At 38.6% G+C, this 72089-nt stretch overlaps 3 protein-coding genes across 4 annotated transcripts; 2 read left to right on the top strand and 1 right to left on the bottom strand.

The window, feature by feature from the left end:
* Positions 1-32035: 32035 nt before the first annotated feature.
* LOC143888660 (uncharacterized) lies at positions 32036-40774 on the bottom strand. Its single transcript, XM_077393093.1, has 9 exons — positions 40555-40774; positions 40098-40273; positions 38782-39995; positions 36603-38722; positions 36024-36148; positions 34854-35312; positions 34217-34736; positions 33393-33589; positions 32036-32218 (listed from the first exon to the last, which is right to left on the bottom strand). The coding sequence occupies exons 1-9, from the start codon at positions 40772-40774 to the stop codon at positions 32036-32038; spliced, it is 5214 nt and encodes a 1737-aa protein (XP_077249208.1).
* Positions 40775-52053: 11279 nt separating this feature from the next.
* On the top strand, positions 52054-57031 carry LOC143887748 (GDP-mannose 3,5-epimerase 2). 2 transcript variants are annotated; one of them, XM_077391916.1, is made up of 7 exons: positions 52054-52211; positions 53157-53573; positions 54058-54151; positions 54378-54507; positions 54603-54735; positions 56193-56400; positions 56550-57031. In XM_077391916.1, exons 2-7 carry the CDS (start codon positions 53158-53160, stop codon positions 56703-56705), a joined length of 1137 nt encoding a protein of 378 aa, XP_077248031.1. In that variant the 5' UTR covers positions 52054-52211; position 53157; the 3' UTR covers positions 56706-57031. The 2 variants fall into 2 exon arrangements, with proteins under 2 accessions (XP_077248031.1, XP_077248032.1); XM_077391917.1 differs by lacking the exon at positions 52054-52211 and adding an exon at positions 52306-52328.
* Positions 57032-61957: 4926 nt separating this feature from the next.
* Positions 61958-66154, top strand: LOC143888659 (uncharacterized). Its single transcript, XM_077393092.1, has 2 exons — positions 61958-62064; positions 65465-66154. Exon 2 carries the CDS (start codon positions 65591-65593, stop codon positions 66152-66154), a length of 564 nt encoding a protein of 187 aa, XP_077249207.1. The 5' UTR covers positions 61958-62064; positions 65465-65590.
* Positions 66155-72089: the final 5935 nt, after the last annotated feature.

The raw sequence follows: 72089 nt of genomic DNA, 5'->3' as shown, positions 1-72089 counted from the left end.
CAAAATGGGTAAAGAATGTTTGAGAAGACTCAAACTTTCAATACCGGATTTCAAAACTGGTAAAGAATGTTTGAGAAGACTCAAACTTTCGATACCGGATTACAAAACGGGTAGAGAATGTTTGAGAAGACTCAAACTATCAATACCAGATACATCGAGTTTTTATCCTGGAATCGAGAGCCAGATCATTCAAGACGGGTAAAGATTATTTAAGAAGACTCAAATTTTCGATACCGGATTACAAAACAGGTAGAGAATGTTTGAGAAGACTCAAACTTTCAATACCGGATTTCAAAATGGGTAAAGAATGTTTGAGAAGACTCAAACTTTCGATACCGGATTACAAAACGGGTAGACAATGTTTGAGAAGACTCAAACTATCAATACCGGATACAAAACGGGTAGAGAATGTTTGAGAAGACTCAAACTATCAATACCAGATACATCGAGTTTTTATCCTGGAATCGAGAGCCAGATCATTCAAGACGGGTAAAGATTATTTAAGAAGACTCAAATTTTCGATACCGGATTACAAAACAGGTAGAGAATGTTTGAGAAGACTCAAACTTTCAATACCGGATTTCAAAACTGGTAAAGAATGTTTGAGAAGACTCAAACTTTCGATACCGGATTACAAAACGGGTAGAGAATGTTTGAGAAGACTCAAACTATCAATACCAGATACATCGAGTTTTTATCCTGGAATCGAGAGCCAGATCATTCAAGACGGGTAAAGATTATTTAAGAAGACTCAAATTTTCGATACCGGATTACAAAACAGGTAGAGAATGTTTGAGAAGACTCAAACTTTCAATACCGGATTTCAAAATGGGTAAAGAATGTTTGAGAAGAGTCAAACTTTCAATACCGGATTTCAAAACTGGTAAAGAATGTTTGAGAAGACTCAAACTTTCGATACCGGATTACAAAACGGGTAGAGAATGTTTGAGAAGACTCAAACTATCAATACCAGATACATCGAGTTTTTATCCTGTAATCGAGAGCCAGATCATTCAAGACGGGTAAAGATTATTTAAGAAGACTCAAATTTTCGATACCGGATTACAAAACAGGTAGAGAATGTTTGAGAAGACTCAAACTTTCAATACCGGATTTCAAAATGGGTAAAGAATGTTTGAGAAGACTCAAACTTTCAATACCGGATTTCAAAACTGGTAAAGAATGTTTGAGAAGACTCAAACTTTCGATACCGGATTACAAAACGGGTAGAGAATGTTTGAGAAGACTCAAACTATCAATACCAGATACATCGAGTTTTTATCCTGGAATCGAGAGCCAGATCATTCAAGACGGGTAAAGATTATTTAAGAAGACTCAAATTTTCGATACCGGATTACAAAACAGGTAGAGAATGTTTGAGAAGACTCAAACTTTCAATACCGGATTTCAAAACTGGTAAAGAATGTTTGAGAAGACTCAAACTTTCGATACCGGATTACAAAACGGGTAGAGAATGTTTGAGAAGACTCAAACTATCAATACCAGATACATCGAGTTTTTATCCTGGAATCGAGAGCCAGATCATTCAAGACGGGTAAAGATTATTTAAGAAGACTCAAATTTTCGATACCGGATTACAAAACAGGTAGAGAATGTTTGAGAAGACTCAAACTTTCAATACCGGATTTCAAAACTGGTAAAGAATGTTTGAGAAGACTCAAACTTTCGATACCGGATTACAAAACGGGTAGACATTGTTTGAGAAGACTCAAACTATCAATACCGGATACAAAACGGGTAGAGAATGTTTGAGAAGACTCAAACTATCAATACCGGATACATCGAGTTTTTATCCTGGAATCGAGAGCCAGATCATTCAAAACGGGTAAAGATTATTTGAGAAGACTAAAATTTTCGATACCGGATTACAAAATGGGTAGAGAATGTTTGAGAAGACTCAAACTCTCAATACCGGATTTCAAAACGGGTAAAGAATGTTTGAGAAGACTCAAACTTTCGATACCGGATTTCAAAACGGGTAGACAATGTTTGAGAAGACTCAAACTATCAATACCGGATACAAAACGGGTAGAGAATGTTTGAGAAGACTCAAATTATCAATACCGGATACATCGAGTTTTTATCCTGGAATCGAGAGCCAGACCAATCAAAACGGGTAAAGATTATTTGAGAAGACTCAAATTTTCGATACCGGATTACAAAATGGGTAGAGAATGTTTGAGTAGACTCAAACTTTCAATACCGGATTTCAAAACGAGTAAAGAATCTTTGAGAAGACTCAAACTTTCGATACCGGATTACAAAACGAGTAGACAATGTTTGAGAAGTCTCAAACTATCAATACCGGATACAAAACGGGTAGAGAATGTTTGAGAACACTCAAACTATCAATACCGGATACATTGAGTTTTTATCCTGGAATCGAGAGCCAGATCATTCAAAACGGGTAAAGATTATTTGAGAAGACTCAAATTTTCGATACCGGATTACAAAATGGGTAGAGAATGTTTGAGAAGACTCAAACTTTCAATACCGGATTTCAAAACGAGTAAAGAATGTTTGAGAAGACTCAAACTTTCGATACCGGATTACAAAACGGGTAGAGAATGTTTGAGAAGACTCAAACTATCAATACCAGATACATCGAGTTTTTATCCTGGAATCGAGAGTCACATCATTCAAGACGGGTAAAGATTATTTAAGAAGACTCAAATTTTCGATACCGGATTACAAAACAGGTAGAGAATGTTTGAGAAGACTCAAACTTTCAATACCGGATTTCAAAATGGGTAAAGAATGTTTGAGAAGACTCAAACTTTCGATACCGGATTACAAAACGGGTAGACAATGTTTGAGAAGACTCAAACTATCAATACCGGATACAAAACGGGTAGAGAATGTTTGAGAAGACTCAAACTATCAATACCGGATACATCGAGTTTTTATCCTGGAATCGAGAGCCAGATCATTCAAAACGGGTAAAGATTATTTGAGAAGACTAAAATTTTCGATACCGGATTACAAAATGGGTAGAGAATGTTTGAGAAGACTCAAACTTTCAATACCGGATTTCAAAACGGGTAAAGAATGTTTGAGAAGACTCAAACTTTCGATACCGGATTTCAAAACGGGTAGACAATGTTTGAGAAGACTCAAACTATCAATACCGGATACAAAACGGGTAGAGAATGTTTGAGAAGACTCAAATTATCAATACCGGATACATCGAGTTTTTATCCTGGAATCGAGAGCCAGACCATTCAAAACGGGTAAAGATTATTTGAGAAGACTCAAATTTTCGATACCGGATTACAAAATGGGTAGAGAATGTTTGAGTAGACTCAAACTTTCAATACCGGATTTCAAAACGAGTAAAGAATCTTTGAGAAGACTCAAACTTTCGATACCGGATTACAAAACGAGTAGACAATGTTTGAGAAGTCTCAAACTATCAATACCGGATACAAAACGGGTAGAGAATGTTTGAGAAAACTCAAACTATCAATACCGGATACATTGAGTTTTTATCCTGGAATCGAGAGCCAGATCATTCAAAACGGGTAAAGATTATTTGAGAAGACTCAAATTTTCGATACCGGATTACAAAATGGGTAGAGAATGTTTGAGAAGACTCAAACTTTCAATACCGGATTTCAAAACGAGTAAAGAATGTTTGAGAAGACTCAAACTTTCGATACCAGATTACAAAACGGGTAGAGAATGTTTGAGAAGACTCAAACTATCAATACCAGATACATCGAGTTTTTATCCTGGAATCGAGAGCCAGATCATTCAAGACGGGTAAAGATTATTTAAGAAGACTCAAATTTTCGATACCGGATTACAAAACAGGTAGAGAATGTTTGAGAAGACTCAAACTTTCAATACCTGATTTCAAAATGGGTAAAGAATGTTTGAGAAGACTCAAACTTTCGATACCGGATTACAAAACGGGCAGACAATGTTTGAGAAGACTCAAACTATCAATACCGGATACAAAACGGGTAGAGAATGTTTGAGAAGACTCAAACTATAAATACCGGATACATCGAGTTTTTATCCTGGAATCGAGAGCTAGATCATTCAAAACGGGTAAAGATTATTTGAGAAGACTAAAAATTTTTATACCAGATTACAAAACGGGTAGAGAATGTTTGAGAAGACTCAAACTTTCAATACCGGATTTCAAAACGGGTAAAGAATGTTTGAGAAGACTCAAACTTTCGATACCGGATTACAAAACAGGTAGAGAATGTTTGAGAAGACTCAAACTTTCAATACCGGATTTCAAAACGGGTAAAGAATGTTTGAGAAGACTCAAACTTTCGATACCGGATTACAAAACGGGTAGACAATGTTTGAGAAGACCCAAACTATCAATACCGGATACAAAACGCGTAGAGAATGTTTGAGAAGACTCAAACTATCAATACCAGATACATCGAGTTTTTATTCTGGAATCGAGAGCCAGATCATTCAAGACGGGTAAAGATTATTTAAGAAGACTCAAATTTTCGATACCGGATTACAAAACAGGTAGAGAATGTTTGAGAAGACTCAAACTTTCAATACCGGATTTCAAAACTGGTAAAGAATGTTTGAGAAGACTCAAACTTTCGATACCGGATTACAAAACGGGTAGACATTGTTTGAGAAGACTCAAACTATCAATACCGGATACAAAACGGGTAGAGAATGTTTGAGAAGACTCAAACTATCAATACCGGATACATCGAGTTTTTATCCTGGAATCGAGAGCCAGATCATTCAAAACGGGTAAAGATTATTTGAGAAGACTAAAATTTTCGATACCGGATTACAAAATGGGTAGAGAATGTTTGAGAAGACTCAAACTCTCAATACCGGATTTCAAAACGGGTAAAGAATGTTTGAGAAGACTCAAACTTTCGATACCGGATTTCAAAACGGGTAGACAATGTTTGAGAAGACTCAAACTATCAATACCGGATACAAAACGGGTAGAGAATGTTTGAGAAGACTCAAATTATCAATACCGGATACATCGAGTTTTTATCCTGGAATCGAGAGCCAGACCAATCAAAACGGGTAAAGATTATTTGAGAAGACTCAAATTTTCGATACCGGATTACAAAATGGGTAGAGAATGTTTGAGTACACTCAAACTTTCAATACCGGATTTCAAAACGAGTAAAGAATCTTTGAGAAGACTCAAACTTTCGATACCGGATTACAAAACGAGTAGACAATGTTTGAGAAGTCTCAAACTATCAATACCGGATACAAAACGGGTAGAGAATGTTTGAGAAAACTCAAACTATCAATACCGGATACATTGAGTTTTTATCCTGGAATCGAGAGCCAGATCATTCAAAACGGGTAAAGATTATTTGAGAAGACTCAAATTTTCGATACCGGATTACAAAATGGGTAGAGAATGTTTGAGAAGACTCAAACTTTCAATACCGGATTTCAAAACGAGTAAAGAATGTTTGAGAAGACTCAAACTTTCGATACCGGATTACAAAACGGGTAGAGAATGTTTGAGAAGACTCAAACTATCAATACCAGATACATCGAGTTTTTATCCTGGAATCGAGAGTCAGATCATTCAAGACGGGTAAAGATTATTTAAGAAGACTCAAATTTTCGATACCGGATTACAAAACAGGTAGAGAATGTTTGAGAAGACTCAAACTTTCAATACCGGATTTCAAAATGGGTAAAGAATGTTTGAGAAGACTCAAACTTTCGATACCGGATTACAAAACGGGTAGACAATGTTTGAGAAGACTCAAACTATCAATACCGGATACAAAACGGGTAGAGAATGTTTGAGAAGACTCAAACTATCAATACCGGATACATCGAGTTTTTATCCTGGAATCGAGAGCCAGATCATTCAAAACGGGTAAAGATTATTTGAGAAGACTAAAATTTTCGATACCGGATTACAAAATGGGTAGAGAATGTTTGAGAAGACTCAAACTTTCAATACCGGATTTCAAAACGGGTAAAGAATGTTTGAGAAGACTCAAACTTTCGATACCGGATTTCAAAACGGGTAGACAATGTTTGAGAAGACTCAAACTATCAATACCGGATACAAAACGGGTAGAGAATGTTTGAGAAGACTCAAATTATCAATACCGGATACATCGAGTTTTTATCCTGGAATCGAGAGCCAGACCATTCAAAACGGGTAAAGATTATTTGAGAAGACTCAAATTTTCGATACCGGATTACAAAATGGGTAGAGAATGTTTGAGTAGACTCAAACTTTCAATACCGGATTTCAAAACGAGTAAAGAATCTTTGAGAAGACTCAAACTTTCGATACCGGATTACAAAACGAGTAGACAATGTTTGAGAAGTCTCAAACTATCAATACCGGATACAAAACGGGTAGAGAATGTTTGAGAAAACTCAAACTATCAATACCGGATACATTGAGTTTTTATCCTGGAATCGAGAGCCAGATCATTCAAAACGGGTAAAGATTATTTGAGAAGACTCAAATTTTCGATACCGGATTACAAAATGGGTAGAGAATGTTTGAGAAGACTCAAACTTTCAATACCGGATTTCAAAACGAGTAAAGAATGTTTGAGAAGACTCAAACTTTCGATACCAGATTACAAAACGGGTAGAGAATGTTTGAGAAGACTCAAACTATCAATACCAGATACATCGAGTTTTTATCCTGGAATCGAGAGCTAGATCATTCAAGACGGGTAAAGATTATTTAAGAAGACTCAAATTTTCGATACCGGATTACAAAACAGGTAGAGAATGTTTGAGAAGACTCAAACTTTCAATACCGGATTTCAAAATGGGTAAAGAATGTTTGAGAAGACTCAAACTTTCGATACCGGATTACAAAACGGGCAGACAATGTTTGAGAAGACTCAAACTATCAATACCGGATACAAAACGGGTAGAGAATGTTTGAGAAGACTCAAACTATAAATACCGGATACATCGAGTTTTTATCCTGGAATCGAGAGCTAGATCATTCAAAACGGGTAAAGATTATTTGAGAAGACTAAAAATTTTTATACCAGATTACAAAACGGGTAGAGAATGTTTGAGAAGACTCAAACTTTCAATACCGGATTTCAAAACGGGTAAAGAATGTTTGAGAAGACTCAAACTTTCGATACCGGATTACAAAACAGGTAGAGAATGTTTGAGAAGACTCAAACTTTCAATACTGGATTTCAAAACGGGTAAAGAATGTTTGAGAAGACTCAAACTTTCGATACCGGATTACAAAACGGGTAGACAATGTTTGAGAAGACCCAAACTATCAATACCGGATACAAAACGCGTAGAGAATGTTTGAGAAGACTCAAACTATCAATACCAGATACATCGAGTTTTTATCCTAGAATCGAGAGCCAGATCGTTCAAAACGGGTAAAGATTATTTGAGAAGACTCAAATTTTTGATACCGGATTACAAAACGGGTAGAGAATGTTTGAGAAGACTTAAACTTTCAATACCGGATTTCAAAACGGGTAAAGAATGTTTGAGAAGACTCAAACTTTCGATACCGGATTACAAAACGGGTAGAGAATGTTTGAGAAGACTCAAACTATCAATACCGGATACAAAACGGGTAGAGAATGTTTGAGAAGACTCAAACTATCAATACCGGATACATCGAGTTTTTATCCTGGAATCGAGAGCCAGATCTTTCAAAACGGGTAAAGATTATTTGAGAAGACTCAAATTTTCGATACCGGATTACAAAACGGGTAGAGAATGTTTGAGAAGACTCAAACTTTCAATACCGGATTTCAAAACTGGTAAAGAATGTTTGAGAAGACTCAAACTTTCGATACCGGATTACAAAACGGGTAGAGAATGTTTGAGAAGACTCAAACTATCAATACCAGATACATCGAGTTTTTATCCTGGAATCGAGAGCCAGATCATTCAAGACGGGTAAAGATTATTTAAGAAGACTCAAATTTTCGATACCGGATTACAAAACAGGTTGAGAATGTTTGAGAAGACTCAAACTTTCAATACCGGATTTCAAAATGGGTAAAGAATGTTTGAGAAGACTCAAACTTTCGATACCGGATTACAAAACGGGTAGACAATGTTTGAGAAGACTCAAACTATCAATACCGGATACAAAACGGGTAGAGAATGTTTGAGAAGACTCAAACTATCAATACCGGATACATCGAGTTTTTATCCTGGAATCGAGAGCCAGATCATTCAAAACGGGTAAAGATTATTTGAGAAGACTAAAATTTTCGATACCGGATTACAAAATGGGTAGAGAATGTTTGAGAAGACTCAAACTTTCAATACCGGATTTCAAAACGGGTAAAGAATGTTTGAGAAGACTCAAACTTTCGATACCGGATTTCAAAACGGGTAGACAATGTTTGAGAAGACTCAAACTATCAATACCGGATACAAAACGGGTAGAGAATGTTTGATAAGACTCAAACTATCAATACCGGATACATCGAGTTTTTATCCTGGAATCGAGAGCCAGACCATTCAAAACGGGTAAAGATTATTTGAGAAGACTCAAATTTTCGATACCGGATTACAAAATGGGTAGAGAATGTTTGAGTAGACTCAAACTTTCAATACCGGATTTCAAAACGAGTAAAGAATCTTTGAGAAGACTCAAACTTTCGATACCGGATTACAAAACGGGTAGACAATGTTTGAGAAGTCTCAAACTATCAATACCGGATACAAAACGGGTAGAGAATGTTTGAGAAAACTCAAACTATCAATACCGGATACATTGAGTTTTTATCCTGGAATCGAGAGCCAGATCATTCAAAACGGGTAAAGATTATTTGAGAAGACTCAAATTTTCGATACCGGATTACAAAATGGGTAGAAAATGTTTGAGTAGACTCAAACTTTCAATACCGGATTTCAAAACGAGTAAAGAATGTTTGAGAAGACTCAAACTTTCGATACCGGATTACAAAACAGGTAGAGAATGTTTGAGAAGACTCAAACTATCAATACCAGATACATCGAGTTTTTATCCTGGAATCGAGAGCCAGATCATTCAAGACGGGTAAAGATTATTTAAGAAGAGTCAAATTTTCGATACCGGATTACAAAACAGGTAAAGAATGTTTGAGAAGACTCAAACTTTCAATACCGGATTTCAAAATGGGTAAAGAATGTTTGAGAAGACTCAAACTTTCGATACCGGATTACAAAACGGGTAGACAATGTTTGAGAAGACTCAAACTATCAATACCGGATACAAAACGGGTAGAGAATGTTTGAGAAGACTCAAACTATCAATACCGGATACATCGAGTTTTTATCCTGGAATCGAGAGCCAGATCATTCAAAACGGGTAAAGATTATTTGAGAAGACTCAAATTTTTTATACCAGATTACAAAACGGGTAGAGAATGTTTGAGAAGACTCAAACTTTCAATACCGGATTTCAAAACGGGTAAAGAATGTTTGAGAAGACTCAAACTTTCGATACCGGATTACAAAACAGGTAGAGAATGTTTGAGAAGACTCAAACTTTCAATACCGGATTTCAAAACGGGTAAAGAATGTTTGAGAAGACTCAAACTTTCGATACCGGATTACAAAACGGGTAGACAATGTTTGAGAAGACCCAAACTATCAATACCGGATACAAAACGCGTAGAGAATGTTTGAGAAGACTCAAACTATCAATACCGGATACATCGAGTTTTTATCCTGGAATCGAGAGCCAGATCGTTCAAAACGGGTAAAGATTATTTGAGAAGACTCAAATTTTTGATACCGGATTACAAAACGGGTAGAGAATGTTTGAGAAGACTTAAACTTTCAATACCGGATTTCAAAACGGGTAAAGAATGTTTGAGAAGACTCAAACTTTCGATACCGGATTACAAAACGGGTAGAGAATGTTTGAGAAGACTCAAACTATCAATACCAGATACATCGAGTTTTTATCCTGGAATCGAGAGCCAGATCTTTCAAAACGGGTAAAGATTATTTGAGAAGACTCAAATTTTCGATACCGGATTACAAAACGGGTAGAGAATGTTTGAGAAGACTCAAACTTTCAATACCGGATTTCAAAACTGGTAAAGAATGTTTGAGAAGACTCAAACTTTCGATACCGGATTACAAAACGGGTAGAGAATGTTTGAGAAGACTCAAACTATCAATACCAGATACAACGAGTTTTTATCCTGGAATCGAGTGCCAGATCATTCAAGACGGGTAAAGATTATTTAAGAAGACTCAAATTTTCGATACCGGATTACAAAACAGGTAGAGAATGTTTGAGAAGACTCAAACTTTCAATACCGGATTTCAAAATGGGTAAAGAATGTTTGAGAAGACTCAAACTTTCGATACCGGATTACAAAACGGGTAGACAATGTTTGAGAAGACTCAAACTATCAATACCGGATACAAAACGGGTAGAGAATGTTTGAGAAGACTCAAACTATCAATACCGGATACATCGAGTTTTTATCCTGGAATCGAGAGCCAGATCATTCAAAACGGGTAAAGATTATTTGAGAAGACTAAAATTTTCGATACCGGATTACAAAATGGGTAGAGAATGTTTGAGAAGACTCAAACTTTCAATACCGGATTTCAAAACGGGTAAAGAATGTTTGAGAAGACTCAAACTTTCGATACCGGATTTCAAAACGGGTAGACAATGTTTGAGAAGACTCAAACTATCAATACCGGATACAAAACGGGTAGAGAATGTTTGAGAAGACTCAAACTATCAATACCGGATACATCGAGTTTTTATCCTGGAATCGAGAGCCAGACCATTCAAAACGGGTATAGATTATTTGAGAAGACTCAAATTTTCGATACCGGATTACAAAATGGGTAGAGAATGTTTGAGTAGACTCAAACTTTCAATACCGGATTTCAAAACGAGTAAAGAATCTTTGAGAAGACTCAAACTTTTGATACCGGATTACAAAACGGGTAGACAATGTTTGAGAAGTCTCAAACTATCAATACCGGATACAAAACGGGTAGAGAATGTTTGAAAAAACTCAAACTATCAATACCGGATACATTGAGTTTTTATCCTGGAATCGAGAGCCAGATCATTCAAAACGGGTAAAGATTATTTGAGAAGACTCAAATTTTCGATACCGGATTACAAAATGGGTAGAGAATGTTTGAGAAGACTCAAACTTTCAATACCGGATTTCAAAACGGGTAGACAATGTTTGAGAAGACTCAAACTATCAATACCGGATACAAAACGGGTAGATAATGTTTGAGAAGACTCAAACTATCAATACCGGATACATCGAGTTTTTATCCTGGAATCGAGAGCCAGATCATTCAAAACGGGTAAAGATTATTTGAGAAGACTCAAATTTTCGATACCGGATTACAAAATGGGTAGAGAATGTTTGAGTAGACTCAAACTTTCAATACCGGATTTCAAAACGAGTAAAGAATGTTTGAGAAGACTCAAACTTTCGCTACCGGATTACAAAACGGGTAGAGAATGTTTGAGAAGACTCAAACTATCAATACCAGATACATCGAGTTTTTATCCTGGAATCGAGAGCCAGATCATTCAAGACGGGTAAAGATTATTTCAGAAGACTCAAATTTTCGATACCGGATTACAAAACAGGTAGAGAATGTTTGAGAAGACTCAAACTTTCAATACCGGATTTCAAAAATGGGTAAAGAATGTTTGAAAAGACTCAAACTTTCGATACCGGATTACAAAACGGGTAGACAATGTTTGAGAAGACTCAAACTATCAATACCGGATACAAAACGGGTAGAGAATGTTTGAGAAGACTCAAACTATCAATACCGGATACATCGAGTTTTTATCCTGGAATCGAGAGCCAGATCATTCAAAACGGGTAAAGATTATTTGAGAAGACTCAAATTTTTTATACAAGATTACAAAACGGGTAGAGAATGTTTGAGAAGACTCAAACTTTCAATACCGGATTTCAAAACGGGTAAAGAATGTTTGAGAAGACTCAAACTTTCGATACCGGATTACAAAACAGGTAGAGAATGTTTGAGAAGACTCAAACTTTCAATACCGGATTTCAAAACGGGTAAAGAATGTTTGAGAAGACTCAAACTTTCGATACCGGATTACAAAACGGGTAGACAATGTTTGAGAAGACCCAAACTATCAATACCGGATACAAAACGCGTAGAGAATGTTTGAGAAGACTCAAACTATCAATACCGGATACATCGAGTTTTTATCCTGGAATCGAGAGCCAGATCGTTCAAAACGGGTAAAGATTATTTGAGAAGACTCAAATTTTTGATACCGGATTACAAAACGGGTAGAGAATGTTTGAGAAGACTTAAACTTTCAATACCGGATTTCAAAACGGGTAAAGAATGTTTGAGAAGACTCAAACTTTCGATACCGGATTACAAAACGGGTAGAGAATGTTTGAGAAGACTCAAACTATCAATACCGGATACAAAACGGGTAGAGAATGTTTGAGAAGACTCAAACTATAAATACCGGATACATCGAGTTTTTATCCTGGAATCGAGAGCTAGATCATTCAAAACGGGTAAAGATTATTTGAGAAGACTAAAAATTTTTATACCAGATTACAAAACGGGTAGAGAATGTTTGAGAAGACTCAAACTTTCAATACCGGATTTCAAAACGGGTAAAGAATGTTTGAGAAGACTCAAACTTTCGATACCGGATTACAAAACAGGTAGAGAATGTTTGAGAAGACTCAAACTTTCAATACTGGATTTCAAAACGGGTAAAGAATGTTTGAGAAGACTCAAACTTTCGATACCGGATTACAAAACGGGTAGACAATGTTTGAGAAGACCCAAACTATCAATACCGGATACAAAACGCGTAGAGAATGTTTGAGAAGACTCAAACTATCAATACCAGATACATCGAGTTTTTATCCTAGAATCGAGAGCCAGATCGTTCAAAACGGGTAAAGATTATTTGAGAAGACTCAAATTTTTGATACCGGATTACAAAACGGGTAGAGAATGTTTGAGAAGACTTAAACTTTCAATACCGGATTTCAAAACGGGTAAAGAATGTTTGAGAAGACTCAAACTTTCGATACCGGATTACAAAACGGGTAGAGAATGTTTGAGAAGACTCAAACTATCAATACCGGATACAAAACGGGTAGAGAATGTTTGAGAAGACTCAAACTATCAATACCGGATACATCGAGTTTTTATCCTGGAATCGAGAGCCAGATCTTTCAAAACGGGTAAAGATTATTTGAGAAGACTCAAATTTTCGATACCGGATTACAAAACGGGTAGAGAATGTTTGAGAAGACTCAAACTTTCAATACCGGATTTCAAAACTGGTAAAGAATGTTTGAGAAGACTCAAACTTTCGATACCGGATTACAAAACGGGTAGAGAATGTTTGAGAAGACTCAAACTATCAATACCAGATACATCGAGTTTTTATCCTGGAATCGAGAGCCAGATCATTCAAGACGGGTAAAGATTATTTAAGAAGACTCAAATTTTCGATACCGGATTACAAAACAGGTTGAGAATGTTTGAGAAGACTCAAACTTTCAATACCGGATTTCAAAATGGGTAAAGAATGTTTGAGAAGACTCAAACTTTCGATACCGGATTACAAAACGGGTAGACAATGTTTGAGAAGACTCAAACTATCAATACCGGATACAAAACGGGTAGAGAATGTTTGAGAAGACTCAAACTATCAATACCGGATACATCGAGTTTTTATCCTGGAATCGAGAGCCAGATCATTCAAAACGGGTAAAGATTATTTGAGAAGACTAAAATTTTCGATACCGGATTACAAAATGGGTAGAGAATGTTTGAGAAGACTCAAACTTTCAATACCGGATTTCAAAACGGGTAAAGAATGTTTGAGAAGACTCAAACTTTCGATACCGGATTTCAAAACGGGTAGACAATGTTTGAGAAGACTCAAACTATCAATACCGGATACAAAACGGGTAGAGAATGTTTGATAAGACTCAAACTATCAATACCGGATACATCGAGTTTTTATCCTGGAATCGAGAGCCAGACCATTCAAAACGGGTAAAGATTATTTGAGAAGACTCAAATTTTCGATACCGGATTACAAAATGGGTAGAGAATGTTTGAGTAGACTCAAACTTTCAATACCGGATTTCAAAACGAGTAAAGAATCTTTGAGAAGACTCAAACTTTCGATACCGGATTACAAAACGGGTAGACAATGTTTGAGAAGTCTCAAACTATCAATACCGGATACAAAACGGGTAGAGAATGTTTGAGAAAACTCAAACTATCAATACCGGATACATTGAGTTTTTATCCTGGAATCGAGAGCCAGATCATTCAAAACGGGTAAAGATTATTTGAGAAGACTCAAATTTTCGATACCGGATTACAAAATGGGTAGAAAATGTTTGAGTAGACTCAAACTTTCAATACCGGATTTCAAAACGAGTAAAGAATGTTTGAGAAGACTCAAACTTTCGATACCGGATTACAAAACGGGTAGAGAATGTTTGAGAAGACTCAAACTATCAATACCAGATACATCGAGTTTTTATCCTGGAATCGAGAGCCAGATCATTCAAGACGGGTAAAGATTATTTAAGAAGAGTCAAATTTTCGATACCGGATTACAAAACAGGTAAAGAATGTTTGAGAAGACTCAAACTTTCAATACCGGATTTCAAAATGGGTAAAGAATGTTTGAGAAGACTCAAACTTTCGATACCGGATTACAAAACGGGTAGACAATGTTTGAGAAGACTCAAACTATCAATACCGGATACAAAACGGGTAGAGAATGTTTGAGAAGACTCAAACTATCAATACCGGATACATCGAGTTTTTATCCTGGAATCGAGAGCCAGATCATTCAAAACGGGTAAAGATTATTTGAGAAGACTCAAATTTTTTATACCAGATTACAAAACGGGTAGAGAATGTTTGAGAAGACTCAAACTTTCAATACCGGATTTCAAAACGGGTAAAGAATGTTTGAGAAGACTCAAACTTTCGATACCGGATTACAAAACAGGTAGAGAATGTTTGAGAAGACTCAAACTTTCAATACCGGATTTCAAAACGGGTAAAGAATGTTTGAGAAGACTCAAACTTTCGATACCGGATTACAAAACGGGTAGACAATGTTTGAGAAGACCCAAACTATCAATACCGGATACAAAACGCGTAGAGAATGTTTGAGAAGACTCAAACTATCAATACCGGATACATCGAGTTTTTATCCTGGAATCGAGAGCCAGATCGTTCAAAACGGGTAAAGATTATTTGAGAAGACTCAAATTTTTGATACCGGATTACAAAACGGGTAGAGAATGTTTGAGAAGACTTAAACTTTCAATACCGGATTTCAAAACGGGTAAAGAATGTTTGAGAAGACTCAAACTTTCGATACCGGATTACAAAACGGGTAGAGAATGTTTGAGAAGACTCAAACTATCAATACCAGATACATCGAGTTTTTATCCTGGAATCGAGAGCCAGATCTTTCAAAACGGGTAAAGATTATTTGAGAAGACTCAAATTTTCGATACCGGATTACAAAACGGGTAGAGAATGTTTGAGAAGACTCAAACTTTCAATACCGGATTTCAAAACTGGTAAAGAATGTTTGAGAAGACTCAAACTTTCGATACCGGATTACAAAACGGGTAGAGAATGTTTGAGAAGACTCAAACTATCAATACCAGATACAACGAGTTTTTATCCTGGAATCGAGTGCCAGATCATTCAAGACGGGTAAAGATTATTTAAGAAGACTCAAATTTTCGATACCGGATTACAAAACAGGTAGAGAATGTTTGAGAAGACTCAAACTTTCAATACCGGATTTCAAAATGGGTAAAGAATGTTTGAGAAGACTCAAACTTTCGATACCGGATTACAAAACGGGTAGACAATGTTTGAGAAGACTCAAACTATCAATACCGGATACAAAACGGGTAGAGAATGTTTGAGAAGACTCAAACTATCAATACCGGATACATCGAGTTTTTATCCTGGAATCGAGAGCCAGATCATTCAAAACGGGTAAAGATTATTTGAGAAGACTAAAATTTTCGATACCGGATTACAAAATGGGTAGAGAATGTTTGAGAAGACTCAAACTTTCAATACCGGATTTCAAAACGGGTAAAGAATGTTTGAGAAGACTCAAACTTTCGATACCGGATTTCAAAACGGGTAGACAATGTTTGAGAAGACTCAAACTATCAATACCGGATACAAAACGGGTAGAGAATGTTTGAGAAGACTCAAACTATCAATACCGGATACATCGAGTTTTTATCCTGGAATCGAGAGCCAGACCATTCAAAACGGGTATAGATTATTTGAGAAGACTCAAATTTTCGATACCGGATTACAAAATGGGTAGAGAATGTTTGAGTAGACTCAAACTTTCAATACCGGATTTCAAAACGAGTAAAGAATCTTTGAGAAGACTCAAACTTTTGATACCGGATTACAAAACGGGTAGACAATGTTTGAGAAGTCTCAAACTATCAATACCGGATACAAAACGGGTAGAGAATGTTTGAAAAAACTCAAACTATCAATACCGGATACATTGAGTTTTTATCCTGGAATCGAGAGCCAGATCATTCAAAACGGGTAAAGATTATTTGAGAAGACTCAAATTTTCGATACCGGATTACAAAATGGGTAGAGAATGTTTGAGAAGACTCAAACTTTCAATACCGGATTTCAAAACGGGTAGACAATGTTTAAGAAGACTCAAACTATCAATACCGGATACAAAACGGGTAGATAATGTTTGAGAAGACTCAAACTATCAATACCGGATACATCGAGTTTTTATCCTGGAATCGAGAGCCAGATCATTCAAAACGGGTAAAGATTATTTGAGAAGACTCAAATTTTCGATACCGGATTACAAAATGGGTAGAGAATGTTTGAGTAGACTCAAACTTTCAATACCGGATTTCAAAACGAGTAAAGAATGTTTGAGAAGACTCAAACTTTCGCTACCGGATTACAAAACGGGTAGAGAATGTTTGAGAAGACTCAAACTATCAATACCAGATACATCGAGTTTTTATCCTGGAATCGAGAGCCAGATCATTCAAGACGGGTAAAGATTATTTCAGAAGACTCAAATTTTCGATACCGGATTACAAAACAGGTAGAGAATGTTTGAGAAGACTCAAACTTTCAATACCGGATTTCAAAAATGGGTAAAGAATGTTTGAAAAGACTCAAACTTTCGATACCGGATTACAAAACGGGTAGACAATGTTTGAGAAGACTCAAACTATCAATACCGGATACAAAACGGGTAGAGAATGTTTGAGAAGACTCAAACTATCAATACCGGATACATCGAGTTTTTATCCTGGAATCGAGAGCCAGATCATTCAAAACGGGTAAAGATTATTTGAGAAGACTCAAATTTTTTATACAAGATTACAAAACGGGTAGAGAATGTTTGAGAAGACTCAAACTTTCAATACCGGATTTCAAAACGGGTAAAGAATGTTTGAGAAGACTCAAACTTTCGATACCGGATTACAAAACAGGTAGAGAATGTTTGAGAAGACTCAAACTTTCAATACCGGATTTCAAAACGGGTAAAGAATGTTTGAGAAGACTCAAACTTTCGATACCGGATTACAAAACGGGTAGACAATGTTTGAGAAGACCCAAACTATCAATACCGGATACAAAACGCGTAGAGAATGTTTGAGAAGACTCAAACTATCAATACCGGATACATCGAGTTTTTATCCTGGAATCGAGAGCCAGATCGTTCAAAACGGGTAAAGATTATTTGAGAAGACTCAAATTTTTGATACCGGATTACAAAACGGGTAGAGAATGTTTGAGAAGACTTAAACTTTCAATACCGGATTTCAAAACGGGTAAAGAATGTTTGAGAAGACTCAAACTTTCGATACCGGATTACAAAACGGGTAGAGAATGTTTGAGAAGACTCAAACTATCAATACCGGATACAAAACGGGTAGAGAATGTTTGAGAAGACTCAAACTATAAATACCGGATACATCGAGTTTTTATCCTGGAATCGAGAGCTAGATCATTCAAAACGGGTAAAGATTATTTGAGAAGACTAAAAATTTTTATACCAGATTACAAAACGGGTAGAGAATGTTTGAGAAGACTCAAACTTTCAATACCGGATTTCAAAACGGGTAAAGAATGTTTGAGAAGACTCAAACTTTCGATACCGGATTACAAAACAGGTAGAGAATGTTTGAGAAGACTCAAACTTTCAATACTGGATTTCAAAACGGGTAAAGAATGTTTGAGAAGACTCAAACTTTCGATACCGGATTACAAAACGGGTAGACAATGTTTGAGAAGACCCAAACTATCAATACCGGATACAAAACGCGTAGAGAATGTTTGAGAAGACTCAAACTATCAATACCAGATACATCGAGTTTTTATCCTAGAATCGAGAGCCAGATCGTTCAAAACGGGTAAAGATTATTTGAGAAGACTCAAATTTTTGATACCGGATTACAAAACGGGTAGAGAATGTTTGAGAAGACTTAAACTTTCAATACCGGATTTCAAAACGGGTAAAGAATGTTTGAGAAGACTCAAACTTTCGATACCGGATTACAAAACGGGTAGAGAATGTTTGAGAAGACTCAAACTATCAATACCGGATACAAAACGGGTAGAGAATGTTTGAGAAGACTCAAACTATCAATACCGGATACATCGAGTTTTTATCCTGGAATCGAGAGCCAGATCTTTCAAAACGGGTAAAGATTATTTGAGAAGACTCAAATTTTCGATACCGGATTACAAAACGGGTAGAGAATGTTTGAGAAGACTCAAACTTTCAATACCGGATTTCAAAACTGGTAAAGAATGTTTGAGAAGACTCAAACTTTCGATACCGGATTACAAAACGGGTAGAGAATGTTTGAGAAGACTCAAACTATCAATACCAGATACATCGAGTTTTTATCCTGGAATCGAGAGCCAGATCATTCAAGACGGGTAAAGATTATTTAAGAAGACTCAAATTTTCGATACCGGATTACAAAACAGGTTGAGAATGTTTGAGAAGACTCAAACTTTCAATACCGGATTTCAAAATGGGTAAAGAATGTTTGAGAAGACTCAAACTTTCGATACCGGATTACAAAACGGGTAGACAATGTTTGAGAAGACTCAAACTATCAATACCGGATACAAAACGGGTAGAGAATGTTTGAGAAGACTCAAACTATCAATACCGGATACATCGAGTTTTTATCCTGGAATCGAGAGCCAGATCATTCAAAACGGGTAAAGATTATTTGAGAAGACTAAAATTTTCGATACCGGATTACAAAATGGGTAGAGAATGTTTGAGAAGACTCAAACTTTCAATACCGGATTTCAAAACGGGTAAAGAATGTTTGAGAAGACTCAAACTTTCGATACCGGATTTCAAAACGGGTAGACAATGTTTGAGAAGACTCAAACTATCAATACCGGATACAAAACGGGTAGAGAATGTTTGATAAGACTCAAACTATCAATACCGGATACATCGAGTTTTTATCCTGGAATCGAGAGCCAGACCATTCAAAACGGGTAAAGATTATTTGAGAAGACTCAAATTTTCGATACCGGATTACAAAATGGGTAGAGAATGTTTGAGTAGACTCAAACTTTCAATACCGGATTTCAAAACGAGTAAAGAATCTTTGAGAAGACTCAAACTTTCGATACCGGATTACAAAACGGGTAGACAATGTTTGAGAAGTCTCAAACTATCAATACCGGATACAAAACGGGTAGAGAATGTTTGAGAAAACTCAAACTATCAATACCGGATACATTGAGTTTTTATCCTGGAATCGAGAGCCAGATCATTCAAAACGGGTAAAGATTATTTGAGAAGACTCAAATTTTCGATACCGGATTACAAAATGGGTAGAAAATGTTTGAGTAGACTCAAACTTTCAATACCGGATTTCAAAACGAGTAAAGAATGTTTGAGAAGACTCAAACTTTCGATACCGGATTACAAAACGGGTAGAGAATGTTTGAGAAGACTCAAACTATCAATACCAGATACATCGAGTTTTTATCCTGGAATCGAGAGCCAGATCATTCAAGACGGGTAAAGATTATTTAAGAAGAGTCAAATTTTCGATACCGGATTACAAAACAGGTAAAGAATGTTTGAGAAGACTCAAACTTTCAATACCGGATTTCAAAATGGGTAAAGAATGTTTGAGAAGACTCAAACTTTCGATACCGGATTACAAAACGGGTAGACAATGTTTGAGAAGACTCAAACTATCAATACCGGATACAAAACGGGTAGAGAATGTTTGAGAAGACTCAAACTATCAATACCGGATACATCGAGTTTTTATCCTGGAATCGAGAGCCAGATCATTCAAAACGGGTAAAGATTATTTGAGAAGACTCAAATTTTTTATACCAGATTACAAAACGGGTAGAGAATGTTTGAGAAGACTCAAACTTTCAATACCGGATTTCAAAACGGGTAAAGAATGTTTGAGAAGACTCAAACTTTCGATACCGGATTACAAAACAGGTAGAGAATGTTTGAGAAGACTCAAACTTTCAATACCGGATTTCAAAACGGGTAAAGAATGTTTGAGAAGACTCAAACTTTCGATACCGGATTACAAAACGGGTAGACAATGTTTGAGAAGACCCAAACTATCAATACCGGATACAAAACGCGTAGAGAATGTTTGAGAAGACTCAAACTATCAATACCGGATACATCGAGTTTTTATCCTGGAATCGAGAGCCAGATCGTTCAAAACGGGTAAAGATTATTTGAGAAGACTCAAATTTTTGATACCGGATTACAAAACGGGTAGAGAATGTTTGAGAAGACTTAAACTTTCAATACCGGATTTCAAAACGGGTAAAGAATGTTTGAGAAGACTCAAACTTTCGATACCGGATTACAAAACGGGTAGAGAATGTTTGAGAAGACTCAAACTATCAATACCAGATACATCGAGTTTTTATCCTGGAATCGAGAGCCAGATCTTTCAAAACGGGTAAAGATTATTTGAGAAGACTCAAATTTTCGATACCGGATTACAAAACGGGTAGAGAATGTTTGAGAAGACTCAAACTTTCAATACCGGATTTCAAAACTGGTAAAGAATGTTTGAGAAGACTCAAACTTTCGATACCGGATTACAAAACGGGTAGAGAATGTTTGAGAAGACTCAAACTATCAATACCAGATACAACGAGTTTTTATCCTGGAATCGAGTGCCAGATCATTCAAGACGGGTAAAGATTATTTAAGAAGACTCAAATTTTCGATACCGGATTACAAAACAGGTAGAGAATGTTTGAGAAGACTCAAACTTTCAATACCGGATTTCAAAATGGGTAAAGAATGTTTGAGAAGACTCAAACTTTCGATACCGGATTACAAAACGGGTAGACAATGTTTGAGAAGACTCAAACTATCAATACCGGATACAAAACGGGTAGAGAATGTTTGAGAAGACTCAAACTATCAATACCGGATACATCGAGTTTTTATCCTGGAATCGAGAGCCAGATCATTCAAAACGGGTAAAGATTATTTGAGAAGACTAAAATTTTCGATACCGGATTACAAAATGGGTAGAGAATGTTTGAGAAGACTCAAACTTTCAATACCGGATTTCAAAACGGGTAAAGAATGTTTGAGAAGACTCAAACTTTCGATACCGGATTTCAAAACGGGTAGACAATGTTTGAGAAGACTCAAACTATCAATACCGGATACAAAACGGGTAGAGAATGTTTGAGAAGACTCAAACTATCAATACCGGATACATCGAGTTTTTATCCTGGAATCGAGAGCCAGACCATTCAAAACGGGTATAGATTATTTGAGAAGACTCAAATTTTCGATACCGGATTACAAAATGGGTAGAGAATGTTTGAGTAGACTCAAACTTTCAATACCGGATTTCAAAACGAGTAAAGAATCTTTGAGAAGACTCAAACTTTTGATACCGGATTACAAAACGGGTAGACAATGTTTGAGAAGTCTCAAACTATCAATACCGGATACAAAACGGGTAGAGAATGTTTGAAAAAACTCAAACTATCAATACCGGATACATTGAGTTTTTATCCTGGAATCGAGAGCCAGATCATTCAAAACGGGTAAAGATTATTTGAGAAGACTCAAATTTTCGATACCGGATTACAAAATGGGTAGAGAATGTTTGAGAAGACTCAAACTTTCAATACCGGATTTCAAAACGGGTAGACAATGTTTGAGAAGACTCAAACTATCAATACCGGATACAAAACGGGTAGATAATGTTTGAGAAGACTCAAACTATCAATACCGGATACATCGAGTTTTTATCCTGGAATCGAGAGCCAGATCATTCAAAACGGGTAAAGATTATTTGAGAAGACTCAAATTTTCGATACCGGATTACAAAATGGGTAGAGAATGTTTGAGTAGACTCAAACTTTCAATACCGGATTTCAAAACGAGTAAAGAATGTTTGAGAAGACTCAAACTTTCGCTACCGGATTACAAAACGGGTAGAGAATGTTTGAGAAGACTCAAACTATCAATACCAGATACATCGAGTTTTTATCCTGGAATCGAGAGCCAGATCATTCAAGACGGGTAAAGATTATTTCAGAAGACTCAAATTTTCGATACCGGATTACAAAACAGGTAGAGAATGTTTGAGAAGACTCAAACTTTCAATACCGGATTTCAAAAATGGGTAAAGAATGTTTGAAAAGACTCAAACTTTCGATACCGGATTACAAAACGGGTAGACAATGTTTGAGAAGACTCAAACTATCAATACCGGATACAAAACGGGTAGAGAATGTTTGAGAAGACTCAAACTATCAATACCGGATACATCGAGTTTTTATCCTGGAATCGAGAGCCAGATCATTCAAAACGGGTAAAGATTATTTGAGAAGACTCAAATTTTTTATACAAGATTACAAAACGGGTAGAGAATGTTTGAGAAGACTCAAACTTTCAATACCGGATTTCAAAACGGGTAAAGAATGTTTGAGAAGACTCAAACTTTCGATACCGGATTACAAAACAGGTAGAGAATGTTTGAGAAGACTCAAACTTTCAATACCGGATTTCAAAACGGGTAAAGAATGTTTGAGAAGACTCAAACTTTCGATACCGGATTACAAAACGGGTAGACAATGTTTGAGAAGACCCAAACTATCAATACCGGATACAAAACGCGTAGAGAATGTTTGAGAAGACTCAAACTATCAATACCGGATACATCGAGTTTTTATCCTGGAATCGAGAGCCAGATCGTTCAAAACGGGTAAAGATTATTTGAGAAGACTCAAATTTTTGATACCGGATTACAAAACGGGTAGAGAATGTTTGAGAAGACTTAAACTTTCAATACCGGATTTCAAAACGGGTAAAGAATGTTTGAGAAGACTCAAACTTTCGATACCGGATTACAAAACGGGTAGAGAATGTTTGAGAAGACTCAAACTATCAATACCGGATACAAAACGGGTAGAGAATGTTTGAGAAGACTCAAACTATCAATACCGGATACATCGAGTTTTTATCCTGGAATCGAGAGCCAGATCTTTCAAAACGGGTAAAGATTATTTGAGAAGACTCAAATTTTCGATACCGGATTACAAAACGGGTAGAGAATGTTTGAGAAGACTCAAACTTTCAATACCGGATTTCAAAACTGGTAAAGAATGTTTGAGAAGACTCAAACTATCAATACCAGATACATCGAGTTTTTATCCTGGAATCGAGAGCCAGATCATTCAAGACGGGTAAAGATTATTTAAGAAAACTCAAATTTTCGATACCGGATTACAAAACAGGTAGAGAATGTTTGAGAAGACTCAAACTTTCAATACCGGATTTCAAAATGGGTAAAGAATGTTTGAGAAGACTCAAACTTTCGATACCGGATTACAAAACGGGTAGACAATGTTTGAGAAGACTCAAACTATCAATACCGGATACAAAACGGGTAGAGAATGTTTGAGAAGACTCAAACTATCAATACCGGATACATCGAGTTTTTATCCTTGAATCGAGAGCCAGATCATTCAAAACGGGTAAAGATTATTTGAGAAGACTAAAATTTTCGATACCGGATTACAAAATGGGTAGACAATGTTTGAGAAGACTCAAACTTTCAATACCGGATTTCAAAACGGGTAAAGAATGTTTGAGAAGACTCAAACTTTCGATACCGGATTTCAAAACGGGTAGACAATGTTTGAGAAGACTCAAACTATCAATACCGGATACAAAACGGGTAGAGAATGTTTGAGAAGACTCAAACTATCAATACCGGATACATCGAGTTTTTATCCTGGAATCGAGAGCCAGACCATTCAAAACGGGTAAAGATTATTTGAGAAGACTCAAATTTTCGATACCGAATTACAAAATGGGTAGAGAATGTTTGAGTAGACTCAAACTTTCAATACCGGATTTCAAAACGAGTAAAGAATCTTTGAGAAGACTCAAACTTTCGATACCGGATTACAAAACGGGTAGACAATGTTTGAGAAGTCTCAAACTATCAATACCGGATACAAAACGGGTAGAGAATGTTTGAGAAAACTCAAACTATCAATACCGGATACATTGAGTTTTTATCCTGGAATCGAGAGCCAGATCATTCAAAACGGGTAAAGATTATTTGAGAAGACTCAAATTTTCGATACCGGATTACAAAATGGGTAGAGAATGTTTGAGAAGACTCAAACTTTCAATACCGGATTTCAAAACGGGTAGACAATGTTTGAGAAGACTCAAACTTTCAATACCGGATACAAAACGGGTAGAGAATGTTTGAGAAGACTCAAACTATCAATACCGGATACATCGAGTTTTTATCCTTGAATCGAGAGCCAGATCATTCAAAACGGGTAAAGATTATTTGAGAAGACTCAAATTTTCGATACCGGATTACAAAATGGGTAGAGAATGTTTGAGTAGACTCAAACTTTCAATACCGGATTTTAAAACGAGTAAAGAATGTTTGAGAAGACTCAAACTTTCGATACCGGATTACAAAACGGGTAGACAATGTTTGAGAAGTCTCAAACTATCAATACCGGATACAAAACGGGTAGAGAATGTTTCAGAAAACTCAAACTATCAATACCGGATACATTGAGTTTTTATCCTGGAATCGAGAGCCAGATCATTCAAAACGGGTAAAGATTATTTGAGAAGACTCAAATTTTTTATACCAGATTACAAAACGGGTAGAGAATGTTTGAGAAGACTCAAACTTTCAATACCGGATTTCAAAACGGTTAAAGAATGTTTGAGAAGACTCAAACCTTCGATACCGGATTACAAAACGGGTAGAGAATGTTTGAGAAGACTCAAACTTTCAATACTGGATTTCAAAACGGGTAAAGAATGTTTGAGAAGACTCAAACTTTCTCTACCGGATTATAAAACGGGTAGAGAATGTTTGAGAAGACTCAAACTATCAATACCGGATACAAAACGGGTAGAGAATGTTTGAGAAGACTCAAACTATCAATACCGGATACATCGAGTTTTTATCCTGGAATCGAGAGCCAGATCATTCAAAACGGGTAAAGATTATTTGAGAAGACTCAAATTTTTGATACCGGATTACAAAACGGGTAGAGAATGTTTGAGAAGACTCAAACTTTCAATACCGGATTTCAAAACGGGTAAAGAATGTTTGAGAAGACTCAAACTTTCGATACCGGATTACAAAACGGGTAGAGAATGGTTGAGAAGGCTCAAACTATCAATACCAGATACATCGAGTTTTTATCCTGGAATCGAGAGCCAGATCATTCAAGACGGGTAAAGATTATTTGAGAAGACTCAAATTTTCGATACCGGATTACAAAACAGGTAGAGAATGTTTGAGAAGACTCAAACTTTCAATACCGGATTTCAAAACGGGTAAAGAATGTTTGAGAAGACTCAAACTTTCGATACCGGATTACAAAACGGGTAGACAATGTTTGAGAAGACTCAAACTATCAATACCGGATACAAAACGGGTAGAGAGTGTTTGAGAAGACTCAAACTATCAATACCGGATACATCGAGTTTTTATCCTGGAATCGAGAGCCAGATCATTCAAAACGGGTAAAGATTATTTGAGAAGATTCAAATTTTTGATACCGGATTACAAAATGGGTAGAGAATGTTTGAGAAGACTCAAACTTTCAATACCGGATTTCAAAACGGGTAAAGAATGTTTGAGAAGACTCAAACTTTCGATACCGGATTACAAAACGGGTAGACAATGTTTGAGAAGACCCAAACTATCAATACCGGATACAAAACAGGTAGAGAATGTTTGAGAAGACTCAAACTATCAATACCGGATACATCGAGTTTTTATCCTGGAATCGAGAGCAAGATCATTCAAAACGGGTAAAGATTATTTGAGTATACTCAAATTTTCGATACCGGATTACAAAACGGGTAGAGAATGTTTGAGAAGACTCAAACTTTCAATACCGGATTTCAAAACGGGTAAAGAATGTTTGAGAAGACTCAAACTTTCGATACCGGATTACAAAACGGGTAGACAATGTTTGAGAAGACTCAAACTATCAATACCAGATACATCGAGTTTTTATCCTGGAATCGAGACACAGATCATTCAAGACGGGTAAAGATTATTTGAGAAGACTCAAATTTTCGATACCGGATTACAAAACAAGTAGAAAATGTTTGAGAAGACTCAAACTTTCAATACCGGATTTCAAAATGGGTAAAGAATGTTTGAGAAGACTCAAACTTTCGATACCGGATTACAAAACGGGTAGACAATGTTTGAGAAGACTCAAACTATCAATACCGGATACAAAACGGGTAGAGAATGTTTGAGAAGACTCAAACTATCAATACCGGATACATCGAGTTTTTATCCTGGAATCGAGAGCCAGATCATTCAAAACGGGTAAAGATTATTTGAGAAGACTAAAATTTTCGATACCGGATTACAAAATGGGTAGAGAATGTTTGAGAAGACTCAAACTTTCAATACCGGATTTCAAAACGGGTAAAGAATGTTTGAGAAGACTCAAACTTTCGATACCGGATTACAAAACGGGTAGAGAATGGTTGAGAAGGCTCAAACTATCAATACCAGATACATCGAGTTTTTATCCTGGAATCGAGAGCCAGATCATTCAAGACGGGTAAAGATTATTTGAGAAGACTCAAATTTTCGATACCGGATTACAAAACAGGTAGAGAATGTTTGAGAAGACTCAAACTTTCAATACCGGATTTCAAAACGGGTAAAGAATGTTTGAGAAGACTCAAACTTTCGATACCGGATTACAAAACGGGTAGAAAATGTTTGAGAAGACTCAAACTATCAATACCGGATACAAAACGGGTAGAGAGTGTTTGAGAAGACTCAAACTATCAATACCGGATACATCGAGTTTTTATCCTGGAATCGAGAGCCAGATCATTCAAAACGGGTAAAGATTATTTGAGAAGATTCAAATTTTTGATACCGGATTACAAAATGGGTAGAGAATGTTTGAGAAGACTCAAACTTTCAATACCGGATTTCAAAACGGGTAAAGAATGTTTGAGAAGACTCAAACTTTCGATACCGGATTACAAAACGGGTAGACAATGTTTGAGAAGACTCAAACTATCAATACCGGATACAAAACAGGTAGAGAATGTTTGAGAAGACTCAAACTATCAATACCGGATACATCGAGTTTTTATCCTGGAATCGAGAGCAAGATCATTCAAAACGGGTAAAGATTATTTGAGTATACTCAAATTTTCGATACCGGATTACAAAACGGGTAGAGAATGTTTGAGAAGACTCAAACTTTCAATACCGGATTTCAAAACGGGTAAAGAATGTTTGAGAAGACTCAAACTTTCGATACCGGATTACAAAACGGGTAGACAATGTTTGAGAAGACTCAAACTATCAATACCAGATACATCGAGTTTTTATCCTGGAATCGAGACACAGATCATTCAAGACGGGTAAAGATTATTTGAGAAGACTCAAATTTTCGATACCGGATTACAAAACAAGTAGAAAATGTTTGAGAAGACTCAAACTTTCAATACCGGATTTCAAAATGGGTAAAGAATGTTTGAGAAGACTCAAACTTTCGATACCGGATTACAAAACGGGTAGACAATGTTTGAGAAGACTCAAACTATCAATACCGGATACAAAACGGGTAGAGAATGTTTGAGAAGACTCAAACTATCAATACCGGATACATCGAGTTTTTATCCTGGAATCGAGAGCCAGATCATTCAAAACGGGTAAAGATTATTTGAGAAGACTAAAATTTTCGATACCGGATAACAAAATGGGTAGAGAATGTTTGAGAAGACTCAAACTTTCAATACCGGATTTCAAAACGGGTAAAGAATGTTTGAGAAGACTCAAACTTTCGATACCGGATTTCAAAACGGGTAGACAATGTTTGAGAAGACTCAAACTATCAATACCGGATACAAAACGGGTAGAGAATGTTTGAGAAGACTCAAACTATCAATACCGGATACATCGAGTTTTTATCCTGGAATCGAGAGCCAGATCATTCAAAACGGGTAAAGATTAATTGAGAAGACTCAAATTTTCGATACCGGATTACAAAATGGGTAGAGAATGTTTGAGTAGACTCAAACTTTCAATACCGGATTTCAAAACGAGTAAAGAATGTTTGAGAAGACTCAAACTTTCGATACCGGATTACAAAACGGGTAGACAATGTTTGAGAAGTCTCAAACTATCAATACCGGATACAAAACGGGTAGAGAATGTTTGAGAAAACTCAAACTATCAATACCGGATACATTGAGTTTTTATCCTGGAATCGAGAGCCAGATCATTCAAAACGGGTAAAGATTATTTGAGAAGACTCAAATTTTTTATACCAGATTACAAAACGGGTAGAGACTGTTTGAGAAGACTCAAACTTTCAATACCGGATTTCAAAACGGGTAAAGAATGTTTGAGAAGACTCAAACTTTCGATACCGGATTACAAAACGGGTAGAGAATGTTTGAGACGACTCAAACTTTCAATACTGGATTTCAAAACGGGTAAAGAATGTTTGAGAAGACTCAAACTTTCTCTACCGGATTATAAAACGGGTAGAGAATGTTTGAGAAGACTCAAACTATCAATACCGGATACAAAACGGGTAGAGAATGTTTGAGAAGACTCAAACTATCAATACCGGATACATCGAGTTTTTATCCTGGAATCGAGAGCCAGATCATTCAAAACGGGTAAAGATTATTTGAGAAGACTCAAATTTTCGATACCGGATTACAAAACGGGTAGAGAATGTTTGAGAAGACTCAAACTTTCAATACCGGATTTCAAAACGGGTAAAGAATGTTTGAGAAGACTCAAACTTTCGATACCGGATTACAAAACGGGTAGAGAATGGTTGAGAAGACTCAAACTATCAATACCAGATACATCTAGTTTTTATCCTGGAATCGAGAGCCAGCTCATTCAAGACGGGTAAAGATTATTTGAGAAGACTCAAATTTTCGATACCGGATTACAAAGCAGGTAGAGAATGTTTGAGAAGACTCAAACTTTCAATACCGGATTTCAAAACGGGTGAAGAATGTTTGAGAAGACTCAAACTTTCGATACCGGATTACAAAACGGTTAGACAATGTTTGAGAAGACTCAAACTATCAATACCGGATACAAAACGGGTAGAGAGTGTTTGAGAAGACTCAAACTATCAATACCGGCTACATCGAGTTTTTATCCTGGAATCGAGAGCCAGATCATTCAAAACGGGTAAAGATTATTTGAGAAGATTCAAATTTTCGATACCGGATTACAAAATGGGTAGAGAATGTTTGAGAAGACTCAAACTTTCAATACCGGATTTCAAAACGGGTAAAGAATGTTTGAGAAGACTCAAACTTTCGATACCGGATTACAAAACGGGTAGACAATGTTTGAGAAGACCCAAACTATCAATACCGGATACAAAACAGCTAGAGAATGTTTAAGAAGACTCAAATTATCAATACCGGATACATCGAGTTTTTATCCTGGAATCGAGAGCCAGATCATTCAAAACGGGTATAGATTATTTGAGTAGACTCAAATTTTCGATACCGGATTACAAAACGGGTAGAGAATGTTTGAGAAGACTCAAACTTTCAATACCGGATTTCAAAACGGGTAAAGAATGTTTGAGAAGACTCAAACTTTCGATACCGGATTACAAAACGGGTAGACAATGTTTGAGAAGACTCAAACTATCAATACCAGATACATCGAGTTTTTATCCTGGAATCGAGAGACAGATCATTCAAGACGGGTAAAGATTATTTGAGAAGACTCAAATTTTCGATACCGGATTACAAAACAGGTAGAGAATGTTTGAGAAGACTCAAACTTTCAATACCGGATTTCAAAATGGGTAAAGAAAGTTTGAGAAGACTCAAACTTTCGATACCGGATTACAAAACGGGTAGACAATGTTTGAGAAGACTCAAACTATCAATACCGGATACAAAACGGGTAGAGAATGTTTGAGAAGACTCAAACTATCAATACCGGATACATCGAGTTTTTATCCTGGAATCGAGAGCCAGATCATTCAAAACGGGTAAAGATTATTTGAGAAGACTAAAATTTTCGATACCGGATTACAAAATGGGTAGAGAATGTTTGAGAAGACTCAAACTTTCAATACCGGATTTCAAAACGGGTAAAGAATGTTTGAGAAGACTCAAACTTTCGATACCGGATTTCAAAACGGGTAGACAATGTTTGAGAAGACTCAAACTATCAATACCGGATACAAAACGGGTAGAGAATGTTTGAGAAGACTCAAACTATCAATACCGGATACATCGAGTTTTTATCCTGGAATCGAGAGCCAGATCATTCAAAACGGGTAAAGATTATTTGAGAAGACTCAAATTTTCGATACTGGATTACAAAATGGGTAGAGAATGTTTGAGTAGACTCAAACTTTCAATACCGGATTTCAAAACGAGTAAAGAATGTTTGAGAAGACTCAAACTTTCGATACCGGATTAGAAAACGGGTAGACAATGTTTGAGAAGTCTCAAACTATCAATACCGGATACAAAACGGGTAGAGAATGTTTGAGAAAACTCAAACTATCAATACCGGATACATTGAGTTTTTATCCTAGAATCGAGACCCAGATCATTCAAAACGGGTAAAGATTATTTGAGAAGACTCAAATTTTTTATACCAGATTACAAAACGGGTAGAGAATGTTTGAAAAGACTCAAACTTTCAATACCGGATTTCAAAACGGGTAAAGAATGTTTGAGAAGACTCAAACTTTCGATACCGGATTACAAAACGGGTAGAGAATGTTTGAGAAGACTCAAACTTTCAATACTGGATTTCAAAACGGGTAAAGAATGTTTGAGAAGACTCAAACTTTCTCTACCGGATTATAAAACGGGTAGAGAATGTTTGAGAAGACTCAAACTATCAATACCGGATACAAAACGGGTAAAGAATGTTTGAGAAGACTCAAACTATCAATACCGGATACATCGAGTTTTTATCCTGGAATCGAGAGCCAGATCATTCAAAACGGGTAAAGATTATTTGAGAAGACTCAAATTTTCGATACCGGATTACAAAACGGGTAGAGAATGTTTGAGAAGACTCAAACTTTCAATACCGGATTTCAAAACGGGTAAAGAATGTTTGAGAAGACTCAAACTTTCGATACCGGATTACAAAACGGGTAGAGAATGGTTGAGAAGACTCAAACTATCAATACCAGATACATCGAGTTTTTATCCTGGAATCGAGATCCAGATCATTCAAGACGGGTAAAGATTATTTGAGAAGACTCAAATTTTCGATACCGGATTACAAAACAGGTAGAGAATGTTTGAGAAGACTTAGTATGATTTTAGTTCCATTACAAGATTTATAAGAGAGCCAAATGCAAGGGTTCAACTGAAGGCTTTCGTTTCAAAGAAATACTTGAGGTTACAAAGCTTTTACAAATACAGGAAAATGGGTTCTGCTCAAAGCATTCTTCCTCCTGCACTTCGTGATAACATTCCGAATAAACTTGAAAAGTTGCCTCTTCTGAACTCTGCTCTGTTCGGCTCTGTCCGCAGGAGATGCAACTTCTTGCTTTTAAAGCTTATCACCCCAGCCTCAAGAGGAGTAAAGGCTAAACTTGACCTTAAAGACCTGACTTTGACCTGACAATGAAAGGTTTTGACACACGATAAATGAGACTTTGACGAATGACAGACGAAAACTTTGACAAATGCACAACATAGACTCTAAAAGAGACTGAATCTGCTTCTTAATTTGATAAATGTTTAAAGTGGTAACAGTCTACCGCTCTTAGGATCTTTTGAATACCGTATCTAAAAGTGTTTCATTCCTCTTTTCGGTATTTTAGTCATGGTTACTACCTCCTTTGGATTACTTAGTTTCAACCACTTTAAATTGAAGAAGTATCAAAAGAAATTATGCTGGCGCTTACTCAGACTCTGAAGTAATGCCCAAAACGGAAGCGCAATCGGCTTTCGAAAGCCATCCTTTGTGAAATCACTGCCATACTGAATTGCCCCTTTTAGGGTTTTGATTCAGCTGACCGCACGCCTTAATTTTTGCCTGGATTGTCTGCCCTTGCAGCTTTTCGATCCAGCAGGCTCAGCACCCTGATTTTTGCCTAAGCCGCCCTTTCGGGTTTTCAACTTAGCGGGTGAATAACCCTAACTTTTGCCTAGACCGCCCTTGCGGGTTTTCAGTCTAGCGGGTCCAAGACTCCATCATTTTTTCTTTTCTTCCCCCCCCCCCTTTTTTTATTTTTTATTTTTTTTTATTTTTACAAACCTGGGCCAATAACACCAGAAGGACTTTTAGGTAGGTTCGGGTTCAAACAGGTTAACATTTGGTAGGTTTTGAGCAATTAGACCGAATCTGGACCATCCAGACTGCCTACGTATCCCCAAAGAAATTGGGAATCAGGTCCCGCGTAGTTCGAGGTTAATATCTTTTATGACGAAAGACATAAAAGATGCCCCTGGTTTAAGTTTGACAAAAAGGTTTTGTTTTTGGATCAAAGGAGTTTAGCAAAAAGGGTTTTCATTTTTGAAATCTGGGCTATTGGCTTAGAAAGCTCAAGTCGTCCAAAGATGGCCTTCCAGTGTTTTAGGCGCAATATTTCTTTAACTGATCCAGGTTTGTAGGTTCTGCTAATTTTTCTCCACTTTCATCGAGGAGTCTTACGGCTTTTCCCGGCAGGACTTCATCGACAATATAAGGACCAGACCAATTTGGACGAAACTTCCCTCTTGGATCAAATACCGGTGCCCTATAGGACTTCAAGACAAGATCCCCTGGTTTCAAATCTCGGACACGAACCTTCTTATTGAACGCCCTTTCAATCCGCCTTTGATACCCCTGGATATGATACAGAGCTCGTAGCCTCTTCTCATCTATCATCTGCAGTTCCTGATGTCTGGCCTTCGCCCACTCAGATTCTGGCAAGCTCGCCTCTATCATCACTCTTAGAGATGGGATTCTCAGTTCAACAGGCAAAACTGCTTCCATTCCATACACTAAAGAATACGGAGTGACACCTGTAGAAGATCTGATCGACGTCCTGTAAGCCCACAAAGCATAAGGAAGCTTGTTTGACCAGTCTTTGTAAGTTTCTGTCATCTTGCCGATGATTACCTTGATGTTCTTGTTTGCTGCTTCGACGGCTCCATTCGTCTGCGGCCTATAAGGGGACGACTTGTGATGCTTTATTTTAAACTCTTCATACAAGTGCGCTACTTCCTTCTTGAAGTGAGAACCATTATCTGAGATTAACTCATGAGGTACTCCATATCTGCAAATAATGTTGGCACGGATGAACTTTGCAACTGTATTCGAAGTAATGGAAGCATACGAAGCGGCTTCAATCCATTTCGTAAAGTAATCAATTGCGACCAGAATGTATTCATGCCCGCTCGAAGACTTCGGATGAACCTTCCCAATTATGTCAATTCCCCATACTGAAAACGGCCATGGAGAAGTCATAGAGTGCAACTCCGAAGGAGGTACATGAATAAGATTTGCATAGACTTGACACTTATGGCATTTCTTCACAAATGCGAAGCAGTCTGCTTCCATTGTGGGCCAATAGAATCCAAGTCTCAAAATCTTTCTTGACAACATTTTCCCATTCATATGAGGTCCACAAACTCCCTCATGGGTCTGCTCGATAAGCTCAACTGCTTTGTCTTCATCAACACACAAAAGCTGGATTCCATCAAAGGATCTGCGATATAACTGATCACCACAAATAACAAAATTGGCAGCTAATTTCTGAAGGGTTTTGCGCTCTTTCCCAGAAGCCCCAGGTGGATGCCCTTCACCAGATATGAGATTCATGATGTCTGTATACCAGGGCTTTCCATCTGGGCACTTGGCTGCTATTTCAATAACGTTCACATGCGCTGGCTCCCATTGCAATCGCACTGTAAGCGGCTGGACCTCCATTGTTGCTGAAATGTCTAACATAGAAGCCAGTGTAGCCAAAGCATCAGCAAAATGATTCTTTGTTCTGTACAAGTGAGTAAATGTAATACTCCTGAACTTCTGGACCAAAGATTCGAGATATGCATTATACGGGATCAATCTATCTTCCCGAGTCTTCCATTTTCCATTAGTCTGGTAAATGATCAAGATGAAATCTCCAAACACATCAATGTCTTGAATCTGCAAAGCTAAGGCTGCCTCCAGTCCGGCAATACAAGCTTCATACTCCGCCATGTTGTTGGTGCACTTAAACTGCAACTTGATAGATATAGGAATATACTCCTTCTGAGGGGATACGAGTACTGCTCCTATTCCCTGACCCTGGTTGTTGACTGCACCATCAAAGTACATTGTCCATCTGGTATTTGGAGTATCTTCTTCAATATCCATAATCTCTTCATCAGGAAATTCAGCCTTCAGGAATGCGCTCTCTTCCACAAGGGAATCAGCTAAATGTTCTGCGATGACCCGCCCTTTAACAGATTTTTGAGTGACATAAGTAATGTCGAACTCAGATAACAATAATAACCACCTTGCGGTTCTTCCCGTAAGAGCAGGCTTCTCAAACAAATACTTCAACGGATCCATCCGTGAAAGCAGAAGTATCTTGCTTGATAACAAATAATGTCTGAGCCTCTGAGTTGCCCAAACTAATGCTAGACAGGTCTTCTCTAAGATTGTATACTTCACCTCGTATTCTAGCATCTTCTTGCTGATGTAGTATACAGGCCTCTCCTTCTTAGACCCTGAATCTTGCTGAGCAAGCATACAACCCATCGCTGTATCCGTGATGGATAAATACAACAACAATGGCTGACCCAGGATGACAGGGGATAAAACAGGAGGTAAGGACAAACACTGCTTGATTTTTTCAAAAGCCACCTGGCATTCTTCGGTCCATTTCTTCGATGAATTCTTTTTTAGAAGCTTGAAAATAGGCTCACAGGTCATAGTCAGATGAGCTATAAACCGTCTCAGATACTGAACTTTTTCGAGAAAACCTCGGATCTGCTTTTCGGTCTTCGGCGGTTCCATCTCCTGAATCGCTTTGATTTTCTGAGGATCTACTTCAATTCCCCTTTCGCTCACCATGAATCCCAGTAGCTTTCCTGAAGTAACCCCGAATACACACTTGCTGGGGTTCAGACGAAGCTGATACTTTCTGATTCTTTCAAAGAATTTTCTCAAAGCGACAGCATGCTCCGGTCGAGTCTTTCCCTTGACGATCATATCATCTACATAGACTTCGACTTCTTTGTGGATCATATCATGAAGAAGAGTAGTTGCAGCTCTCTGATAAGTAGCACCTGCATTCTTCAACCCAAAAGGCATTACTCTGTAACAGTAAGTTCCCCACTGAGTAGTAAATGCTGTCTTGATCATATCTTCCGGCGCCATCTTAATCTGATTGTATCCTGAAAACCCATCCATAAAAGACAACAGAGCATGACCAGCTGTATTGTCCACCAGAAGATCAATGTTCGGAAGCGGGAAATCGTCCTTTGGACTCGCCTTGTTGAGGTCCCTGAAGTCCACACACATCCTGACCTTTCCGTCCTTTTTGGGCACCGGCACTATATTCGCTAGCCATTCTGGATATTCAACAACTTGAATAAATTTTACTTCTAATAGCTTTTTAACTTCGTCATGAACTTTTAACTCCCATTCTGTTTTAAGTTTTCGGAGTTTTTTGCTTCTTTGGCTTCGCGCCAGGGATTAAAGGCAACCGATGCTGGACAATGTCTTCGCTCAACCCCGGCATGTCATCATAAGACCAAGCAAAAACCTCCTTGAACTCCTTAAGTAAAGTGATTAATTCCTCACGCTCTTCGGGAGATAAAGTTTTGCCAATTCGTATTTCCCGAATTAAGGTTTCGTCACCAATATTTACGGTTTCAATTTCCTCTTCGAGCGGTCTTGCTCGGCTACTCTCCTCTTGTTGAATCATATGTTTGATTTCAAGGGGAGTTTCGTCGGCATCCTCGTCAGAGGAGGAATCTTGATTATCATTATTAATATTATCAGTTTTAAGAGCAGATTCAGTACTTGAAATGGAAACAGGAGAAACAGAAACAGGAATGTATGTAAAAGAGTCTTTCATTTCATTCATAGTATTGGTTACATCAAGAATGGAATAGCCCACAGCAGGCATTGTATTGGACTCTAACGATGTATTCACAGACTCAACAGACAACTCAACATTGAACTCAGCCAACTCTGGCATATGTGCAGTTGAAGAAATAAACTCATCATCTAAAGTACTCTTGGACTCGACCTTATTAGAAAGAGACTTGTCACCGACTCCAGAACCAGATCCAACTTCTACGGTACCTGCATCAAAAGAATCGTTAGAATAAACAAACTCAATATCAGACTGGGAAGTAGACGTATACTTAGAGACTACTGACTCTTTTGAGGAAACGGGACTATACTGAAAGACTACTCGAGGTAAAACCTGGGAGGTCCAGTTGGTCAAGGGTCCCTCGGCTGGGGTGATTAACTCTGCGGGGTTCAGAATGAATGCATCTCTGCCTATCACTGCCACCTCTGATGCTTCGGTCTCACTGCCAACCAGTGCGGCCATTGGATATTCAATTTGAAACATGCCATTCAGATAGCCCGGCTCTAAAACATCGACCCAATCAGCTTTTGGTGCTTCCTCAGCAATCTGCGCGCTCATTGGCTTTTCTGATAACTCTAGGTCAAAGAAAATTTCGAAACCCGGAAACCTCTGCCCTGTCACATCATCGGTCCATGGCTCAGCAAACCCGCAAAATGGAAAATCCGCCCCCTCCTTTCTGAAAATGCCGTTTCTGATCAGACTGATTGGCCCCATAGGCAATTCTAGTCCCCGACGGCGGCACTCGGCCCATTTCAACATGTATCTTTTCATTTCCTTGACCTCCTGCTCGGTCGGCTCATATCCCAGGCCAAAGAGACCATTGAAAGTCCTGAACACAGGCCACTCAGTAGGGCCTTGATGATATTTGCCCAGCCCTGCGCCCGGAATATAACCTTGTTTACGGATCATCCTGACTACATTCGAGTTGGTGCTAGTCAAGAAGAAAACTTCTTCTCCCATGGCTTCTTCCATGGATATGACTGACACCTCCAGAGAAAACCCTGTCAAACTGACATCGGCTTCCTTCCCAGCTACAAGCTCTTGTGAAATCTGCCCAATCTCTAAGTCCGGGTGACCCTTTACAGTCACTACCCTGCCGTTATGAACAAACTTCAACTTTTGATGAAGGGTAGAAGGGATAACTCCGACCTTATGCAGCCAAGGTCGACCCAATAACAACAAGAAAGAAGCTTTAATATCCAAAACTTGGAATTCTATGTCAAAGTCTTCTCCCCCAATCTGGATTTCAGTGGCCAGGGTTCCGATGACATCTCGCCGGGTGCCATCATATGCTAATATACCCTGCTCTGAAGGAATGAGATCCCCGGGCCCAAAGCCTAAAGTCGCAGCGGTACTCAGTGGACAAATATTTAGAGCGGACCCATTGTCGACGAGTACTTCGGGTACCCTTTTCTTGTTGCAAACTACAGTAATTTTGAGTGAACGGGCGTGGTCACTCCCTTTAGGAGGTAAATCGTTGTCTGTGAAAGATATTACCTTGGAAGTCCTAGTCACAGCGACTAGGCTTACTAACTCATCGGGAGTGATCTCAGTTGGCACCTGAGCAGCATTCAACTCTTTGAGTACAACCTTCCTGTGCTTAGACGAAGACATAAGTAGACCCCAAATGGAAACGTTTGCTTGGGTCTTCTTCAGCTGCTTCAACAGATTATCTTCTTCTTCATCTGCACTCGGCCTATTCTGCCCCTGATTCTCGGCTGCTCTCACTGCTTCTGCAGGATTTTCTGCTCTCAATTCCGCGGGCTTGAACACACGGCCACCCCTGGTAACATGACGAAGCTCGTCACACTGATCTTCTAACAGAAGCAAATCATCTGCGTCCATTCTCAGAACATACGGAGTTTCAATTACCTCCTCTTCTTCAAAATCACCCATTCTTAGAATATAAGGCGCTTCCTTTTCTGCCTCAACATCCTCACATCGAAGGACATATGGGGAGGATGTCTCTGCCGAACCGGTGCTGCCCCTCCAGAGGGCATAAGACCTTTCTCTTTCCATCTCTTCGATCTCTTCAGGATCAAACCTTAGAATATAAGGCTCATCAGGAGTGATGGCGCAAATGAGAATGGATGGATCAAGAACCGGCTCCTCGACAAAAATGGCATTCGTCGCAGGAGGAGGAATTGCACGATGATTGGGAAGGGATTCCGAGTTACATTGGGCCTTTCCACCTCAAGCTTTCCGTTCTCTAACATAATCTGGAGCGCATGCTTTAAGGCCAGACATCTTTTAGTGAGATGACCTGAATTTCTGTGGTATTCACAATACTGGTCTGCTCTCCAATATGGGGGCAACGGGTTAGGTACTGGCCTAATATCAGGTAGTCTGATTTTCTTATCCCTTATCAACTTTTTCAGAATCAGAGGTAAAGGGTATGGTAGGGGATCAAAGTGCCTCTGAGGTTTCTGCTCTACCAGGGCTGGCGCTGGTCTCGCCACCTCTGTTACAGTCCTGGCCGCTGGGCGAACATGGTTTACGTGGTCAACTTCTTTCTGTACGACCACGGGTCTCTTTCCTTCCCTGATGTCCGATGGAAGTCTGGCCCTCAGACCCTTAGCTATTGTATCCTCAGTCCTCGTCCCAGTCTTAATTAGATGGTCAAAATCGGTGTAATGCTGAGGGGACATAAAATGGAAATACTGCGGCGACAAACCCTTGATCACCAGCTTGATCTGATCTTCTTCTGATAGCCTCTCGCTTAGCTGGGCAGACTTTCGACGCCAACGACGGATGAAAAAGGTAAAGGTCTCCAGAGGACCTTGCTTTAACTGCTTGAGATCCCTCTTGGTAACCTCTATCCCTTCTTCCCTAGAAAACTGCTCTACAAATTTGTTGGAGATGCTTTGTAAGGTCTTCACCTCTTCGGGCTTTCGACGCAGAAACCACTTCTTCGCCACTCCAGTAAGAGACATTAGAAAGACCCTGGCCATTTGCTCAGGAGATAGCCCACACTGCTGCGACATCTCAATAAACCACCTCATATGATTCCGGGGAAACCCAGTCCCATCATATTTGTCATAATCGGGGGTTTTGAATTTAGGGGGCAAGGTGACTCCCGGAGACATTATCAGCTCGGATATATCGAACTGCTTTGGGCCCTGATGCTTCAAGCTTTCCATTTCTTTTGTCAGCTTCTCCAATTGATCAGCTACCTGCTTTTCTTTATTATACCGGGCCACATCTGGAATGCAATATTCTTCAGCGTACTGCCCTTCTTCTAGGTCGACGTCTACTGGTGAAATGAAAGGATGGTTCAAATTTGCAGGGCTCGGATTTGCAGGTATAACGGGAGGGGGCTGAATCGCAGGTGCTCTAGAAGTAGAGACATTTTCATTAGACTAGGCTTTCATTTGGGCCATCTCATCTTTCATAAAGGCCATATCCCGGGTAAGATTCACCATCATCTCTTGAATTTTAGTTAGCGCATCATTGAGTTCAGCCATTTGGACAGATTCTAGGGATTCAGATGATTCAGATAAAGAGGATGCAGATTGTTCAGGTAAGGTTAGCGGTTCAAATTGACGAATGAGTCTAGACGTGGTTGACTGTCTAGACCACGCAGGTTGACTGACACCTGAGGGAGCGATGTTTGCTCGATTTTAGAATCCTGAATTGGAAATTAACATACTAAATTAAAACGATAACCATTGAGATAGAGTATTCTGTACCAAATAAGATAAGAGAAAATCACAAATGCTATTCCATTGATCAATAGTCAAACTGTAGTTACAATCAAAACATTAATCTTTGTTAATAATTGGATGAAAGTAACTATTTACAATGAAATTTGAAGAAATTAAAAAGACAATTTTATGAAAAGGAATCTTCAAAGCTCTTCGATCCGAGCTCTCTTGCCCGCGAGCTTTCCTGGTAATTCCCCACATCGGACCTTAGATATTAAGGCAAATCTCCTCTCTACGACCTTGTTTCTCCAAGCAGCCACAATGGTATTGATGAGATCAGGAGATAGCTTTTCGCAAGGAGGAGGTGCTACAGTTCCGGGAGGACATGAGCGTCCCGTGATCTGATGAAGCAAACGGGTTGGTGCATAAAAGGTTGACTTTTCCAAACCCATAAGATACACAAAGGGATATGGGTGGGTGCTAGTGATAACGTGCAAGCATGAATGACTCACCAAATGAAATTGATCCTTCTCCACGTGCTGCAACCAATTATGCCACTCATCAATGGATTGGGGTTTATTGGCCATTGGTTGCCACGAAAGGTGATCCTTGAGGGTGTACTGAAGGGAGCTCTGCGGCCGAAGGATGGTGAGTTTTTCACAAAGCCACAAATAAAGCAGTTTGACACACCCAAAGAAATTATCATGAACCTCCTGACGAGCAATAAGGTCCAGTCCGGAGAAAGTTTCTGCTAGTATGGTGGGAACAGGATTCCTTCATTCATTGATTTGATCCACCACAGCTAACAAGGCCAAAGGAGCATTATAAGAATCTCCACGAACGACATAACGCGCGAAGACACCGAAAATCAAGGCGCTGCGCCGACAACTCTGAAAACGGGAGTCGACAGGGTTGATATTTTTAGAAAAAAGTTTGATGAGGTCCTGAACTCGCACACCTGTGTCTGTAAAATATGACAGAGCGTCAACCGTGGTATTTTTGAACAACTTGCAGAAAATGGAATGAGGGTCATCTGGACTCAGAGGTTGGACCCAGAGTCCTTCCGATGGGAGCTCCAATAAGACGCACCAATCTTCAAAGATAGGACAAAATTCAAATGAACCGAATCTAAAGACATGAAGAGTAGGATCCCAAAGATTGGCAGCTGCTTGGAGAAACTTCCAGTCTATGCCGAGTATACTCAAATGATTGAATGCACTAATAAACTTCTCGGCCATGCTCCGCTTTGAATGCTCACACGGAAGAGTTTTCATAGTCTCCTTTATCCAACTCTTCAACACGTTGTTCGCCATGATCAAACCTGACACTCATACAATGACAAAATCAGAGAGAATGGAGATATCCATAACCAAATGATAAGGATAAACTTGATGATCAATTATAAGGGGAGGATACAATCGGCGACACCAAATTTTTCATCAGCGATCAAAGATGATCGGTGAATCAGGAAATAAATCACAGCCACAAAATGACAGAAGTAGGTCATAGACCGGATTTAAATCCAGCGATGAATACCAATAACTATACGATCGAGGAGATCAAAGTGATAGACCGTGGCCATAGGGACAGTGACAAGCTACCGGCCAGATCTCAAGACGAGATAAGTATACAGACAAGCATATACCCTAATCAATAATAGATGCAAAAATTGAATCTATGACACAACAAAAGAATAAATATACAATCAACGAATAGCAAATAAATTGTGGTCATGAGAACGACATATACAGGCCACGCACTTAGTGAAACTGAAAGGGTGCAAATACAGCTGACCAAACTTGAAGTTTTTACCAAAAAATGGGTTCTAAGCTAATTGAGGCTATGACTGGGAATCAAAACAAGGTAAACTGACTCTAAAGAATAGCAGTTATGCTTAACAATATTTTGCGAAAAATTCAGCAGCATAACGGCTAGACAAGAGAGTCAAGATAAGGTAAACTCATGGCTTTCCTAACTCTACGAAATAGCGATCATGCTCGAAAATGGTCTGGATAAAATCCGACAGCATAACGACGCTAAACAAGAAAGTCAAGGTAAGGTAAACTCATGGTTTCTCCTAACTCTAAGAAGTAGCAGTTATGCTCAAAAGTGGTCTGGACAATATCTGGCAGCATAACGGCTACACCAAGGATTCCCACAGCTCATCCAAAAGGGTATGCGAATAATGGGGGTAAGATAAGCTTGAAATATGGTCATTAGATAATGGCGATCAACTGAAGGGCTGACCCAGGGTGAGAACCTACGACAACAGGTCAAATCCAATGGACAACAGATCAAAGGACAGATCATGGCCGCAGTAACGACAAGCAAAAACCACTGACTAAATCTAGATCTGAACAGAGAATGGATATAACCAATTGAAATGAATAAGGAACTCTAACTAAGAGAACCCTAATATACATAAACAGTATATATATAGGTATATACACATATACATATATCCTAACCAGGGGCACCAGCCGTAATCTATCTAACGGAGTCGAGAAAGTCTCGTGACAGACCAGTGAGTGTACTAAGACCGTGTTGTAGCCACGCAAGGTGAGCTACCCTAGTCTACAGATGGGACAAGGCTCCTAACTCTAGGCTTCACATGCGTGAGCAACACATGTTCAACGCTAAATAAATGCAAAATATACATATATAAACACGGGTACTTCCTAGTTGGGTTTCACTAAGTCGGTACGTATATACATAATATATAAAACAAAGTAGGGCTCCGGACTCAATCTATCGGGTACTATGCGTATGAAACATACCTAATATGTATAACACAAGTACACCTAGTGTTATACATAGTATGCTTCATTGCTCATCGGCTGCTGTAAACACAAGTACCTAGTGTTTACGGCTGCAGCACCGGCGCATAGCTTGGAAATAGATTCAACAGTACCATTAGGATGTAATAACATCCCAGTCAGGCATGCATTGAATCTATCCCGTGGAGCCAATAATGAAAAACAATGAAAGAAATAAAAAAAAAATGACAATGCATGATGTGCAGTGTGTGAATCCCTTGTTTTAATTACGCACCTATCTGGTGCCCCTGGAATCTAAGCGAAAGGTTCCCATTTAAAATGATTTTAACCCAAATTCCTCCAAAGTTAGTAAAAATGGCATTTCAACAGAGTTAGGCAATGTTTCAAGAACTCCCCAGCAGAGTCGCCAGCCTGTGGACCCCGATCCGAGGACGAGTGAGGGAACGGGTCCTTGCAATCCTCTAGATCTCCACAAAGTGAAGGAGAGCTCTACCGACGAACTCTCAAAACGGATGCCACCCTCGCAGCATAGCATGAGTGGCGATATAAAAATGAAAGAGATACATCCTGATCCGGAGCCAAGGCTCGAAACCAAGATATATCTGAAAATAACTCAGAGTCGCCATCCATGGACACGCCATGGAACCAAAACAAATGCTCTGTTTGCAATGGATAACCAGAGATACAAAAGGTCCGTGCCTGATGACGAATGGAGAAGGTCCGAAGAGCGCCCCCAATTCGCCCGAGTGCGAACACTTGGTCTCTTATGCCATTTTTCATTAACTTCAAAGAAGTTTGGGTAAAAATCATGTGAAATGGGAACAAATATCCCTGAGTGAACGTCTACCTAATCATGCATGACTCGGGGATGAAATAATAAATACACATAAAGTAAGATAAAAGATGTGTAGCCTAATCACAACTAGGTTATGAGTGACATGCCTAACAAGTGTTTAAGTTCTGGTGGACGAACACATGCATGCTACAGCTAAAGGTATAGGTCTGCACAAGAAAGTAAGAAAACACAACAAAATATACAATATAACACAACACAACAAATCCTAAGACTCTAAACGATTTAGCCCGAGTCCTCGGATGGTCTGATGTTCATCCAAAGAAGCCTACGTATCCCCGCCTCCACGAGAATCAAGGCAACGTAGTTCTTCGCACCTATTCTAAACTATGATGCCTAAGACACCTAGACCTCTATCTTAGACTCAATCTAAAAGACCAGACTAGTTCTTAAAGCTTCTTGTACGATTATTTAAATTCCAGTGAATTGTAGATTTTAGGACACCCTATATGTCCTAACTAAATGCAGGTTAGCCCTAAGCTAATGCAGGTGGTTCCTACAACCTATGTGTAACTAGGCTGTATTTCCTAAGGAAAATAATGGGATCACTAACGCATCTTAGACCTAGTTATCAGTCGGCAATGTGAATCGCCAACTGACCGGACGGAGGCGTAACAAACCCCTAACTCTAACACAAACACAAACAAACCACACAACACAAGACAAACTCCTAACTCTAAAACTCTCTATCTAGGACAAAGTCCTAACTCTAGAGGAAGATCTTTTCGAAAAATAATATTTTGGAAGATTTATATATATATTTTTAAAAGGGTTAAAAGATTTATTTACAAAGGTTTGGCTGGACCTGGGATAAGAATCCCAAGCTGCACTACGTACCTCGTGGAAGAGGATCAAGCCAACGTAGTTCGAAAATTGAACTCTCCTAACTAAAACCTAACACTTCAAATGATTTAACGGTTTTAATGTTTTTCAAATGTTTTTGATATTTTAAAAGTTTTCAAATGTTTTTGAGTTTCATATTTCTAATGTTTTTTTTTTGAGTTTTCAAATATTCCAATACTTTTGGACCTTAAAATGCTTTCAATATTAAAGGGAACACGCAAGCACAACCACAAACTAGGGCAAAGCCCTAAATCCAAAGGGAAAACCTCGAACAAGCAACAAACGCCTCAAAGAGACGAACCACAACACGCGAAGAAGTGCCCCAAGAACAGAGAAAAACAATCTAAGATCCCAAGCAGGGAAGGCTCTAATAAGACTGAGTTAGTCTCGAATGGAAAAACTCCTAACTAATGACACCAGGGAGGGAGTACAAATGAGTCGGAGACTCTAATAACACTACCAAGAATGGGGTAAAAATGAGTCAAAGACTCGCTAGAAGAAAGGGAATACGAGTCAAAGACTCTAACAATACCAACTAAAAGGATAAATGAGCCGAGGACTCTCTAAAAGAAAAGGAAACATTTGGCAGAGGTAAAACACCCAGCTGGGCCGGACAGCTACTTAGCCCTAGGATGCAACAAATGTGCGCCCAGTACCCCATAAGGGTAGGAGTATGAAGCCAAGCCGAGTAGGGTGTTCTCCCAAAAACCAAACGACGCACAAAGAGGAGAACTAGCGAGAGAATGAGACCGGGCGGGTCTCCCAAACACATACAAAGATGGGCTCCAAGTAACCTTATCACTGCCCCCGCAAGGGGTAAGCAAGGCTAAGACAACTAATTGACCAAATTGGTCTCTAATTAACAGAGGTACAAATTGAGGTGCAACCTCAGAGAGGATTCTACAAATGAGGCCAAGCAGGCCTTCTAAAGGCTAATTACTTACAAAGCCAAGACAGATGACTCCCTAATAACATCAATAAAGATCAAATGAGTCAAAGACTCCCCTGATAACATCACCACACAAACGAATGATTCAAAGGCTCTCTAAATGAGGCAAGGCATGCCTCCTATGGGTACACCATTTATCAAAATCAAAGCAACCTCCTTGAGGTTAAACTAAAAACATGAGGCTCGCCTCCAAAGGAGGAATTCCTAATGAGACAGAATATGCATCCTAGTACAGGCTCTAGTATCTAAAGAAATCTAGAAGACTGCGCTAGTCCACCAAGAGAGCAGAAAAAAGCCACTAGGCAATCTCAAATTTCCATTCAATTCTTATATAAACAAATCAAGCACTAAGCAAAGAAAGACTTATAACTAAAGAGTACACAACCTGTAATAATAGCAATCATAGCATGATAAACAACATTAATTAGCCCAGACCAGCCGCTAGGTAGCCTAATGAAGTAAAAACAATATCAAACACTTCAAAGCCAACCACAAACCCTTATACGGGGACTCCAATGAAATCAGATGATGCCAAAGTAATCATCTGACTTCATACACATATAATATTTCTACAAACCGCCTTGAAATCAAACAGTACTCATGTCGATAACATCGAATAGAGTAGTCATCTGATTTCCTTCTTCAATTAAACAATTTATTTAAAATAAAATTAATTAGCCCAGACCAGCCGCTGGGTAGCCTAATGAAATAAAAAAATGATATTAAACGCTTCAAAGCCAACCACAAACCCCAATACGGGGACTCCAACGAAATCAGATGATGCCAAAGTAATCATCTGACTTCATACACATATAATATTTCTACAAACCGCCTTGAAATCAAACAGTACTCATGTCGATAACATCGAATAGAGTAGTCATCTGATTTCCTTCTTCAATTAAACAATTTATTTAAATAAAAAATAAGTATGATAAGCTTTCAAGATAGTCTCACCTGAACAGTCCATTCATCTTCAGAACTAACTCAAAACTTAACATAAAAGAAGAATCTTAAATTTTCAACAAATTATACAAATGCATGCAATGATATTTATGATTTTTATAAATTTTGGTGCATAACAGGGGGCATCAACTTGTGCAGATTCAAGTGCAAAAAAAAAATGGTGAGCCACAAAACACAAAGACGGGCTCCAAGTAACCTTATCATTGCCCAGAGAAGGGTTCTTTTTAAAAAAAAATGGTTAAAAGAAATCCAAAAGGTTGGGTAGGCCTACTAAACAAAAGAGGGGAGCGCTACTTGGATTGAGCGAGTCCCCTAAAGATGGGCTTGGGCTAGCGCCTTCATCGCCCTGCTGCTCTGCGAGATCTCTCAGACTCCAATTATGAGCATCGGATTTGCCAATGTCAGCTCTTCACGGGAATACACCTACATGATATTCACACCTACTAGTAGACAATAATGATCATAATCCCGGAACATATGCATAACCTTTCAAAGTCCACTGGTGAAATAGATATGCATATGTCAACATGCAACCAATTTTTGAATCATTTAAAGATTGACAACAAACTTCCGACTACTTTAATTTCCAAGAACCAAGAAGTAACCTGGTTAAATTCATTCTAAAGCATTTGTATATCTAAACACATGACAAGAATACAAATAACTACTTCTTTAGTTTAATCCCTCATTGAGTGCTACACACTCAAAACTAACGCACCTGTGCATTTGACATCGAGAAACATGTACAGATCATAGATCTAATTGACGAGGACAGAGCATATGGGCCATGAGCATTTGGGCCTAAACAAATCAAATTTATTACACCCATTGAGACGAGGCACTACCAAGGTCGGCAACTCAAGTAGAAAAATAAGGATAGATAACAATGCAAAGAGAGCATTATGATATTGCGAATATTAAATCCCTAAAATCTAAGGACATAACATTACAATCACATTTCTTCGTTGCAAAAAACATTGAATACTTAGTAGCTCCCATGCAGCCCTCGTATGCTCAACAATTTAAAACAGAGGCTGATATATGGATTGACCATTTCTGCAATTACAGCAGGCATGCACATTGAGCCACCCACTATAGGCGCACCATAGGCTGCCAATTGTCATCTAACCTGTATATCGTCAACATCACATTACAAACTATTCTTATGGGCTGACATCATCCCAAAACCATGAGATATATAGTTCTACATGAGATTTTGCCTTCAAAACCTTAACAATGGGCTCAATTAAGCTCACAGCCGAACCAAACAACTATTTGGTGCTGTACCACAACTCTTATCAGACAATGCTCTTTATAGTCTCCTTTGAAAAAATAATAAGTAAAATATGAGAGACCACATGTGATTTCAAGATGAGAAAACAACAAAATAATTCCAAGCATTCAATGCGCACTTCTAGATGAGATGGAAACATTAGAGGGGAAATACTTGCATCAAATTTATTGAAACATCTGAAAATTACCCAAATTGCAGGAATATTATCATTTAGGGACTGCTTGGTTTCAAAACATGAAACCCACATCAATTCATTGCACAGACCATTACTAAGTCTCTTTGAAAACAGAGATGGATCATTAAGCTCAAAATGCTAATCAAAGCTAGAAACCGTATAATTCAAATGCATGGACCGAGAAGATGTAATCCAATCAAGTAAATCAGTCCCTGCAAGCATGAAGATAAATCTAAAATGAGGTTTAGATTGAATTACCTGATGAAGTAGAAATCAATATGAGGACTTGAGCTCTTGACCGGAAATTTGTAAACCAATTGGAGCCTTGCTGCAAGCCACTCGGATGCCCTTCTAGACCGGATTCCGGCAATCCGGCCGGAGAAGATGGTGTTGGCCGGCCGTAGTTAATGGAGATGGGGGTAGAACGAGATGAAGCTGGAGGTCGGATTTGGGGATCTGATCAGATTTAAGGAATGATGGGTTTTGAAGGTTGGGGTAATGGGGGTTTTAAATAAACAGATGATGGAAGAAGATGAAAATGGTGGAAGTGGGTGGCTCGGCTGGTGGTGGGAAGGAGAAGAAGAAAAGGAAAAGAATAAGGAGATTAAAAGGAAGAAAAAGAATAAGAAGATGGTGGTGGTTTTGATGAGGGTTGAAGTGGGTTTGTGCTAATGGTGTTGATGGTGGGGATGATGACGATGGTAATGAGGGAGGAAGGGTACGATGGCCGGCCAGAGTTGGGGGAAGAAGGGGATAAAAAAAGGTTTTAAGGATTTTAAAGGTAATGAAAAAGGGGTGACTGAGAGATGATGATGGAGGTGGAAATGAAGGTTGCAGAGAAGTAAAGATGAAATGGGTTTGGGAGGGGATGAATGGTAGAGTAGATATGGGGTTGAGGTGGAAGATGGTGGTGGAATGGGTTTAGTGGAGGATTTAATGGGGGTTGTAGCCGGATTCCGGCGAGAATCCGACCGGAGAAGAAGGAGGTGGGTGAAAATGGGTTTGGGTAAGAAACGGTGGAAAGGGAGATTGAGATGGGTTTGGGTGAAAAATCGATTGGAGGTTGTAGATGGGTTTGAGGTGAAAATGAGATGGGTTTTAGAGAGGTGGTGGTGGCTGTGAGGACCTCGCCGGATTCCGGCAAACCCACCGGAGAAGATGGGGTGGCGGATTGGAAGAAAAGGAGAAGAAGAAGAAGAAGAAGAAGAAGAGAAGAAGAAAAGGGTGGTGGTGCTGACTGGTGGGATGCAGTTGGTCGGAGAAGAGGGAGTTGCCGGAGAAGAAGGGAAGAAGGAAAAACAAAAAAAAACGGCCGAGGTTCTTCTCTGCCAAAACTTTTTTTTTTTTTGTTACGAAAATGGGTTTTGCTTTTAAATACAAGGGAAAAGATATATTCAAACCCCCCCTTTTCCTCCGAGACAGCCCCTCTAATGTATTTTTCATACCCTTCAACCAGCAGGGGGGTGCTCAAGAAGAAAAAACAGAAATGATATATTTGCTACCCCCAAACCTTCCCGGACACCCCCCTTGGCAAATTTAGGACAACTACTATTCTATAAGAGGCGGCCCAAGCAGAAAACAGGGGGAAAAAATTTGCAAAAATATCTTCTTTGAAAAAATGATCTCAACCGTTAAAATCATCTTTTCATTCAATGGTGAGGATCTAAGGGTTTGTAACCACCTAGGAAAAGCTTCCTAAGATGCTCTCATAACTAATCCTAACCATTAAAAACCTTAAGCTAGATTAGGGTCTAATGATTACTTGAAAAAGAAGAAAAGAATCTTTCTTATTTACAGAAATGCCTAGCTTCTGGATAATGCACCCCTCAATTAAGTTGTACACTAATATGCGCACCCACATATCCTCCTGGACAGCCCGCAAAGGCTAATTTGAACTGCTTTTTTCAGATTCCAGCACAACTCTGCTCTGGCTAAATCACCACCCTTCTGAACTTGCCCCACGACACTGCCTTAGCTCGTTTCCTAGGCAAACGGGCTCGGATCGCGACGAAATTTTACAGGGACCTTGGTGGGATCCTAAGCTAACTTGGTAAGAAATTTGGGGTCCTACCTCATTCATTTGATGTGGTTTTGCTCCAATAGGGAGGGATTCGGGTACGGTCAAAATGGGGTGTCTACACTCACACATTATTGGTTTAAACAATTGATTGTTCAAACTTTAGGGTTGTAAACCAATAATCTGTGAGAAATTATTGATTCAAACCATTGATATTTGAAAATTTAGAGGTTTTCTCAACTGTGTTATAAAATATTAGTGGTTTAAACCAATGATATCTCACACATTATTGGTTTAAACAATTGATTGTTCAAACTTTAGGGTTGTAAACCAATAATCTGTGAGAAATTATTGATTTAAACCATTGATATTTGAAAATTTAGAGGTTTTCTCAACTGTGTTATAAAATATTAGTGGTTTAAACCAATGATATCTCACACATTATTGGTTTAAACAATTGATTGTTCAAACTTTAGGGTTGTAAACCAATAATCTGTGAGAAATTATTAATTCAAACCATTGATATTTGAAAATTTAGAGGTTTTCTCAACTGTTTTATAAAATATTAGTGGTTTAAACAAATGATATCTCACACATTATTGGTTTAAACAATTGATTGTTTCAAACTTTAGGGTTGTAAACCAATAATCTGTGAGAAATTATTGATTTAAGCCATTGATATTTGAAAATTTAGAGGTTTTCTCAACTGTGTTATAAAATATTAGTGGTTTAAACCAATGATATCTCACACATTATTGGTTTAAACAATTGATTGTTCAAACTTTAGGGTTGTAAACCAATAATCTGTGAGAAATTATTGATTTAAACCATTGATATTTGAAAAATTAGCTGTTTTCTCAACTGAGTTGTAAAATATTAGGTGTTTAAACCAATGATATCTCAACTTCTTACAAACTGTAGGTTTAAACCATTGATTTTGCTGAAATTACGAATTTTCCAATTGATTTTCTACAAATTTGTGGTTTAGACCATGCAGATTATGGGTTTCAAAATATATTTCTGACAAACTATTGCTCTAAACCATTGATCTTTGAAAAATGAGAAAATATATTAAGGGTTTTAAAAAACGATTTTTCACAAATATTGATTTAAACCATTTTTTCCAAAACTCTATTGGGTTTTAACCATTGATCTTTGACAAAAGTGAAGGAGAAAGTCACGGTGAGGCCATTTCAAAAAAAAAAAACCCATCTCAAAAAAATAAAGTCACAGTGAGAGGGGTACCAACCTCTTTTGTGCCGGTGGCGGGGAGAGAGAGGACCGGCGAGAGAGGTAGAGAAGACCGGCGAGAGAGGTAGACAACACCGGCGAGAGAGGTAGACAACACCGGCGAGAGAGGTAGAGAAGACCGCCGGAGAAGACCGCCGGAGAGGGAGAGAGAGAGAGAGAGAGGTGGGTGGGTAAAGTGCTTTGGTTTTCTGAAATATATATTTCCAACATCTGAAAGTAATCATCATAGTTCTCAGTTGATTTGATAGGGGAGAGAGAGGGAGAGAGAGAGAGGGAGAGAGAGAGAGGGAGAGAGAAAACGTATGTAAGGAAGGGTATTCTCATCAAAGTCACTCTACTTTGGTCATTTACAACACTCCCCCTTCACACGATTTTATCAAATGAAAGCCCTTTTTTTTGGTCATTTTCTCTAATATATATAGGCTGATATATTTGCACGGTCCTGGTCATATCTATGTAAATAGGCCCTACAGTAATGGCAGAAAGGTTCTGTCTCGGCCAATCAGAATTTTGCATGTGGGGTCCATCAGCTCGAATCGACGAGTTCAATCCAGGACCAGTAGAATGGAAGGACCAAAAGCGAATTGCAAAAAAGAGAATATTATATGGAAATTACATAAGGAAAAATAATTTTCTCATTTTCTGCTTATATAATAAGACAAGGAGTCTCGGCGTTTGGATCTCCTCAGCTTCTTCATTTTGATTCCATCTCTATCCCACACCTCTGCTTTTCGCTCTCTTTGAGGTTTTATATCGAGCACTTTTAGGTAAAATGTCATGCTTTTATGATGAACCTTTCATTTCTTTGTTCTATTTCTGTTGTTGATTTGGATTCTTTGAAAGTGAGATTGATATGTTTATGGGTTTTTTTTCTTCTTCTTTAGGTGGGTCTCTCTTTATTTCATTTGTTTGAATGTCTTGGATTTGGGCTTATTGAACTTACTGGGTTCCTTCCCCCCCTCCCCCCTTTTTCCTTGTGTTTGTTTTGGTTATTTGGATGGATTATTTATTTATTTTTTCGTGGGTTTTTCTTTCATTATTTTAGTCTTTTGGGTGCAAAGCTGGTTATTGGGTTTTTTTAATTTGTTAAATGTATGATTTTCTCTTGGTTTTTATTTTACATTGTTTTTTTTTAAAAAAAAAAAAATTGTTCTTTTGCTTGCTTTGTGGGTTTTGGCTTTAAGGCCTTTTGAAATCACCCATTTTCTTGATTAGTTTGTTTTTCTGTTCTTTTCTTTATTTAATTATGGGCATAAGATTTTGTTTGGGCTATAACTTTCTTTAGTTTCTTTATTTGATCTGGGCCTTGATTTTCGAGTTTTTGGTTGGATTGGTCACAATTGATTAGCTTTTCCATTTTATTTCTTTATTCTTTCGAGGGCATGTGGGAGGCTGTTGTTGTTTTCCATTTTGTAACATCTAGATTTCATGATGGGTTTTGCTAACGATTTAGGGCACTTGTTAATGAGAATTTAAATGCTCTTGGAAACATCAATTTACACATGCTTTGAGTTGTGTTGTTTTAGATTGCTTTCCTATTTAAATGTCCTCATCTGGGTTGTGTTGTTTTAGCCAGCAATTTCTCCTCAGTAACTTGAAATAAGTTGCTCTAATTTGAATGCTTAAATGCAGAAATGTTTCTAGTCTAGTGTAGATTCTTATAAAGTTTCTTCATCTTTTTCATTGATTTGGGTTCTAACCAAATGTTGCAGAATGGGAAGTACTGGTAATGATGTGTCCAGCTATGGAGAGTATACTTACGAAAATTTGGAGAGGGAGCCCTACTGGCCTTCGGAGAAGTTCCGAATTTCAATCACTGGCGCCGGTGGTTTTATCGCTTCACATATAGCCAGGCGTTTGAAGAGCGAGGGACACTACATCATCGCATCTGACTGGAAGAAGAATGAGCACATGACTGAGGACATGTTCTGTAACGAGTTTCATCTAGTTGATCTTAGGGTCATGGATAATTGCCTGAAGGTTACAAAAGGAATTGATCATGTGTTCAATCTTGCTGCTGATATGGGAGGAATGGGTTTCATTCAGTCCAATCATTCTGTTATCATGTACAATAACACGATGATCAGTTTCAACATGCTTGAAGCTGCCAGGATTAACGGAGTGAAAAGGTATTTTCACTTGGATAAATATGTTGGCATTGTTATGTATATTATCTCTGTAAAAAAGGAGAAAAGGAAAAAAAGTTGAAGATATGCTCATTGTTTTGCAATAATTGTCTGAAATTATCTGAGTTTCTTTCTGATGTGATGTGGAAACTTTCTTATCCTACAATTCCATGATAACTTTTTCACTCTGGAAAGTAGGCTTTAGTTCTTCTTGAAACAAGTTGGCTCAAGTCTTATCCTTCATTTATATCTCTGGTTTTTTGCCTAATTATCGGTGGAGCTTAGGTTTTGAAGCTGGGTTTCTTGTACCCTTGAATTCGTTAGAACTGGTTTGTTAAGAAGAATTGACTTGTATTTGATCTCCTATTTTATGGCCTTGAGTTGTTGCTCTTTTTTGGATTGTTAGTTTTTTTTTAGTGTTTTGTGAATGTTTACCTGCCTCTGCCTATAAGAAGGATCTAAGGGTGATCTGAATTATGCTGTGCAGGTTCTTTTATGCTTCTAGTGCTTGCATCTACCCTGAATTCAAGCAGTTGGAAACTAATGTGAGCTTGAAGGAATCTGATGCCTGGCCTGCAGAGGTCTGTCCCCTTAAAGAACCGACAACCTTTGTAATTTATTCCATAATGTTACCTAATAGAAACTTGTGAACTCTATCACATTTTCCATTATCTGCAAATTGCTTATAATTTACTTGTATTGATGGATTAAGTTGCTTTCTTTGCTCGTTCGTTAGTACTTTCCTTTTTTTGACGAAAGAGGCAACATTATGATTTGATTAACTGGGTTCATTTCTTAATATTACAGCCTCAAGATGCATATGGCTTGGAAAAACTTGCAACAGAGGAGTTGTGCAAGCATTACACCAAAGACTTCGGAATTGAGTGTAGGATTGGGCGGTTCCATAACATCTATGGTCCATTTGGAACATGGAAAGGTAAGATGTGAGTTGTTAATGTATTTATATATATCTGCTAACTTTTCTCTTGTATCATGTATTAATACATGCAGCTTGCATTTGATATGCTATAGGTGGGAGGGAGAAGGCCCCTGCTGCTTTCTGCAGAAAGGTCATTACTTCGACCGATAAGTTTGAGATGTGGGGTGATGGACTCCAAACTCGATCCTTCACCTTCATTGACGAATGCGTAGAAGGTGTCCTGAGGTAAATCGTCTGAAAACAAAACTTATTAATTATATTTTTTTGTTGAAGGTGTAGTATTTTGACCTTGATTAAGTATTGTTCGATACAAATGCTCATTGTCTTACTCTTTTGGGTTTTGGTTTGATATACCGACAAACAACTATATGCATTGTACTGAAGAAACATAAACTGTTCATCCAAGATGACATTGCATGATCTGATTTAATGCTTGTATTTGATGGTGTGGTATGATACAAGTTGGATTTTGGTGTGTCTGATATATACCATGTTTTCAATACTTTTTTGTTTGACAATGATGTTGGTTGGGGAACTTAGTGAGTTCTGTTTAATTTTATTACAAAATAAGGACAAAGCAAGGTAATCGTGTAAATTTTCATGGCTGCTTCAATTACAGTAGATCCTACTTCATACTGGATAAGTGAATAACCTCTCTGTCTTTGTAGAAAATCCCCGGTCCCAACTTTAGACATCTACCTAAGTTAATAATTTCTTTAACTTATTATTGAATAATATTTGCCATGCCCTACCATTCAAAAAAAATAAAAATAAAAATTGACATGCCCCAATGTTCTCATATATTAATAAAAGAAAATTTACTGGAAAAATATAAGATGCTTACCACTTGATGAACCTATCTAAGGTGCTTTGAGTGGATCCTTTTTCCACCTGGCTTGAGGCTTTTTCTTTAGCTCCTTCATCACGTGCTTATTTATGCTTTGGTCACCGTCCTGTTGTTACAATTTTTATTAGAAAGACCATTAACCTTTAGAAATCCCTTCATGGATAAGTTAATAATCTGTCTATATTAATACTGTCCTACGGATCCCTACGGCATTACCTTAGACATGTTCTATTGTACCTTCAAATTGCATGCAAATCAGCATAAATAATTGGAGAAAATGAATAATTACATTTCTAAAACTAAATTTCATGTTTGTATCAAGTCTGAGATATCAAATGTTCTCCAGACACTAATACTCTATTTTTATTTTTATTTTTTGAATGGCTAATACTTTAATTTTTTACACTTGGGGACATCCACTCCTCAACACGACACAATGCTACTAGACCTTGTATGGGTGAGAAGTGTCTTGGTGACAGACTAAAATATGACTCGGCATGGTAAAACGAAATGATTATTTCTTAGCTTAGAGTTTGCGTAATTGATAAAGACTGCAATTGAAATGATATATTCAAAAAAAATATTTTTATTTATTTTTTCTATTAGAGTTTACATTACTCAATTAACTTATCTTTTATTATATTGAGGTGTTCATTTGCCTCTAATTTTGATGTTAGCTGTGCCAGTCATTGGGACATTTTGACAATTGCCATTTGTATCATGTGTCTTGGTAACACATGGACCTTGCCCAAAAGATATGCTGGAACTGATTCTTTATTTTTGATTAGATGCGATCCATATTGATTTTCTTTCTGCAAATCAATCTCGTGTTTAGATTAACAAAGTCAGACTTTCGGGAGCCTGTGAATATAGGAAGTGATGAAATGGTGAGCATGAATGAGATGGCTGAAATAGTACTCAGCTTTGACAACAAGAAACTTCCCATTCACCACATTCCCGGCCCAGAAGGTGTGCGTGGCCGCAACTCAGACAACAGTCTCATAAAAGAGAAGCTGGGCTGGGCTCCAACAATGAGATTGAAGGTACCTTCTAGATTAGTTTTGTTTTCATATTCACTCATTTCCACTTCTTTTGAATATTAAATCCTTCATTTATCGACACTCTTCAGCCTTTCCATTTGCAATGTATCTTTAACTGGTTTTGGCACTTGAATTTTTATGAAATTTTACAGGACGGGCTTAGGATCACATACTTTTGGATTAAGGAACAAATTGAGAAAGAGGTATCTCAGGGGGTTGACTTGTCGGTTTATGGGTCGTCCAAAGTGGTTGGAACACAGGCACCTGTTCAACTCGGCTCCCTTCGTGCAGCCGACGGAAAAGAGTGAAGTTGGGACTTTGGATGGATTAATGTTGAGAGGCTGATAGTTCTGATCACTCCATCTCATGCCAGAGGGAGAGTAATATTTTGGGTATAGTTTAGATTGCAAGGTAGTAGATGTGTCTCTTTAGTTATTTTTAATCTCTGGAAAGGGGTGCTTTTATTCCCTGTGTAGTCTGTATTGTTCTAGTCTTGAGTGTGGGGGATCTATTATAGCATAGTATAATAGCCAGAGCAATGTTTTGATTTTGTATCTGCAGTTACAATAAATTACTCTTGCATGAGTATTTATGTATGGAGTGCATATTAATTATATCAGTGGAGGCTTCAGTATTTTTTCCTCTTCTTCTTTTCACCTGTTAATTTGTCCTTGATATTACTTCATTTATATCAGTCTTTATTCTTATGTGGCAAGATTTGCATATGGTGAATGGTGACAAAGGGGAGAGAGTTAGAGTTGGGCATTATCAGTCATTTCTCACTTGTGACCCTTATTCTTATTTGGCAATACCAGTCCTTATTCTTGTTTATAATCAGTTTTTTCAGAGTTAAGAGTTTGCATGCTTTAGTGGGGAGAGTGGCTCAGGCCACGTTTGACTACCATGAAATATGTTTTCATGGAATATGTTTACCAAGTTGTGGGAGAGGGATAGGGAGAGTAGGAGAGGGAGAGAATTGAGAAGGCAGGAGAAAAGGAATGGTCTGAAGTGGCTGAAAAATAGGAAATTAGAAACCTTTTCCTAAATTAAAAAAAAACTATATTTTAAGTAGAGTTTTTATTTTCCCTGTTTTTTAGCCATTTATCACTCTCCTCCCTCGTGCCCTAAAGTAAAATAGGGTTTTTTTTATTTCCTATTTTTCAGCCACTTCAGACCTCTCTTTTCTCCTGCCTTCTCAATTCTCTCCCTCTCATACTCTCCCTAGCTCTCTCCCACAACTTGATAAACTAATTAATATTCCTTGAAAAAAATTGCATGACTGCCAATCATGATTTTTTTTCCACGGAATATTAGTTTGTCGAATAGTAAGAGAGGAGTAAGGTGAGCTTGAGAGGGCATAAGTTGGAAGTCGCTGTGAAACAGGGAAAAATTAAGTCACATTTTCTCTGCTTTTATCATTTTCATACTGACTCCTAACTCAGTCCCTCTCAGGTCTCTCCCTCTCCCGCCCTCTCTCGCCATTGGGTAAGCAAATATTCCATGGAAAAACAATTAACGGTTTCCAAACATGGCCTAAGATCAATTTAAAATAATTTCATATCTAGACAAGAACCTATTTTGATGGCATCTGAAGAGGCCCTTTGTTAGCATTTTAATGTAGGCTCAGTTTAGGTTACCTGCAGTGTTCCATTGAGATCAGATGAATTTCTTTGGAGATGGATTATGTGCTGACTCAACAATATATCCAGTTTCTATTTCAGAAAAATATTAATCATGTTTAACAACCAGGCCACTGCTACCAAAATCAAGTTTGAGAATTGAAAGATATAACATGGAGATCTAGTAAATTTGACCAGCACAATCTGTTAGTGTATTTCAAAATAAAATAGCTTTTGAAAAGTGTTTTCAAAGAAAGCGCCTCTATTTTGTAAAAGTGGTTGCTTAGTAAATTAGCTTTGAAAAGATAGTTCCACATCGGTTAGGCAAAAAGTAGGAGAGAGGTTTATATAGCTTTTCCCACTTCTTTCTATTGCTTTAATGCACAATGGGCTTTAGTCATTGTGTGGACCCTCGGGGTTGTGTAACGCACTGTTCGCACACGCGCGGTGTGGGCAGTGGGCGCTAGTGGCGCTTTTTATGGTGCACTTTGAACTTCGCACTACGCACTTAAATTTTTCCAGATTAGATCTGGAGTATTGATAGGATCAGTCGAGCGAAGGTCAGCCGGGTAGCTTGGTCGGTTGGGTCGGTCAAGAGGCTCGGTTGGATCGGTGTTAGAGCTCGGACCCAAGGGATGACCAAACGGTTGGTCCAGTGCGCTCCAACGGTTAGTGCTCGCTCGGGTTCGATCCGAGCATCAGATCGTGTATAACGGCTAGTGGTGATTGGGTGTGATGACGACCGTTGGATTGTGTCCCATCTTCCCAATGGTCATGAGCGGTACGATCCACACCGTGGATGATCAATCTAGCGGTTACAGGGCTGAAGGGAGATTTTACACAAATCAACAGTTACTCTAGGATCGATCTGGACCGTAGAGTCGCGGATGGGCGCGTAGAGTCACAGATGGACGCAATCTAACGGCCAGAATCAAACCCGCTCTGAATAGGTGCTCTGCAGGGGTGCAAATCAAACAGAAAGGGCACCAGAAACTCTATAAAAACAGCAGAAACGGTCCATTGTAGATAGAATTCGGAAATACACTTGTGGGACTTAAGTTTGATAATTTCCAAAGCAATTACTCTCTTGAAAAGCCTATCCAAAGTTACTATTTTACAAACTTGTTCTAGTTTACTGTTTTCTACAGAAACAGTAACTAGGGTCTAAAATACTTGTTTCGTTTGAAGGTAATTCTTGGGTTTGTTTCTGCTTAGCGCAAAGCGTCAACAACCATTTTGGTATAGATTGCACCGGGCTTCATTGTATCTTGGAGGCAAATTCGTGGTACCCATTGCATGCTTACTGGTGGGGGCGATTATTGTCTTAAGGAAAGCGACATCGCGCCTTGAAGCATCTATTTTCTTCTCTATTTCCCCATCTCCATAGGTGCAATCAGTGAAGCAAATGACCAAAGACTTCGTCAAGTTAGAGCGCTTCAACAAAGGCAATTTCAAGAGATAGCAGAAGAAGGTTCACTTCATTCTCACAACTCTCAAAGTGGTGTACGTTCTGACTACACCAAAACTGGTAGCAATGGAAAACGAGACACTCGCCCAAGCCCCTAAGAGAAGAAAGTGGGATCAAGATGACTACTTGTGCAAAGGCCACATCCTAAATGACATGATAGACGAACTCTTCGACATCTATCAAATCATGGAATCGGCAAGTGCACTTTGGTCGGCTTTGGAGGTGAAATATCTTGCGGAAAATGCTGGAGCCAAGAAGTTTGTTGTAAGTGATCATTTTTTAAATTACAAAGTGACAGATGACAAGTTGGTAGTGGATCAAATCCATAAGATCCAACATATCATCAGCCAAGTACATCAACAAGGGGTAAACCTTAATGATTATATTATCATTCCTCCAATCATTGACAAATTACTACCATAATGGAAAGACATTAGAAAAAGTCTAAAACATAAAAAAGAGGAAATGACTCTTGAAGATTTGATTCAAACCCTCCAAGTTGAGGAAGAATCAAGACTTCGACATAATAAAGAAGATCTTGCTCCTCTATTTTCTAAAGTCCATATGGTGGAAGTTGCCAATGTATCAAATCCCCCTACTAAACCTTGGAAAGGTAATCGGAAGAGGAAAATGCATCAAGACAAAGGTTATGAAAAGAACAAGAAGCGCAGAGGCACTTGATTCCAGTGTGGCAAAATGGGCCACTACAAAAGGGAGTGTCGATATAAAAAGTCGAACACTCAAGGAAACAAAGATGAAAACAAAGAAAAATTTGTTCCCATGATATCCGAGGTAAATCTCCTCGAAGGAGAAGATGCATGGTTGATTGACTGGGGTGCTGGATTGACTCGGGTGCTACAAAGCATGTCTGCAATGATAGAAGCGCACTATCGACTTATGTACTGGTCGAAGATGGGATCGTTCTCTACATGGGAAACTCTTCAACTGCAGAAGTCACAGGCAAAGGGAAAGTGGAACTTGAATTCACTTCCGAAAAAATCCTCACTCCTACCAATGTATACCATGTACCAAATGTTAGGAAGAATCTTGTTTCTGGTAGCCTTCTTAACAAGAATGGCTTTAAACTTGTATTTGAGTCCAACAAGTTGTACTTTCCAAAGGTGGGACATTTGTAAGAAAATGATATATATATATATATATATATATATATATATATATGAGGGAATGTTTAAGATGAACATCAATAAAGTGAATGTTTCTGTTTACTGTAGACACCCCATTTTGTTTTGTTTTAATCAACAAAGAAGTTAGTGTTCTTGTTATCAGTCTCCTTCAGTGTTTTCCATTCCCATGTCCGCTCCTCTTGTTTTCTCGATCTTTTTGGTTATTTTTGTCATGTTTTGTGTCGTCCTGATAATTGTTGAGAAAGGTTATTCCCAAGAATCCGAGCAAGAGAGAATTTGGATCCGATTGATGGGCCCGTCTTGAGCATTTGTTTAGATTTGGATCAAACAGGGTGGCCCGCGCATTGTTTTAGTGAAAAATGAGTTTTGAACCTACTTCGATCCAACACCTAAAGATGATCATCAAGAGAACGGTCAAGATCTCAGAGAAGTCGTTTTAACAACCAAGTTTGTTACGATCATCAGGTTGAGTTACTCGGATCAGCCCATTGAAATGATTTAGGAGGACACAACCTACTTAGGTAAGGGACCCATCAATTGGATGGTCTGGATCGTCATAGAGGAATGATTTAAGGGGGCACAACCAATTTACATTGCGACCCACCATTTGAACGGTCAAGATCATCAATTGTCGCCCATCAAATGGACGGTTCGGATCATCAAATGGGAGTGATTTAAAAATGGGGTAACATATTCACATTTTGATCTATTGGATGGTTTGGATCAGCCCATAGGATTGATTAGTGGAGCACAAATTAAATCACATCGCAGCCCACTATTTGAACGGTCAAGATCATCAATTGTCGCCCATCAAATGGACGGTTCGGATCATCAAATGGGAGTGATTTAAAAATGGGGTAACATATTCACATTTTGATCTATTGGATGGCTTGGATCAGCCCATAGGATTGATTAGCGGAGCACAAATTAAATCACATTGTCGCCCATCAAATGAACGGTTCCGATCATACTTTGGAGTGGGGCATATGATTTTATGCACAATTGGGAATTTGGTCACATATGGGACCCACTTGGGTTATCTCTTACCTACTCAAAAGGACTTTAAAAAACATGCATGGGGCCACACACATCTCAAAATTCAATGTCCACAATGGTGGCCACCTACCATGGAATATGTCCACAATGGTGGCCACCTACCATGGAATAAGTCCACAATGGTGGCCACCACCCTCCCATTCCTTTGCTATAAATGGTTCAATGAGGGGGAGTAAAAGGACACAACTCATTTCTCTTCTATCATGTGTTCTAACAAAGTTGCTATGTGGGGTTGAAAAGAAAAAAAAAAGAAGAAAAAGAAACAAGAAAAGAAGAAAAAGAAACAAAAAAAGAAGGAAAAAGAGAAAGAAAGCGGAAGCACGGAGGCGGGATTTTCGAGTTTTTCGGCTCTCGGATTCGGCGAGGATTTCGATCACAGGTAGGTACACCGTTGTCGGAATTTTTTTAGAATTATTTGGTATATTTTCGGATTTTTGCATGATTTTTAACAAAGAAAACTAAACGATATACTAAACAGATTCCAAAAATAATGAAATTTCGTGGGAAAATAATATGATAATGATACATTCTACCATGAATTTGTGAGAATTTTTGGATTTTGTTTGGTATATAATTTTATGCTTTCTTTGAAAATCAGCAGATTTTGGGGGAATTTTTACTGACATCAGATCACAAAGAAAATTCTTAAACTTTTTACAGTAGCCTTATATTTCATATTTCTTGCTTCTATAAAAGTTTCAATTACTTTGGATCTTGTTTTACATGGGATGTAGTGTTAATTCATAATCTGGTCTAACAATTGAAAAATCCGAAACTGATAGTAAATAGTTTTCTAAATTCATGAAAATCTCACAGCATGCTACTTTCACTTATATCTTACTAATGTAGAAATTTCATGGAATTTAGATTTCTATTTCTAGTAGTTTCTGTGTTATTTTTGCAATCTGGTCAATTAATTGTTAAATCAAAATTAAATATGAGCTTAATGTAAAAATCTGTAAAAATCTTCCAGCAAGCTACATCTCATCATATCTTGCTGCTGTATAAGTTTCAACTCATTTTGAATTCGTTTGCAACAATTTCACTTGTAAAATCACTCATATGCTTAAAATTGATAAAATCCATTGAAAATTCGAAATTAATTGAAAATCACCTGAAAATCTCTAAAGAACCTTAAATCTCTGTCATATATTAAATCCTTAATCCATTGAAATAGAAATCTTAGGATCTTTAGATTTCCCTGGAAAAATGGCCAATGCATCCATAATCGTATCCCAATTGCAACCGATCTTTGATAATTTGAATACTTAAGCTATAGCACGTTGTTGGCTCCGAGGTTCACTGTCCACGGAAATCTTGAGATATGCCAGGCAATAAGATGCTATAACCTAAGTATTAAATTGCGCAAGGAAAGAGCGCACGATTCCCTTCCTTGGATGCTATCCTGGGCCGAAACTGGTGAACCCTAGAACCATTGGTAATCCTTGAATGCCCATAAACTGAAAATCCTTGAAATCTGAAATTCATTAACCTCGAGAATTTAAATCGATTTGTCTTGTGTCTTTCGGAACCGTTGGATTATGGTTTCCGTCGTAAGAACCATTAGAGCCCAATTTAGGAACACTGGTGTTGTGTCCTAGGTTTTAGGAAGTCCTAGAGTTAGGAGTCCAGCCTCATCACGGACGTTTGCTATGTATAGCAATCGTGCCATAGGTCTAGTTACACTAGTCACCCAATCTTTCCCTAGGACAAGCCTAGTAAACTAGGATGTAGGCTAACCTGCATTAGTCTAAGGGACAACTTGCATTTAGATAAGAATCATATAGCATCTTAGATGAAATCCTAAGATAATAAAATCCTCAACTTGAATTAAATAACTTCTCCTAAAACTGTTGAAACAGTCAATCCCGTCTAGGTCGGTGTCTTAGTTGAGTTAGGCATAAGTAGCTTAGCTTAGGTGCACCGAACTACGTCGACTCTGATCCCAGTGAGGCTTGGGTACGTAGGCAGCTTGGATGTCTGACGGCATACCACCCGCGAGTCGGCACCACAACAAATTGTGGTGTTTTATATATTAATTTTCTTGTAAATGCTTAATTAAATCACTTAGGATTTTCCATGAAATTAGAATTCTAGGAGAACTGTCACTTAGATTGAATCCAGACAAATTAATAAATCAAGATACACATCTAGGATTCACATTGAAATTAGATTCTAGGATGCATGTCACTTAGTTCGCACATTAACATAGAGTTGAATGAGCCATTTAAAATAAATTTAAAAGAGTTAGCTTTTGGAATCGAAGACCGATTATCGGGCAGGAATGGTGCATGTGGCGGATAACTCCCCATACCTTCCATTCTCGTAACCAGGTAGCGAGTCTAGATTTCTGGTTAATTACGGGTCCTAGATCCCACATCTAGGTGGCGACTCTGTCAGTCTCTTTCGTGTGGAATTCGGATTGCCTTAGTGATCCCAAGTTCACAGGAAAGATTAATTCAAATCAACATTAAAATGCACACGCCAATCGCGTGGATACGAGAGACCAAGAGAGAAGGCGCGGCGGCTCGCGCCCCACCCCTCTCGCGGGATCATGTCCCACAGTTTGGCGACTCTGCTGGGGATCACCTTACTTCATTAAAATTCCAAAAGATAATTCATTTGAATTTAATTTAACTGGCTCATAAGAACTCTATCTCTTGTATACTTGTCAGATTAGTTTGTCTTGTTTTATTTTCTCATCACATTTTACTCAAACTTAATCTAACAAAACCTGAAGGCATCATAGATCGCGCGAACTTATTGCACACACTTACATCACTTGCATCTAAACCCTTGCATCTCACGAGCACACACGTCCTATTTTAGGAACCCGGAGTGTTATCTAGCATGGTTGACTGGGATTTCATCACCTGGTGCCTCTGTGCTAGAGAAGCATTCCACCCTTAGCCTAGTACCTTTATGGTACGTAAACGGATCTCTTGTTCACGTACTGATACGCCGGACACTGGTACAGTATATCGAACAGGGATTCGCGCTAAGGGAACTCTTGGCCTTACCCCTAGATTAACCCACACATGCATGTAGTATACGAACACATGTGCATCACGTGTGTGAACCTAGTTTAGGATATCCTACCCATTGGTGTCTAGATTAGGCCGTGGTCCATCTTCCAATGGTCACGATCGGTCCTTATATACACGAACAAAGTCATGAGTCGAGATTCTCTCTCCACTCCGATAGATTAGGATTAGGGTTGATGCCTTCAGGTAACACTGATAAAATGTGAAAAAAAAAAAAAAATTCCCTTTGGGTTAGGATATAAATCCCATCATTTCCAAAGATCTCATAGGATTAGTCATTCATGATCTATCCGTTGAAAGCAATCTTATGCTATCTCATCTAATCTTTTGATCGTGCGTCTTTCGTTCTTCTGTCATACGATTCGATCGTATCTTCATGCCATCCCCTAACTGGCAGATGCAGAATCTCACAATCTTTCGATTATGCAATCTCATGACCTGATCATGCCTGGTCCAGATGATCCAATCTTGCTTGTACCCTTGGTCTTTCTTCTTACTCTAAGGGCAACCTTTTTCAAGAATATTTTGCTAAGTCCTTCAGAGTTCACTCTCATAATCCTTGAACTAGGGGCATTCCCCTATGCGAATCAGTCATCATGTCATGTCTTGGTCCTCTAGGATTCATTCTATTGTCCCAACTACTTGCTTAAATGTGTAATCTTTGTTTCAGTCATTGAGAATGAACACTCCATGAATGTCAAGCTCATATACCTCGTGTTCATTGTTTCATCACAGGAAGTTGGCACAATAGCTAACCCCACTGCTCCTTGGGTTCGGGTCTCTTCACGATTGGAGAGGAATTCTGTCTCTCTACCACCCTCTCTGAGAACCCCAGCGTCTCCTTCTTTCTCATCCTCACCAATGGTAGATAACCAAGATGGCCTTCCACCTACTGCAATTACCGATACTCTTACCTTGATTCTCCAGCAGCTTCAAGAACTCAAAGAAGAAAACCAAGTTATCAAGGCTCAGCTTTCTGAAAAGTTGGGACCATCGTTGTCCAAGGATAAAGGGCCTATGCACCAAGCGGCTACTTCAACAGCACCTGCCCATCCAGTGTTCATCAATACCCATGATAAAACCGAAGAAGATTTGGAAAAAGAGCAATATAGCGAGAATCGCAGTAGGCCTTCTCAGTCCATGGTTGATAAGTCTGTTATGGAGAAATTAGAGACTCTTACCAGGAAAGTTCAAGACATTCAGTTTCAAGACCAGGGTGGTTTCAATCCCAGCGATCTTACTCTATTTCCCGAAATCCGCCTTCCTGCCAATTTTCAAATGCCCGATTTCGACAAATATGATGGTGTGGGTTGTCCAATCACACATTTGCAAATGTTCACCATTATGTGTCAGCCTCAAGGCCTATCTCCTGAGCAAATGGCTCAATTGTTCCCAGTTTCCTTAACCAAGGTTGCTAGGAGATGATTCATGGTCTTGGACAAGACTCGTTACAGGACATGGAAGGATATCGGCGAGCAATTCATCAGGCAGTTCAAATATGATGATGGGACAGAAATCACCAGAAAGGATTTAGAGAGAACAAAGCAAGACTCGAGGGAATCCTTTCTGATTTTTGTGAAAAGATGGAGGAGAATAGCAGCTCAGATGATGGAGCGCCCGTCTGAGGAAGAGCAGGTCCAGATAATCATGAAAAATATTTCCCCCCAACTCCAATATCACATGTCGTTGCAGTATTATCCGGACTTCAAACACTTTATCGTGGCAGGCACCCAAATAGAGGAGGCTATGGCTCAAGGTGTATTCAACCGAAGTAACCCGAATACCAGAGAATTCAGTAAGTCTCCATCAGCTGAAATTAATAACCTTTCCTGCTCCAAGCCTCAGCCTTCAAAATCTCAGAACCCCATGGTGATGGACTATACCCAACCTGCTGTCGCACCTCGACCACAGGCCCAGACAAAATTTACCCCTCTCCCTCTTCCACCATCTAAGATACTCAAGGAGTGTCTAGCCTCAGGTCGCATAATCCTGCCCGACATTAGGGCTCTTCCTAATCCTTTACCAGCAAATTGGCGAACAGATCAACACTGCGAATACCATAGAAATTCTGGCCATCTCACTGATAATTGCGTTGCCCTAAAATTCAGGATCCAGAGGTTGCTCGACAACAAAGATCTTGTGTTCGAGCCAAAACCTGATAACTCATTACCTGGTCATGCAAACCCTGCTGCTGTTGTTAATGCTATAACCATAGGGGACCCAAAATTTGATCCTCTCACTCTTATCTGTGCCTTAGAACCTACCTTTGAAACGTCTGGGTCGGAACCTTTTGAAGAAGAGGAAGATGCAGACAGTGGAGATGTTCTAGTAGCTGCTATCCCGATACGAGCCAGCCTTCGCCGAGCCTTCAACGCCAAACAGTTGTAGCAGTTAAAGTTTTAGTCACTTGCTATTTTATGTTGAGTCAGTCATCATGGTCAGTATAATTGTTGAGTCCGGTCTTACAGTTCAAGGTCAATGCCTAGTCCAGGCAAGTTATTTTCTGTTTCTCTTTAGAGTTGTGAATCCTGAGCATGTTCAGGATAGGTCGTCAAATGTAATAGCTTTTCTTTAAATAAAAATTTCAGTTCCAATAATTCACTTGTGTCTGTTTCTTAAGTATGCTTCTGATCTTAAAGTAAGACTCCCTCCTCAAATGAGGACAAAATTGACGAAACTCCACTTGAGTCACAGCAATTACTTGAACAAGAGGAGGAGCGCCAATCCCAACCTTTCAAAGATGAAATTGAAATAATAAACATTGGCACTGAAACTTTGATTCAGTGAATGCCGATTGAAAGTACATTACCCTCTGAAGAATGTGAGGAATTGATAAACCTATTTCAAGAATAAGAAGATTGTCTAGAAAAGCTACAACCGATACCAGGGGAAAGACATAGACAGAAAGCTCAAAGAAAATGAAGAAAGTGAGAAGATATATGCTATACAAGGGGCATAGAGTGGAAACAACTTTCATATTTCCAATCAATGACCTTGGTTCTCAAATTCATAACATAAAGCCAACAAATTCAAGATAAGAAGTTCAAGAGCAAGCATTGAAAAGTGATCATCAGATATCAAGAGTACGAATCCATAGATGGAGGATGTCAAAGAACAGGTTTCGCTCTATGAAAGTCTAAAGCACGTATTAGAATCTTGAAAGAAGAAGATTCATTATCGTACCTGGAAATGCCGTCAAGCTCCGTGAAAAAAAAAAAAACAAAATAGAAAAAAAATAATAATAATCAGTACCAGAGGGACTCTAGTAACCTAGATCAATTCTCAATCTGAACATCAGAAGGCCTCCTTTGGCCGAATAAATCTCAAAATCAAAACCCAATGTCAAAAGAATACCGATTTGCAAACCCTTCGAGCCTAAATCAAATTTTCTTGAAAACCCATCAAACTCGGGGCATTCCCCCGAACTACGCGAGACCTGATCCCTATACTGGGGTACGTAGGCAACTCGGTTGAACCGAGTTCGGTCGATTCAAAAAGGAAAAGAAATTCAATCCTTTCAAAAAAAAAAAGAGGGACAAGTTCCAAAAGAAGAGAAGTTAATTGTTCCAGAAAGAAAAGAAAAAAGGAAGAAAAATCAATTAACCTTCAAACAATCTATCTTCAAACTAGGGGCATTCGCCCTGAACTACACACGACCTGATTCCTATCTTGGGATATGTAGACAACCTGTTCATAGGTTCGGTCGAAATCTTTGTCAAGCCTTAAGCCATTCTTTAAAAAGCCCTATCTTACCTATAAAAGTCCTTCTGGTATTCAGAACTAATGATCTAGGTCCCGAAAACACAAAAAATGAAAAAAAAAAGAACAGAGTTTGAAGATCTGCTAGACTGAAAACCTGAAAGGGCGGTCTAGGCAAAATTTAAGATCATTCCCCTGCTAAGTTGAAAACCCGAAAGGGCGGCTTAGGCAAAAGCTAAGGGGATAGCCTGCTGGATCGAAAACCTAGAATGGTGGTTCAGGCAAAAGTTAAGGCTAGCGCGGTCCGCCAAGTTAAAAACCCTGAAGAGGTGACTTGGTCATGGTAAGAGAATCAGTATAAGAAGGCTACAGCCGGTATCAAGACTGAAGATCAACTGAAGTTTAAGGAAATTCAAGTGACATCCTCAAAACTGGGGGCATGGAAGCTAAGCAATCTTAGGGGTCGTAATTAAATCCTTGAGGCATTACTGTTTTAAGGAAGAAGTCCGGTGTTTACCAATTGAAAAACTATTCCTTGAAAGGATAGACTTACCAAATAAAACGTTAACTAAGTCAGAAGCATTACTGTGTCTGTCAGTGTCGTTAGTCAATCTTTGTCATTCTAAGTTCACTCCTTCAGAGCTGCTCAATCCTTTGAGTAGTGCTTTTCATCTAAGTTTTCTCTTTAGAAAGAGTCAATCGTCGTTCCTATGTCCAAATGATGTAACTGTCTTGGTGAAGGAGGCCCGGCTTAGGCAACTCCCTTCAATTGTACCTGAAGGAGCTTGAGAATTTAGTCAAACAGCTACATTTCAAAGAAGATCAACTCAGAAGAGTTCAGAAGTAGAAACATCAGAAAGCCCAGCTTCCGTAAAAAGATCATACCCCAGGAAAGCACCTTAAGCTTGGAAGAGCCCCAGATGCAATGGTGGTTGAGCCAATTTCTCAGAAAAATGAACCATTAAAATTCGGAATCTCTTTCCAGTTAGTTAAATACTATCCTGGTCAAGAAATGTTTATCTAAACACCTGTCAAGAGCCAAATCCCACTTTTCCATGATTATATCCAAAAGAGCCATTGTTCTAAATTACCAATCTCAAATGTCTTGTTCAAGGTTTCAGTTATCAAAATCCCCAGAAGACAAGACCAACAGTCTCATTGAGAAAAATCTTGTTGAAGTTTCATAAAAGTGTTCATAATCCATTCTTGTTACTAATTGTTCTTCGTTCATAAGGTTGGTCGTCTCATCATTCGTCAAAGTCTTGGTTTCCAATATCTTTACTGGGCACGATCTATAATGTCCCCGATTTCATTGAGTTCAAAAAAAAAAAAATCCAAAATTCATCAAATCCAATTCTACGTCAAATTCAAATTCATGAAAACCTCTAAATTCTTCGAGCCCGTTTGTGAACGGTGCCTCTTTTCTCGAGGCCATTTGTGAATGGTCTCGTCTTCTCCTTGGGCCCGTTTGCGGACGGTGCCACATTTCCCAAAAATACAAAAAATAAAATAAAATAAAAATAATAAAAATTCATCAAATCAAATCCCAATTCAAAAAAAAAAAATCCAATCTTACGTCAAATTCAAGTTCATGAAAAATCTCTAAATTCTTCGAGCCCGTTTGTGAACGGTGTCTCATTCTTTGAGTCCATTTGTGAATGGTCTCATGTCCTCTTTCAGCCCTTTTGTGAAAGGTGCCTCATTTCTCTGAGTCCATTTGGAATGGTCTCATGTCCTCTTTGAGCCCTTTTGTGAAAGGTGCTTCATTTCTCGAGTCCATTTGTGAATGGTCTCGTCTTCTCCTTGAACCCGTTTGTGAACGGTGTCTCATTCTCTGAGTCCATTTGGAATGGTCTCATGTCCTCTTTGAGCCCTTTTGTGAAAGGTTCTTCATTTCTCGAGTCCATTTGTGAATGGTCTTCTCCTTGAACCCGTTTGTGAACGGTGTCTCATTCTCTGAGTCCATTTGGAATGGTCTCATGTCCTCTTGGAGCCCTTTTGTGAAAGGTTCTTCATTTCTCGAGTCCATTTGTGAATGGTCTCGTCTTCTCCTTGAACCCGTTTGTGAACGGTGTCTCATTCTTTGAGTCCATTTGTGAATGGTCTCATGTCCTCTTTCAGCCCTTTTGTGAAAGGTGCCTCATTTCTCTGAGTCCATTTGGAATGGTCTCATGTCCTCTTTGAGCCCTTTTGTGAAAGGTGCTTCATTTCTCGAGTCCATTTGTGAATGGTCTCGTCTTCTCCTTGAACCCGTTTGTGAACGGTGTCTCATTCTCTGAGTCCATTTGGAATGGTCTCATGTCCTCTTTGAGCCCTTTTGTGAAAGGTTCTTCATTTCTCGAGTCCATTTGTGAATGGTCTTCTCCTTGAACCCGTTTGTGAACGGTGTCTCATTCTCTGAGTCCATTTGGAATGGTCTCATGTCCTCTTGGAGCCCTTTTGTGAAAGGTTCTTCATTTCTCGAGTCCATTTATGAATGGTCTCGTCTTCTCCTTGAACCCGTTTGTGAACGGTGTCTCATTCTTTGAGTCCATTTGTGAATGGTCTCATGTCCTCTTTCAGCCCTTTTGTGAAAGGTGCCTCATTTCTCGAGTCCATTTGTGAATGGTCTCATGTCCTCTTTGAGCCCTTTTGTAAAAGGTGCTTCATTTCTCGAGTTCATTTGTGAATGGTCTCGTCTTCTCCTTGAACCCGTTTGTGAACGATGTCTCATTTTCTGAGTCCATTTGTGAATGGTCTCATGTCCTCTTTGAGCCCTTTTGTGAAAGGTGCCTCATTTCTCGAGTCCATTTGTGAATGGTCTCGTCTTCTCCTTGAACCCGTTTGTGAACGGTGTCTCATTTTTTGAGTCCATTTGTGAATGGTCTCAGGTCCTCCTTGAGCCCGTTTGTGAACGGTGCCTCATTTCTCGAGTCCATTTGTGAATGGTCTCGTCTTTTCTTTGAACCCGTTTGTGAACGGTGCCTCATTTCTCGAGTCCATTTGCGAATGGTCTCGTCTTCTCCTTGAGCCCGCTTGTGAGCGGTATCTCATTCTCTTGTTGCCCGTTTGTGAGCGGCACCGCAGCGGGATTTTTTTTATTATTGCATTCCAATTCTAGGACTTCGTTTAGGGTCTTGCATTAGGTAGTAAATGTTTGCGTCTAGGTTCCGTTTTGTGTAGAGTCCTTTGTCGATTAAAGCTACGCAAAATGGTCCTGTCATTTTTAACTTTGGTATTCAATGACTACGTCATCTCTACCAAAGAGGGGCATCTGTAGACACCCCATTTTGTTTTGTTTTAATCAACAAAGAAGTTAGTGTTCTTGTTATCAGTCTCCTTCAGTGTTTTCCATTCCCATGTCCGCTCCTCTTGTTTTCTCGATCTTTTTGGTTATTTTTGTCATGTTTTGTGTCGTCCTGATAATTGTTGAGAAAGGTTATTCCCAAGAATCCGAGCAAGAGAGAATTTGGATCCGATTGATGGGCCCGTCTTGAGCATTTGTTTAGATTTGGATCAAACAGGGTGGCCCGCGCATTGTTTTAGTGAAAAATGAGTTTTGAACCTACTTCGATCCAACACCTAAAGATGATCATCAAGAGAACGGTCAAGATCTCAGAGAAGTCGTTTTAACAACCAAGTTTGTTACGATCATCAGGTTGAGTTACTCGGATCAGCCCAT

The sequence above is a fragment of the Tasmannia lanceolata genome, unplaced genomic scaffold (genome assembly GCF_043159265.1).
Source record: "Tasmannia lanceolata isolate RefF3 unplaced genomic scaffold, GAP_Taslan_0.1 ptg000012l, whole genome shotgun sequence".
Lineage (NCBI taxonomy): Eukaryota > Viridiplantae > Streptophyta > Magnoliopsida > Canellales > Winteraceae > Tasmannia > Tasmannia lanceolata.
Note: the sequence above shows the minus strand (reverse complement) of the source record. Positions and strands in the feature narration are given on the sequence as shown.

Bases quoted from the DNA above. Each gene is read 5' to 3' on its own strand.
- LOC143888660 (XM_077393093.1), bottom strand. From the start codon at position 40,774: ATGGGTTTGGAAAAGTCAACCTTTTATGCACCAACCCGTTTGCTTCAT. The intron at 39,996-40,097 runs GTGAATCTTACC...CCTGCGATTCAG, and splicing joins CTAAAATTCAAGAGATGATG to CCCCCTCCCGTTATACCTGC. The intron at 36,149-36,602 runs GTACTGAATCTG...TTGAATATCCAG, and splicing joins TTCTCCTGTTTCCATTTCAA to AATGGCTAGCGAATATAGTG.
- LOC143887748 (XM_077391916.1), top strand. From the start codon at position 53,158: ATGGGAAGTACTGGTAATGATGTGTCCAGCTATGGAGAGTATACTTAC. The intron at 54,508-54,602 runs GTAAGATGTGAG...GATATGCTATAG, and splicing joins TCCATTTGGAACATGGAAAG to GTGGGAGGGAGAAGGCCCCT. The intron at 54,736-56,192 runs GTAAATCGTCTG...TCTCGTGTTTAG, and splicing joins TGCGTAGAAGGTGTCCTGAG to ATTAACAAAGTCAGACTTTC.
- LOC143888659 (XM_077393092.1), top strand. From the start codon at position 65,591: ATGGTAGATAACCAAGATGGCCTTCCACCTACTGCAATTACCGATACT.